Below are 72,089 nucleotides of genomic sequence, written 5' to 3' on the forward strand. Positions count from 1 at the left end.
GCTCCAGTTCTTGGAGTAAAATGTAGAGTGTCCATAAAAAGCTTCCTAGGAACCTGGCCAAAAGTAAGACACACCAGTTAAGATGCAGAACAAGAAAACACTTACTTGGGAAAAATTATTATGGGATAGTGAGAACAATTATTATTGGGTAAAACAAGAACAGAAAATTAATTGAATAGCCCACCAGAATATCTAGGACATCGGGTACCTTTGGAGTGGCAACCAGACGGAACAAACAGTCTGGAACAATAGCCAATCAGAATGGGGCGGCACAGAGACAATGCTTTTAGTAAATAAATCATAGTAACATAGTTCATAAGGTTGAAAAAAGACCAAAGTCCATCAAGTTCAACCTATATACATATTGTGTCCCTACTGTGTTGATCCAGATTAAAATCCCTTTAATATGTTAAGTCGCCAACCCAAGAGTTTCCAGATGAGATAAAACATTTCAACTCACCTAACGGACTATGACAACCAGTATATCCTTCAAGTAAAACTGACAGTAGCACTTTATATTGGATACCTATTTAATTGTTTTTAACTATGCTGTGCTCTCTGATAGATGAGGTGACAGAAGAAAATCTCAAGATTGATACATTAGGTGGAGAGAGCCCTGCTCGCAAGCTTACAGTTTGTCTTAGTCTGTCAATTCTCGTCTTGTCATACCCCTTGAATGTATGTATTGTATTAAGCACTACATAAATTGTTGGCGCCATATAAATAAAAGATAATATCGACAGAAGCTAGGCACAAAGAAATACGCAAATTACAAGATGACCCCGATTATAAAACCTCGTCTTATAATCGAGCAAATACGGTAATCATTTTTGTAAGTTCACAGTGCTCTTTACAAAAAGGTGATAAAATAACTGACAGGAGTAGCACCCGGTGTGGTCTTCCGCTGCTGTAGCCCATCTGCTTCTAAGTTCGACATGTTATGCATTCAGTGATGGTATTCTGCATACCTTGGTTCTAACGAGTGGTTATTTGAGTTAGTGTCGCTTTTAGGTCATCTTTTTCATCCACAACTGCCACTCACTGGCTATTTTCTCTTTGTAGAGATGGTTGTGTGTGAAAATACCAATAGATCAGCAGTTTCTGAAATACTCAGACCAGCTCGTCTGGCACCAACAACCATGCCACGTTCAAAGTCACTTAAATCCCCTTCCTCATTCTGATGCTCAGTTTGAACTTCAGCAAGTTGTCTTAACCATGTCTTCATGCCTAAATGCATTGAGTTGCTACCATGAGATTGGCTGATTAGCAATTTGTGTTAACAAGCAATTGAACAAGTGTATCTATTAAAGTGGTCAGTGAGTGTATGCTCAGCAACATCTCTTGAGTATAGTGATACCACCCATGCATAGGTTTGTCTGGTTATTTTGGAGCCAAAAGGGCACATTTGGGACATGTGTAATTCAGTTTTTCAAATTGGAATTGTGACACCTGTTCATCCTGCTCCTTTGTCCTATTTGGCATATCTTTGAAGCTGGATGTTTCAATCCCCCCCCTAAAAAAACAAATATTTAAAAAAAAGTAGACACTGCAGGGTATTTCAAATAATGGTATTTTAATACTTCACACTCTAGGATTTTAGAAAGATATAGAGCCATTTTTAGGACTTAATCATTAAAATAAACATTGTTATTTTTTGACATTTATTTTACATTTTCTTGCAGCTGGATGGTTCCCCTTATGATGTCAGTGACATCACTGGGATCTTTATTTTAACCCCATAATGACAATTGACGGCCGGGGCACATCACCTGAAAACAAAGGGTTAACGACGACTGACGTGCCAGGGCCGTCATGACTTCAAACGGCGAGGCATTCAGCAACACCGCGATCGGCATTAGGGGCGTCAAAGTTAAAAGAGTTTAGGAAGCGATCAACGATCCTAAACTTCATGTACGGGCTTGCAGTGCAATGTGATGATGACAAAGCCCGTACATATACGGGCTGCTGTTAAACAGCTGCAATGCCGTTTTCGCCGCGATCGGCGGCTTTGCAACATCCACGGAAGCCTCACAAAAGGTGGCCTTTTACCTCCCAAATAACCCAACAAATCCATGCAGAGATCCTGCGCTCAAGAGATGGTGCTGAACACATATTGAGGTGTTGCTCGGCCCGGACATATACCAGAAGCGGTAAATTCATACCTTAAATACGTGTGTGAAAAAAAAATACATAAAAAAATTACTACCATAAAGTTTGACAAAGGCTGGTGGTAAAATAAGTGCATGGAAATGGTTAAAATACCAGCATTTCAAATACCTTGGGGTTTCTAGTTTTCAAAAATATTTGATTTGATGGGGTAAATTGCATTGGCCGGCTTCAAAGATACCCGAAATAGGATATGTGGGCAGACTTTTTGACAAGTCAAAATTCCAATTTGAAAAATGCACACAACAACCTAATAAACTCATGCATGTGGGGTATCACTGCGCTCAGATGTTGCGGAACACATATTGGGGTGTTGTTTGACAGGGACATAAAGGCTGATGGTAGAACTAGTGCAAGGAAATGGTTAAAATACCAGCAGTTGGAATACCTTGGGGTGTCTAGTTTTTACAAATATATGGATTGATGGGGTAAATTGCATTTGCCAGCTTCAAAAGATATCCAAAATAGTACATGGGGCAGAATGACCAGCTTTGGGGAAAAAATGGTTTTGAAATAGCAAAACATTACCTGTACTTATTACCCCATAACGTGCAGGAAAAAAAAGCGAAAAAAAATAAATAAATTGGGTATTTCTAAACTCAGGACAAATAGTAGAATCTATTTAGCAGGTTTTTTCATTAGCATGAGTAAAAGATTTTTCAAGTAAAAGTTAGAAAAAGGTCAATTTTTTTTCCTCAAATTTTCACCATCTTACTTTTTTTAATATTAAATAATATGATACAATCAAAACAACGACATCTAAAGAAAGCCCTTCTTGTCCTAAAATAAATTATGGGCTGCAACAACTAATCAATAAAATCGACAATGAAAATCGTTGCCAACGAATTTCATTATCGATTAGTTGAATCGATTATAAAATGAGGGTTTTTTCAGAGCAAACGCTCTGAAAAATACCCCTCGTTATATAATCCGTTTCAGTTACTCACAGCAGCAGTTCCTACTTACCAGTCCCTCCCTGTAATCACTGTGACAACCTTCTTCCAGAAACACATGGCTGTGACACTCATCTAACTAAGTATATTACTATTTGGGCTGCTGAAAGTTAGGGGAGGTGGGGGTTAATTTAGGGGAAGTTATGGTTAATGGGGGTGTTTAGGGTTAATTTAGAGGCAGTTATGGTTAATGGAGTGTTTAGGGTTAATTTAGGGGCAGTTATGGTTAATGGAGTGTTTAGGGTTAATTTAGGGTAGTTGTTGATGCGGTGTTTAGGGTTAATTAAATGATGAGGACTGATTGTTAATTTAATAAAGTTAACTTAAGGTGCAGTTAGCGATAAAGGGGGGCAAACTAAGGGGAATCTAAATCCTGGGGGCAGCGAAGATTAACCCAGTACTTATTTATAAAAGTATGGTGTCAGTGTGCTGTGAACGGGTCTGTGACTCTTTGAGGGTACTATGAGATATCTGGGGGGTATAAGGCATATCTGGGGAGGACGGAGGGATATATCTGGGGGTTTAAGGCATATAAGGCATATGTGGGGAGGGCAGCGTGGCAAGTCTGGGGAGGATGGAGTGGTGTTTCAGGGGGTATAAGGCATATCTGGGGCCACAGTGGCATATCTGGGGGTAGAGTGGAGTGGCATATGTGGGGAGGACAGCGTGGCAAGTCTGGGGAGGATGAAGTGGTGTATCAGGGGGTATAAGGCGTATCAGGCACAGTGGCATATGTGGGAGGCAGCGTGGCATGTCTGGGCTCAAATGTGCATAAATTGGGGGGGTGGTTGGGAAATAAAGACAAGAAATGTATTTTATCAAAGTTTTTTTTATTCTGCTGTTTGTATTTAACATCGTTTATTAAATTATTTTAAATAAATGAAAAATTTACATTCATTTTTTTTTTATCCGATTAATCGAAAAAATAATCGGCCAACTAATCGATTATGAAAACAATTGTTAGTTGCAGCCCTAATATATATTTTTACTGATGGTTGCCTACAGTACTATAGAGTCAAGCTGCAGGGGTTGGACAGACCCTCTGGGAACTCTCAGTTCTTACTGGGTGCTGCCATCTTGTGAGAGGCAGGATGCTTCACACCGTGGTGCTTGTTATCGCTCTCAGGAGCGATCACACAGGGACCTTGCAACTTTTTTTGGTGTTGCTGAACGCCTTAATATTGTTTAATTGCAGCAACACTTTTTGAACGAAGAAAGCGATTGCTGATTTCTACGCTCATTTTTCCCCATTACGTGCCAGGCACGTGATTGGTTGATAATGGGTTAAAAATGTTAATACAAAATATAGGCCATTTTATAAGCCCTTAAATGAATTTGTAGGCAACAAATAACCAATGTTTGAGTTTAGTGTTTATTGACATGTAAAACAGATAAAATGAAACAGGAGACAAAACAAAAACGCATGGACAGGTTTGGTATAGGGTACTCTATGGTTATGGGACCAGTGGTGTATTTACAAGTGCCAAGTATGGATATTCATGTCACCAGTAAAAGGTTTTAGTGAGGAAATTTGCTGCAGTGTTAATCCAGCTTCCACCACTGGATTCCTTCAATCCAGGACATGTAATAGCCTTTTCTACATCTTTCTGTGGACTCTCCTCTTCTGGCAAATAGTCTGGTAAGCAGGAGTTCTTTTCCACAGGTAAATCTGTCTTTGGGAGAGGCACATAAATCTGTACACAAAGAAACTCATTAGTTGATTGGAATTGAAATCCATGGGAGCAGCAGCCAATCACATGTTTGCTAGATGAACACTGATGTTCACATAACATACATGCTGTTCCCATTGGTTTCAGGTGCATGAATATACTTCCTGGTCTCTAATGTTCAAAAAACATGAGGCACACGAGGATAAGATCATGTTACTTGACTAAGCTCCTTGGGAGTTGAATTGCTAGCTAGAGAGCAAGCGTTTGCCCCACCTCCTGGGATGGATCATTAAATATGTCCCATCATGTCTAGATTAAATCACAATTTACTTGTTGGCAAACAACATGAAATGTATCTATAAACAAATTATACAGATAAACAAAATATATGTATGAGACTATTACTGTATTTGGCCAAAAGACAGAAGAGCACCTGGCAAATCAAGGCCATGAATGATGTTCATAAAAGAATGAGAATTGTGTCTAATTAGTTATTCTGTGTCAATAATAATAATAAAAACTGTTTTATAACATAGGCTGTAATGCTCCAATTTCTCAATCAGCATGCTAATAATGAGTCAAATATGAGCAAACAGTACAGTGTGTTACTGGAGATGCAATCACCACTACATGATTTAGCCTTGCTTTGTTCAGTATTGTCTTATATACACACTACATGGACAAAAGTATTGGGATACACTTCAAAATTATTGAATTCAGGTGTGTCAATTAGAATCATTGCCACATGTGTATAAAGTCAAGGTTTGGTGGATGCCAGGAGAATGTTACCTGCCTCACTGCATTGTGCCACCTGTAAAGTTTGGTGGAGGAGGGATACTGTATGTATGGGGCTAAGCCCCTTAGTTTCAGTGAAGAGAAATCTTTATGCTTCAGCATACCAAGACGTTTTGGACAATGCTATGCTTCCAACTTTGTGGGAACAGTTTGGGGAAGACCCTTTTCTATTCCAGCATGACTGTTCCCCAATGCACAAAGCAAGGTGCATAAAAGACATGGTTGGATGAGTTTGGTGTTGAAGAACTTGACTGGGCCGCACAGAATCCTGAACTCAACCACAAACACTTTTGGGATGAACTAGGATGGAGATAGTGAGCCAGGCCTTCTCATTCAACATCATTACCTGACTTTACAAATGCTCTACTGGATGAGTGGGGACAATTGCCCACATAAACATTCCAAAGTCTTGTGGAAAGCCTTCCCAGATAAGTAGAAGCTGTTATAGCTGCAAAGGAGGAGCTAACTTCATATTAATGCCTATGTATTTAGAATACGATGTAATAAAAGTCCCTGTTGGTGTAATGGTCAGGTGTCCCAATACCTTTGTCCATTTGGTGTAGCTTGTTTTGCACATACAGTGGGGCAAAAAAGTATTTAGTCAGCCACCAATTGTGCAAGTTCTCCCACTTACAAAGATGAGAGAGACCTGTAATTTTCACCATAGATACCATAAATCACATTGTCTGGTTTTTAAAGAATTTATTTGCAAATTATGGTGGAAAATACGTATTTGGTCAATAACAAAAATTCATATCAATACTTTGTTAAATACCCTTTGTTGGCAATGACAGAGGTCAAACGTTTTCTGTAAGGTTTTCACACACTGCTGGTATTTTGGACCATTCCTCCATGCAGATCTCCTCTAGAGCAGTGATGTTTTGGGGCTGTCGCTGGGCAACATGGACTTTCAACTCCCTCCAAAGGCTTTCTATGGGGTTGAGATCTGGCCACTCCAGGACCTTGAAATGCTTCTTACGAAGCCACTCCTTCGTTGCCTGGGTTTGGGATCATTGTCATGCTGAAAGACCCAGCCACATTTCATTTTCAATGCCCTTGCTAATGGAAGGAGGTTTTCACTCAAAATCTCACGATACTTGGCCCCATTCATTCTTTCCTTTACACGGATCAGTCGTCCTGGTCCCTTTGCAGAAAAACAGCCCCAAAGCATGATGTTTCCATCCCCCATGCTTCACCGTAGGTATGGTGTTCTTTGGATACAACTCAGCATTCTTTCTCCTCCAAACACGACGAGTTGAGTTTCTACCAAAAAGTTCTACCTTGGTTTCATCTGACCATATGACATTCGCCCAATCCTCTTCTGGATCATCCAAATGCTCTCTAGCAAACTTCAGACGGGCCCGGACATGTACTGGCTTAAGCAGGGGGACACGTCTGGCACTGCATGATTTGAGTCCCTGGCGGCGTAGTGTGTTACTGATGGTAGCCTTTGTTACTTTGGTCCCAGCTCTCTGCAGGTCATTCACTAGGTCCTCCCGTGTGATTCTGGGATTTTTGCTCACAGTTCTTGTGATCATTTTGACACCACAGGGTGAGATCTTGCGTGGAGCCCCAGATCGAGGGAGATTATCAGTGGTCCTGTATGTCTTTCATTTTCGAATAATTGCTCCCACAGTTGATTTCTTTACACCAAGCTGCTTGCCTATTGCAGATTCAGTCTTCCCAGCCTGGTGCAGGTCTACAATTTTGTATCTGGTGTCCTTCGACAGCTCTTTGGTTTTGGCCATAGTGGGGTTTGGACTGTTTGAGGTTGTGAACAGGTGTCTTTTATACTGATAACAAGTTCAAACAGGTGCCATTAATACAGGTAACGAGTGGAGGACAGAGGAGACTCTTAAAGAAGATGTTACAGGTCTGTGAGAGCCAGATATCTTGATTGTTTGTAGGTGACCAAATACTTATTTTACCGAGGAATTTACCAATGAATTCATTAGAAATCCTACAATGTGATTTCCTGTATTCTTTCCCCCCATTCTGTCTCTCATAGTTGAAGTGTACCTATGGTGAAAATTACAGGCCTCTCATCTTTGTAAGTGGGAGAACTTGCACAATTGGTGGCTGACTAAATACTTTTTTGCCCCACTGTATTACCAGAGATATAATGCTTTGAGTGTTGGCTCTATAATCTGTACGCACCTCATTGCCTGATTCATTCTTTATCACTTGCTGTGCTTGCAACACTCTTGTTTCAGCAATTACTGATGCCAATGACTGCAACAGAAAATTAAAACAATTCAGAACTGTACCAGGCTAACTGAGGCAAAGGCAGCTTAACAGGCAAGCATACGCATTGTGTTTCTTACAACAGACAATATGTAAATGAGCATGCAATAGAGACACATGGCAATGTTGTGCCCCTGATGCTATAATGCAGGGTTGTCAATCTGAATCAAGGGGAGGCCTGTGGATCTGCAAATGCAATTGGTACAATATAAAGTAATCCCATCCATTTTATTGGTGGCCAAAACGTATAGGCCGAAAATAGCATTATCGGCAAAATGCCAAAACAAAAAAACCCACCGAAAATAATCATCCGCAGGGACCCTGCCGCTTCGCTCTGTGTTGCTCAGCAGCGTCTCTTGCTCCATTGAGGGGACGCAGGAATCCAGCAGTCAGGTGAATGCGTGTCACCTCACGTGATTCCTCCCCTGGGCAGGTTAAGAGAAGTTCAAAAGACTGCGAGCAACACAGAGGGAGACGCCCCGTGCGTTAGTCTGCGAGCAGCACCTGAAGATCTGCAGTTCAGGTTAAGGTGCGGGAGGGTGTATGAATGAGTATACGTGAATGAGGGAATGAATGCTTGTGACAGGGCCAGGCTAGCTGGCTCATTTGTTCATGTGAAGTTTAGCCGGATCATGGAGCATTTTGTGTCCAGTTCGTGATACCGTGACCTGGTAATATTTTACAACGTGTTTTATTTTTTAACCGGCCCAGATACTGAATGTGGCTGCGGCTCCAGCCTTCAAAGGAACAATCATGTAACCTGGCTGCTGCTCTTAATCAGCAAGCACAGCCCTGTTTGCCCAGAAAGCACCCGCACTGCAGGGGGGATAACAGGTGGGGGATAACCATTGCATTCCTTAATCCCCTCACCTAATACATCGCCTGTGTACTGATGGGATTTGTAGGTGATGGGATTGGGGGTTCGGTTCGGTGCACAGTGAATTGAGATTATATACACACTCATATCAAGCCCAGGTTCCAGCATGTACTGGCAGCTGTACTAGCAGCTAACATCAATCACACTCATATTATGCCCAGGCAGCCAGTACATGCTGGACCTTGGGCATGATAGGAGTGTCATCCTATCCCACATTTCGTATACATGGTGTCATTCAATCACACTGACTACTATCATGCCCAGGCAGCCATCACATGCTGGAATCTTCATGAATTGTCGGTCCAGAATTTTTATTTCGGTGCATCCCTGCCATCATAGCTTTAGTTATCTGATGCATTAATACACTATTTTTTCAGATTGACCTGTGTTCCCACAACTCACATATCTCTGGCACAACCCAGCGACGCAACGATCACAAGCACTCGCACAATTCTCATTCACTAAAAGGAGTGGTGGCAGGGAAGCTTTGTTTTCAACTTCCTCAAGTTATTCATTATGAAGGGCTAACACCTATTAGGTTTTCTCCAACAAGAAGTGGTGAAATTAAATAAGTAAGAATTTGTCTGTGTTTCATTACTACACATAATGCAGGGGCTACACAGAGGTGACTCTTCAGAATTAACTGCCTCCAGCTACCAAAGCCATCTCTGTGCAACCTCTACACGGACTGCGTATCTGATGAAACCCGAAAACGAGTGAAAGTGTCATTTGTTGAAACTCTTTCTTAGCTTTTGGGAGTGGTTACAGGCGCTTACCCACCAGATGATGGGACCCCACTGTTGTCAACCAAGCAAGGTAATAAACATAAACCGTTCAAGACACAGTTTCTTGATCATTATTATTTGCGGTGTAACAGATCCTTGTTAAGCTTATCAGTGGGAGTACTGCACAGATAAGTGCACCTGCCATGGAAAGTAGCTTTTTTCATTTACTGTTATTGGGTACTCAGATATACAACGTCATACTTGGGCACGCTAAGTTACTGTGATAGAGGAACGTGGGTGGCATCTGAGAAATGTTTTTAATCTTTAATCTTGGGAAACGCGAAAGTAGTTCTCAAAGCTTGCTGTAACTCCCAGAATAATTTTGATTGACAAGTGAGCTTACCTCTGTTGTAAGATCGGATTTTACTCGTATAGTGCATCTCTTCATAGCTATTTGAAAAGTAAAGCTGATAACACCTTTCACTCTTAGTAGCGCCTCTTCAAGAATATTTTTCCTTTCCTAATATAAAAAAAAGTAAATTACTTCATCAACATGCAGAGCGTAATTTTGGGACAAGAAAATCAAACAAGGTGGTTGCACTTCTTTGCCCAAATAAATATATACCGTATTTGCTCGATTATAAGACAACCCCCCAAAATCTAAACATTAATTTAGGAAAAAAACAAAAAGCCTGAATATAAGACTACCGTATAGAAAAAAAAAAAGTAAAAAAAAAACTAGTAAATATTAATACATGTAAACAATTTTTTCATATCTAATAAAAGCTATGATTGAGAAAAATATATATATTTTTTTATTTCCTTTTATTTGCCAACCTGGCCCCCCCAGTTATGCACATCTGCCAACAGAAATGCCTTATACCCCCTATTTGCCACTCTGCCCCATGATGTGCCTTTTAACCCTCTATATGCCAGAGTGGCATATAGGGGGTTAAAAGGCATTTCTGGAGGTATATATATAACTGCTAACAGCAATCACACTCCTATCAAGCCAAGGCAGCCAGTACATGCTGGAACCTTTGGATGATAGGAGTGAGTACAGCCTCCCTATGCCATGCTACCACCACCCACCTTACACATCCATGCTATCATACACACACTCATTCACAAACATTTAAATACTCATTCATTCCATTAATCACACATACTTGCTCAAAAACCCTCCCCCACCCCCTTACCTGAACTGCAGATCTCTCACTCGAAGACTTCTGCAGGGGCCCGGCTGTGAGAGCAACTTCTCTGGCCCCGCCCCCAGAGGAAGGAGGGGGGAGGCAGAGTTATGTGACACTCTATCAGCTTCCTGTTCTGCTGCTAGAGGAAGAGAAGCTGCTCGCGACCAAAGCACCGGTAAGCAACCTGGCAACCTAATCAAGGTCTGATTAGAAGACGACCTCGATTATAAGATGAGGGCTATTTTTCAGAGCATTTGCTTTGAAAAAAAAACTCGTCTGATAATCGCGCAAATACGGTACTTTTCGTTTAGCAATCAGTACAATAATTTTGAAGATATTTTGCTTAATCATTTTACTCATGGCCAGCATCAACCTCCTGTCTATGTTCTCACTCTTGCTCGTCTACACTGCAATAGGTAAACAAAGCTACATATGGCTGTTTATTGTACAGGACTGTAATGTAGGATTTTAGGACAGCAATAGATACACTACGTAAAATTCTAACAAATTTGTTATGATTATGTAGGGATGACTTAACTCTCGATGAAATAAGGACATGTTGTGGGTTGTAGCTAAGGGGGACCTGCCATCCCCAAAGTTATGCTGAAAATGCCTAAAATTTGCCAATACTCCCAATTCTTACCACATTATCAAGTCCATGGATATGAAGAGTTATAGTTTTTGCTCTCTTGATTGAGCTACTAATGAAAAATTGGTGTTTTGTCTTCCTAAGGTTTGATTCTGGAGTGTACACATTAACAGGGGGTTTCAAAGACGAATGAATGTTCCGTGCAACTTGTCTGATTTCATCAGCAATATCATGCCTTTAAAAAAAAAAAAAAAAAAAACCTGTTTCGTTTTTCAGATCTACTCAATGAGCTATGGTGGTGGATACTGCAATGTGTCGAGAAAGAGCTCCCACGGAAAACAGTGTCCGAACAGACCACCACCTGCAGCATTTGGGCCAGAGATGGAGCTGGCTGGAGGCGAGTATGTCCATGTGTAGGGAGATGTGTTTAACATCTCCTGTATGGAAACTAGCTAGGAGAAGCGGCAAACACATATTCACTGATTCTGCAAAAACACTAGGGCTGAAACAACTAATCGATAAAATCGATAATAATTGATAATGAAAATCGTTGTCAACGATTTTCATTATCGATTAATCGGATCGATTTTTATCGATTATAAAAAGAGGTTTTTTTCAGAGCAAATGCTCTGAAAAACTCCTCTCCTTATATAATCCGACCTCAAACAGAGATCGGATTATAACACCGGAATCCAGATCCCAAAACAAATCTGGGGGTAAAAGGTATATCAGGGGGCTCAGTTGCATATCACTGGCATATAAGGAGTAAAAGGCATATCAGGGGGCACAGTGGAATCTGGCATATAAGAGGTATAAGGCATATATGGGGGCAGAGTGGCAAGCTGAGGGTCAGATGTGCATAACTGGGGGCAGTTTGGTAAATAAAAAAATTTAAACAAGGCTTTTTTCTCAGTTTTTATTAAATATGAAAAATAGTTAACATATGAATTAATATTTACTAATAACTTTGTATTAAAACCTAGTTTGAGAAACACTGTGTTTGGGTTCTTGTAGCTTTTATTATTATGTCAGTAAAATAAGAAGGTGAATAGAAAGAGGCCATTGCAATAAAGAGATGAAAGTGTAAATTGTAAGTTTTTTATTGCAATTTTTCTTCAATTTAAAATAATGTATTTTTTTATCCGATTAATCGACAAAATAATCGGCCAACTAATCGATTATTAAAATAATCGTTAGTTGCAGCCCTAAAAAACACCCAAAAAAGTAAAGTGCATATGAAGGCCGGACCGTCCCATTAACAAATCCAAAGTCATCTGTGTGTTTTTTAAATGCCATGTCTGGCTTGAGTGAGAGGCAGTGAACTGGGAAGAACTGCCTTCTTCCAGAGCCCTGGAAGAAGAGCCCTGGAAGGAACCCTGCTGTGTTTGAAGTCTCTACTTTAAAAACAATACCTGAGTATTCAAGGTAGACATGTGAGTAGAAGGTATACCAGCGTGAGATTATAGGGCCGAAGGAAAAATGTGGGGGGTGAGGCTTCTTACAGCTTCTCCATCTGTTAATGTGTCTGCAAAGCACGTTTTCTATACCAGAAACATCCTTGTTTGTCCATTGAATAAAGAGGTCTGCAAATGTATTAAATTAAAAATGATCTCACCTGTTTCTTATATTGTCCAAGCTAACCATCATGCCAAGTTCATTTCTCATTATTTCATGGTGACAGGGGTTTTCACATAGATAAGCAATTGTCTGTTGTAAAAGTGACAATCAATTGATGAGAATCAAGGAGCACTTCAGCCCTATGCTCATGTAAATGCATTTAAACTTGAACTCCAGCACATCTTACTGTATGCAAATTGGTGCAGACATTCTTTAGTCATTGGGGTTGGAAAATAAGATGCCCCCACCGGAGCAACCAATAGTATGGTCCAGTAGGTATGAATATTCCACTGGTTGCGCTGGTGATAAGAACATCCTTGAAACGTTGCACCAAAATCACTTTTTCTATACAAACTCACTTTTAGGGCTGCAACAACTAATCGATAAAATTGATAATGAAAATCGTTGACAACGAATTTCATTATCGATTAGTTGCAGCAGCTCCTACTTACACATCCTCCCTGCAGTCACTGCCGATTGGCCCACCCACTTCCTTCTTCCAGTCCCTCCCTGCAGTCACTGCCGATTGGCTGCAAGGAGGGACTGCAAGAAAGGGGCGGGGCCTATCAGCAGTGACTGCAGGGAGGGACAGGGAGCCAGAAAGGGGCGGGACCAAAGTGCCCCCGCCCATTTCCTATATCCATGTAATACCCATTGTACTGCACTATAACATATTAAGGTGCTATTTAAATTAATAGACACCAGGAAATACAACTAATACCAAAGTTATATTTCCTATGATATCATCTATGTCTCACCTTGAGAGCACACTCAACAACACGTATTTCCTGATGGCTCAGAAAGAGAATTAGACCAGCCAGGCAGCTCTTGTCCTTCACGATGCTTGTTCTATTAAGCGGGTCTGAAGAAAGGTCCTTCAGATGGGTAACCACAGATAATGCATCCATTATCGAGTGAACTAATCTATAACAAAACAAAAAACAGAATGACGGATCTGTGCATAAACATATAAAAGCATGTGGACACCGCTCCTTGTTATTGAGATTAGACGTTTCGGTAACATCCATTGCCAACAGGTGTTTATGCCATCTCCATAGACAAACATAGGCAATAATATGGGTCATACTAAAGAGCTCAGTGAGTTAAAACACGCCTCATAGGGAACAACCTTTGCCACAAGTCAGTTCACATTCTCAACTCCGGAAGCAACACTGTCACACTCACTGTGTGTCAGGAGCTTCATGATATGGGTTTTTATGGCTGAGCAGCCATACACAGGCCAAAGATGTGCCAAGCGTCAGATGTAGTGGTGTAAAGCGTCACTGGACTGTGAAGCAGTGGAAATGTTCTCTGGAGCGATGAATCACACTTTACTATCTGGAAGTCTGACAGATAAATCTGGGTTTGGTGGATGCTAGGAGAACACTACCTAGTAGAACGCATAGTGCCCTCTGTACAATCTGGGGCTGTTTTTCAGGGTTTGGGCTAGGCCCCTTACTTCCAGTGATGGGTAATGTTAATGCTACGGCATACAAAAACATTTTATAGACAATTGTATGCTTCCAACTTTGTGGCACCATACCCTGGAGGGAATGTTCTGATTCCAGCATGACTGTGCCCCAGTGCACAAAGAAGTGAAAAGATTGTGAAAAACCAGTCTTAAAACGTATATGTAAAGGTGTGAACTAAGAAGTAAAAATAATTGAAAAAAAGGTGGATACTACCCTTTTTAGACTGGTTACACAGCTGCGACCTTGTAACACACCCTCCAAGTGTGGTAATTTCACAAGTATACTCCGACTTGGTGCGCTCGTGTAAACCGAGAAAATAAATGAAATGATACAAAATGATAGTGTAGACGAAAAACAAAAAGTATTAATAGATGGATATGTTCTATGCACTCACAAGTGTACGTGGTGCTTCAAAGCTCTATGGGTCCGTTGGTCCACTCGTGTATGTAAATAGACCGAGAAGACAAAAAAACAAAAAAACATAGGGTGATATCTTAAATGAAGGAACACCGCAAGGTGATGGATGCACTTACTCGTATGATGAGAGTATTCAGCGTGTCGTGATCCAAAAGAACAGTCTCTTCTCTGTGTTCTTAATCCATATATCCAAGAATAAACATTCAACCCGATGGTTAATCGCAACGTGAATTTATTGAGGGACTAAGCCCTAAAAATAGCTAAAATTGACTACAGGTACATGATTTCAACAAATAAATAAATAAATATTGTCTTAATAGATAAATAAATATTTAAAAATCTGTCCTCGTAGTTCAATTTATAATAATAAAAGATTAATAAATGAATAGATAAAAAACCAGTCCTCTAAAATCGCCAAAAAGACTGGAAGTAAAAAAAGTCCTGTAACTCTACGCGTTTCGCCTGCTGGGCTTCATCAGGAGTAGTGTTCTTTACTTGCATCGTGGTTTCTTTTATTCAGGGCCGGCGCCATCTTTAGGTCCCTCCTCCTCCAGTGATGATCCTTCCTCCGTGCGTGATGACGTCAGCCGGATCTCGTCCGTGTCGATCATCCCGTGTATAATCTTTGTAACGCGGAACCTTTTGTTTCGTCCCTGATGTTTCTTTTCGTCCCCGATGTTTCTTTTCGGTGCGGTGCCGATCTCATTCAAACGGAAGAAGAAAAAAATAAATGTATTTGTAAACCACCTAAGGCGACTTTGTGTATATGTCCTGGATGGGTAAGGGACCGGGGTGATGGTATATGCATGTGTTATACGAGGATATGTGTTTTCCATAATAAAATATATATTTTGTATATGATACTAAACTGTATTGATGTTCTTATATATTTTTGTGTGTTTATATTCCTAAGTGAATCCGATATAAAAAGCCTGATATCTGATTAAAGGTATATGTACATATTGATAGAGGGAGCTAAAAAAGGATTGGTATGGGAGGAACATACAATATGTCCAAATTGAAAGTATATTAAACATATATGTGGTAAGTATTCCCATGGAAACGAAATGAAGAGTAATGTAAAGATATAAAATAACTGAAAAAAAAAAAAAAAAAAAAAAACATATCTAAGAAGTAGAGTGCTAGTCATTAAGGGTATGGCAACGATATGAACTGAGTGATTTTTTTGTGTGGTGATCCTCATGAGGATGCAGAGGTGAGTATCGTTCTATCCTTCGTGGAGTTAACCTGTTGGGTTATTTAAGGTAAGTCTGAATGTTGAAAAAAAAAAAAAAAAAAAAAAAAAAAAAAAAAAATTTATGCGGGTACTCAAACGAATGCCAGTATATCCAATTCAGTATTCAAACCACCTTTTTTGAAAGTTTTCAGTTTGAATATCCATTCCGTTTCGCGTTTTGACAGATTTTCAACGGAATTTCCACCTCTCCAATTTGGAGGAACCAGGTCTATCCCTAGTATTTTAAGGGTGTCTAATTTAAATTGGGGACAGATATTGCAGTGTCTAGGGACACTGTGTTTAGTACTTTTATTTCTTATGTTACCAATGTGCTCTAGTATTCTTTCTTTTAGAGGCCTAATGGTTCTTCCAATATATTGGAGACCACACCCACACTCCAGTAAGTATACCACATTTTTGGATGTGCAGTTAATGAAATGTTTGATATTGTATGTGTGGCCTGTCTTTGTGCCTATAAATTGATCTGTTTTTTTGGGGAGATGGGTACACATTTTGCATCGTCCACATGTAAAGAAACCCATTGGTTTGTTGCCAAGGAATCTTTGTGTGGATTGAATGGAGCCCTTGGTAGGGAGAATACTAGGTGCAAGGATTTGCTTTAATGATTTAGCTTTCTTAAAGATGATTTGTGGTTTACTAGGGAGTATAGTGCCTAGAATTTCATCATTTTTGAGAATATGCCAATGTTTTTCTAAGATGTGTTTGATATCATAAGCTTGTGTGTTATATTTCGTTAAAAATGAAAAAGAAAAGTCCCTTTCTCCCTGACCTTTTGTTGTATTTTCTTTCTTAGTTAACAGGAGGTCCCTATTTATTCCCTCTACCTGTCGAAGGCTGCTATGTAACCTCTCGATAGGGTAATTTTTCTTTAAAAATTTATCTTTAATTTCTGTGGCCTTAAGTGTGAAATCCTCATCTCTTGAGCAATTTCTTCTCACTCTCATGAATTGTCCTTTGGGAATGTTATTTAGCCAGAGTGGGTGATGACAACTTGTGAATTCTATATAGCCATTCTTATCTGTCGGTTTCGTGTAATTTCTGGAACAGATGGTATTGTTTTCAAAAAAGAGTTCTACATCCAAAAATTCAATCCTTTCCTCCTGAATGTTAGAGGTAAATTTTAGATTATATGGGTTGTTGTTGGTATACTGTATAAATGTGAGTAATTCTTCTCTTGTCCCTTTCCATATGATGAGAATATCATCAATATATCTCTTCCACAGCACCAGGTTTGCACCATAGGGATTGTTGTTCCATATGTATTCTCTTTCCCATTCTGCTACGAAGAGATTGGCATAGCTAGGTGCAAACCTGGTGCCCATTGCTGTACCGCAAAGTTGAAGGTAGAATTCTTTCTCGAACCAGAAATAATTATATTTTAAAATGAAATCTATACAGTCTAGTATGAATATTTTTTGTGTCTGATCCATGTTTGTATCCCTAGTGAGGGTTCTATCTATGGCCTGAACTCCTTGTTCATGGTTAATAACCGTGTATAGAGATGATACATCCATGGTTGTCCAAAGCCAACCCTGAGTCCATTGTATCTCTTTTAAAATATTGAGTAGATGGGAGGTATCTTTTAAATATGCTGGGATTTGTGTGACATAATTTTGTAAGAAATAGTCAACATACTCTGATGTATTACACGTCAAGGAATCTATCCCACTGATAATGGGCCTACCTGGGGGACTTTGCAGGTTCTTATGAATTTTAGGGAGGAAATAAAAGATAGGAATTTTTGGGTGTTCTTGTCTTAGATAGTTGAACTCTTTATTGGTTAGGATCCCTTCGTCCAATCCTTTTTTTAATATATTATATAGAATAATACTAAAATCTTTTGTGGGATCTTTACTCAATTTCTTGTATGTGTCAGTGTCTCCCAATATCCTATTGGCTTCTTGAATATAGTAAGTGTGATCCATAATGACTGTAGCCCCTCCCTTATCTGCTTGTGGAAAAGTTAGAAACCAAACGTAAATCATTCAACTTGAATAAGAAGGAACAACAAGCATTACGAGCATTAAAAGAAAAACATAATCTAGTCATCAAACAAGCAGATAAGGGAGGGGCTACAGTCATTATGGATCACACTTACTATATTCAAGAAGCCAATAGGATATTGGGAGACACTGACACATACAAGAAATTGAGTAAAGATCCCACAAAAGATTTTAGTATTATTCTATATAATATATTAAAAAAAGGATTGGACGAAGGGATCCTAACCAATAAAGAGTTCAACTATCTAAGACAAGAACACCCAAAAATTCCTATCTTTTATTTCCTCCCTAAAATTCATAAGAACCTGCAAAGTCCCCCAGGTAGGCCCATTATCAGTGGGATAGATTCCTTGACGTGTAATACATCAGAGTATGTTGACTATTTCTTACAAAATTATGTCACACAAATCCCAGCATATTTAAAAGATACCTCCCATCTACTCAATATTTTAAAAGAGATACAATGGACTCAGGGTTGGCTTTGGACAACCATGGATGTATCATCTCTATACACGGTTATTAACCATGAACAAGGAGTTCAGGCCATAGATAGAACCCTCACTAGGGATACAAACATGGATCAGACACAAAAAATATTCATACTAGACTGTATAGATTTCATTTTAAAATATAATTATTTCTGGTTCGAGAAAGAATTCTACCTTCAACTTTGCGGTACAGCAATGGGCACCAGGTTTGCACCTAGCTATGCCAATCTCTTCGTAGCAGAATGGGAAAGAGAATACATATGGAACAACAATCCCTATGGTGCAAACCTGGTGCTGTGGAAGAGATATATTGATGATATTCTCATCATATGGAAAGGGACAAGAGAAGAATTACTCACATTTATACAGCATACCAACAACAACCCATATAATCTAAAATTTACCTCTAACATTCAGGAGGAAAGGATTGAATTTTTGGATGTAGAACTCTTTTTTGAAAACAATACCATCTGTTCCAGAAATTACACGAAACCGACAGATAAGAATGGCTATATAGAATTCACAAGTTGTCATCACCCACTCTGGCTAAATAACATTCCCAAAGGACAATTCATGAGAGTGAGAAGAAATTGCTCAAGAGATGAGGATTTCACACTTAAGGCCACAGAAATTAAAGATAAATTTTTAAAGAAAAATTACCCTATCGAGAGGTTACATAGCAGCCTTCGACAGGTAGAGGGAATAAATAGGGACCTCCTGTTAACTAAGAAAGAAAATACAACAAAAGGTCAGGGAGAAAGGGACTTTTCTTTTTCATTTTTAACGAAATATAACACACAAGCTTATGATATCAAACACATCTTAGAAAAACATTGGCATATTCTCAAAAATGATGAAATTCTAGGCACTATACTCCCTAGTAAACCACAAATCATCTTTAAGAAAGCTAAATCATTAAAGCAAATCCTTGCACCTAGTATTCTCCCTACCAAGGGCTCCATTCAATCCACACAAAGATTCCTTGGCAACAAACCAATGGGTTTCTTTACATGTGGACGATGCAAAATGTGTACCCATCTCCCCAAAAAAACAGATCAATTTATAGGCACAAAGACAGGCCACACATACAATATCAAACATTTCATTAACTGCACATCCAAAAATGTGGTATACTTACTGGAGTGTGGGTGTGGTCTCCAATATATTGGAAGAACCATTAGGCCTCTAAAAGAAAGAATACTAGAGCACATTGGTAACATAAGAAATAAAAGTACTAAACACAGTGTCCCTAGACACTGCAATATCTGTCCCCAATTTAAATTAGACACCCTTAAAATACTAGGGATAGACCTGGTTCCTCCAAATTGGAGAGGTGGAAATTCCGTTGAAAATCTGTCAAAACGCGAAACGGAATGGATATTCAAACTGAAAACTTTCAAAAAAGGTGGTTTGAATACTGAATTGGATATACTGGCATTCGTTTGAGTACCCGCATAAAAATTTTTTTTTTTTTTTTTTTTCAACATTCAGACTTACCTTAAATAACCCAACAGGTTAACTCCACGAAGGATAGAACGATACTCACCTCTGCATCCTCATGAGGATCACCACACAAAAAAATCACTCAGTTCATATCGTTGCCATACCCTTAATGACTAGCACTCTACTTCTTAGATATGTTTTTTTTTTTTTTTTTTTTTTTTTTTTCAGTTATTTTATATCTTTACATTACTCTTCATTTCGTTTCCATGGGAATACTTACCACATATATGTTTAATATACTTTCAATTTGGACATATTGTATGTTCCTCCCATACCAATCCTTTTTTAGCTCCCTCTATCAATATGTACATATACCTTTAATCAGATATCAGGCTTTTTATATCGGATTCACTTAGGAATATAAACACACAAAAATATATAAGAACATCAATACAGTTTAGTATCATATACAAAATATATATTTTATTATGGAAAACACATATCCTCGTATAACACATGCATATACCATCACCCCGGTCCCTTACCCATCCAGGACATATACACAAAGTCGCCTTAGGTGGTTTACAAATACATTTATTTTTTTCTTCTTCCGTTTGAATGAGATCGGCACCGCACCGAAAAGAAACATCGGGGACGAAAAGAAACATCAGGGACGAAACAAAAGGTTCCGCGTTACAAAGATTATACACGGGATGATCGACACGGACGAGATCCGGCTGACGTCATCACGCACGGAGGAAGGATCATCACTGGAGGAGGAGGGACCTAAAGATGGCGCCGGCCCTGAATAAAAGAAACCACGATGCAAGTAAAGAACACTACTCCTGATGAAGCCCAGCAGGCGAAACGCGTAGAGTTACAGGACTTTTTTTACTTCCAGTCTTTTTGGCGATTTTAGAGGACTGGTTTTTTATCTATTCATTTATTAATCTTTTATTATTATAAATTGAACTACGAGGACAGATTTTTAAATATTTATTTATCTATTAAGACAATATTTATTTATTTATTTGTTGAAATCATGTACCTGTAGTCAATTTTAGCTATTTTTAGGGCTTAGTCCCTCAATAAATTCACGTTGCGATTAACCATCGGGTTGAATGTTTATTCTTGGATATATGGATTAAGAACACAGAGAAGAGACTGTTCTTTTGGATCACGACACGCTGAATACTCTCATCATACGAGTAAGTGCATCCATCACCTTGCGGTGTTCCTTCATTTAAGATATCACCCTATGTTTTTTTGTTTTTTTGTCTTCTCGGTCTATTTACATACACGAGTGGACCAACGGACCCATAGAGCTTTGAAGCACCACGTACACTTGTGAGTGCATAGAACATATCCATCTATTAATACTTTTTGTTTTTCGTCTACACTATCATTTTGTATCATTTCATTTATTTTCTCGGTTTACACGAGCGCACCAAGTCGGAGTATACCCCAGTGCACAAAGCAAGGTCTATTAGAAGATGTGGCTTGATGATTTTGGTGTGGAGAAACTTGAACCCCATTGAACACTTTAAGGATAATTAGAAATGCGGACGCTGATTCGCCTGATCTCACAAATGCTCTGCTGGATGAATGGGCAAAAATTCCCACAGAAACAGTCCAAAATCTTGCGGAAACCCTTCCCAGACGCGTGAAAGCTGCTCTAGCTGCAAAGGGGGTACCAGCTAAGGTCTACGGGTTTTGGGATGTGACATCCAACAAGCTCATAAGGGTGATGGTCAGGTGTCCACACACTTTTGGTGTATCAGAATTCTGCAGCCAGGTATAACATCATCATTCCAATCTAAAACTCTAATCCAAACAAATCAGGGCAGGTTTCAGTTAAACAGGTATATTTAAAACAAAATAAATTTCTGGCAAAAGAGAAAAATCTGAATCTCACTTTTTGTAACAGCAAATCAAATACACGGTTAACGGGCTACTGCAGCCGTCACACGCACTTTGACGCATATAACTGCGTAGTCTCTTTAGATGTTCGTGGTGTTTTTCCAAATGCATGAGGGATTCTGCAGACAGCCCCGCGCAGTAGAATAGTGATTAGAAGCGAAGGTAATTTTGAAATCCCCCCCCCCTATTCACGCGTTTATCTACTGACCCGACATAGAGCTATTACGAAGCCTGTCACCGGTAGCGGTTCACACGTTCCAACGTTTACCGTAATGTCACGAATAGGTGCATTACCGATCACTAAGGTTCGCAGGAACGGAAGCCAATGAACAGCACTTGGCAGCAACGACCAAGGCGTGTCTTATTGCTTCTGCCCTAAACTCCAATGACCGGTCACTTTACACCATGACAACCCAACAACCGGGGTTAATATAACCGAACGTCGTTAGCAGCGATAAAACCACTTACACGTCTGTTACATAAGGATACGGGATGGGTCTGAGTAGCAGACGGCCGATTACTGCCACACTCTCCTTCTCCTCCCGGTATTCTAAGTTCGAACACAACGCGCGACCGTTACTATAGCGCTACAGCACCGGATACCCGTGATTGGCTGCGCATGTGTCACAACCCTTAGCTGACCAGTCAGCTTGCCTCCTGTGTTCTCGCGGTGTTCAGTTTGAAAGTTGTCTCGTCCTCTACTCACTTCTCGCTTCCTGATCGCTTCGCCTGCGAGTGTGCCCGAGTGTACGCTAACGGGGAACCGGCTGCCACAGACCTCCAGGTAAAACGAGCTCTGGCTCTGCGAATTATCAAGCGCTCCTAACTCGTTTTGTGTCTTTAGAGGCATAGGATCTAGGATAGGACAGTGTACTCTTTCCATTTTGTTCTGCTTTAAAGACTCCTACCTTAATCCCAAATTCTCTTACTGTGTGAACCTCTGCCACATGTGCTGAGAGGCTGTTCCATTTATCTACCACAATCTCAGTAAAGTGCGGAGAGCATGTTTGTAAAAAGTAAGCACAAAGTTCCATCTTTCTGAAATCAATTACCGTACTCAGTATATAGGACTGTATATAAGAGAATGGATCATGGTACATGTGGCCCAAAATCTTTCTGTTTGCCAGACTGTAGATAACATAAATGGGCCACCCCATCATACATGGTTTACAGAAGAGGTCTCCAAGCTGTTGCAGGATGCTCCTCTGTCAGCTTATTAGCTTAAAGAGCATTATGGGAGCCCTTAAACAGCTGGAGGGCCCTGGTTTAGGGGCACAATAATAACCAATAATCTTAAAGGATCGATTAATGGTCTCTGAGCATAAATTTCTGCTTACCTGGTGGCTTTCCCTGCTGACGGTGAATGGACCCTTTCCATAGTTGCCAACTGTACCCATTTGGTCAGGACAGTCCTGACAATGGAAGTTGTGTCCCAGTGTGGCCACCACTAAATGTTCTTGAAGCCTAACGGTGCAGATGAATGAACAGTGCCCACCATTACATACTGCTCTTGGCGCTATTCACTAAAAGAAGAACCGCCTCTTGTGAGCTTCTGTGGCAGAAAGAGCTTGGCTGGCCCTGTATAATGCATAGGTAAGTCAGTGACAGTCTCCTCAGACACTGAATTATTCATTAAGCAGGGAGAGCTCAGCCCAGTTGAAATCTCCCAGTTCCGGCTCTTCATGATTAATAATGAAGTGACTCTCCTGTGTCAGCTCTCCCTTCAGTGAATGTGTGATGCGATCCCCATGTTTGGCGTTTCAGTTTTTATTCTCGTATAACGTTGTGTATATCGTGTGTGTTCTTCCGTTGTCACAGAACTGTGTGTTATTCTTTTTCAGGCCATGCACAAAATGTTTGGCGTTTGAAAGGATCGTGCAAAGTGCAAGCTGAGTTATCTGGACCTTTAAATGTCGCTGCTTTTGGAGCTCGTAAGACAGCTGTTTGAATATCTGGGGATACCGGATGATCGGGTAACGGACATCGTTTCTGTGACATGACATGTCCTGTGCCATATATATATATATATATAATAATGTAGATTGGCCGTTACAAAATAAAATCTCTATATGCAGACCTGGAGGCTGCCGTTTGTGATCTTGCTGTACGTTAATATAGGTCCAAGCCTCGTGAGCATCTGCTGGAGGAAGAACTTAGCTGGTCCTGCACAATGCATCATTCAATATGTGAAGCTTCTGTGGTTTCATTAAGCATTTTACACGGTCAGCCAAGGCCTTTATGTCCTTAAAGGACAGTTCTGGTCATTTTCTTTTCCTCTCCTCATCTGGCAGCCTTCCCCTCTCTTACATGTTTCTTCGTGAAAGGAGCCTAATCCCGATGGCAGTGCATCATCATGCTTGGTAGATGCCAGTTGTTTTGAAGGGACACAGCAGCCTCAGTTAATGCATATGATAGTTATGTTGACCCTTTAACTTCTGCTCCCCCAATACATTTGCCTTTTTTTCCTCCCCCTGAGCTGGTAAGCCTATGTATGGGATAGTTAGGGAGATCAGAGCAGTGGCACACCAGTGGGCCTGATTGCCCAAGAGGATGATCTGCTCCCCAGTTTAACTGCTGGGGGACTTCACCACCCAGGCCAGTCACTGTATACACATACCTGGGAACTCTCCGGGTAAAGCACCGCTTCTCCGGATCTTTAGCAGGAAACTCCAGGTCCCACTTCCCCCTCAAACCATGCCATTTTTCCTGAGATACTAGTTGGATCGCCCACTGACGTCTGCAGCAGCGCCTTCCCACATCCCGAGAAGGGAGAGCTCCATGTAGCTGGAGCCTGGAAGTCCCCAGGAATGTGCACACACAAGAGTATTGTCTGTTGATAAAATGAACAGAGTTTATTCCATAAGAACAGGTGCCGGGATGTTTTCAATTATGATGACATATAAAATGCTGGTTTTATATTTGCTGTAACTGCATTCCTTTTCTTCAGCTTGATCAAATATGGCAGAGCTACGCCAACAGGCGCAGAATTCTACAGGCTCTACAGCTTTATCTTCCTCCGTGGTTACTTCAAAGGATTAATCTCCAGGTACGATAATATATTTATGTACATAATGCAACAATATTTTACGTTTTCACGGGAATTGGCTTCAAATTGGAAAAGACAAAAATCTGCCTTCAATCATTACTGCCGAACAGGCTAAGCTTTGTTGTAGGGCTGCAACAACGAATTGATAATAATCGATTATGAAAATCGTTCTCAACGATTTTCATTATCTATTAGTTGAATCGATTTATAAAATTAGTTTTTTTCAGCTCGGAAAAACTCCCCTCCTTCTAGAATCTTACCTCAAATAGAGTTCGGATTATAACACTAGAATCCGGATCCCCCGCAGCGCTGCAGGAGACCTGGATTCTCCTCTCTGTCAGCCGGTGGGGGTCTGTGCAAAACGCGCAGACATCCTCCGCTTCTCCCCTAGGCAGGCAGACCAGCAACAGCAAAAACGAGCCTCCATAAGCCCTTTGATGACTCCTGTAGGCATGGAAGCCTACAGCAGTCATCAGAGACTCCTCCCTGAAATGGCTGGTCTATAGACCAGCAAATTGCGTCCCAGCTGCCAGAGGTAGCTTCAGGGACAGGGAAGAGGGTTCTTCTGGAGACCAGCACCAACCCTCCCCTGCTGCCTGATCGCTACATGAGAGCGACAGTGTAGCGTTAACCCCTTCAATGCCACAATTGTGTATGACACATTTGTGGCATTGCAGGGGTTAACATTTGTCCCCACAAGCTTCTGGGGACTAAATATCAGTCAATGCTGTGCTCCAATGAAACATCAGCATTGAAAGAGTTCAGGGTGCTTCCAGGTCAAATGCTGTGAGTTTAGTAAGTGAGCTGATGATGATCAGATCACTCCTGACCAACTGTTAGTTTAAAAAAAATCCTGGCTCCTGACTCGCTGTAATATTTGATTTATTGTTTATATATATGTATTGTGTATTATCTATTCTTTTTTGTCTATTTATTAAAGCATATATTTTAGCGCTGTCAGTTTTTCTTATATCAGGGGGGCACAATGGCATATCGGGGGTATAAGTCATATCAGGGGGCACAGTGGCATATAGGAGGTATAAGGGATATCAGGGGCATCTCTGGCAGTGGCATCTCTGGCATATAGGAAATGTAAGGCATTTCTAGGGCAGAGAGGCAAGCTGGGAGTGAGATGTGCATAACTGGGGGCAGGTTGGCAAATAAAAGAAAATATAAACAAGAGGCATTTTTCTCAATCATAGTTTATTAAATATGAAAATAGTTTACATTAATATTTACTAGTAAAACCTTTTTTGGTATTTTGGTAAAACTTAGTTTGAGGAATGTGTTTTGGGTTCTTGTACCTTTAAAATATAGCTTTAATTATGTCAGTAAATTAAGAAGGCGAATAGAGAAATGCTAAAGAGGAAAAAGTGTTTAATGACACATCTTAATGTAAATTATACGTTTTTGTTTGAAATAAAAGAAAAATTTGCATATTGTTTTTTTTTTTCCCGATTCATCGAAAAAATAATCGGCCAACTAATCGATTATGAAAATAATCGTTAGCTGCAGCCCTACTTTGTTGCGGTTTTTCAGGTAACTTGTTTTCCCTTAAAGAGTTACTCCAGTATCCCAGTTATCCTATCAAACAAGGAATGCATATTAAAGTACTTTGTAAGAACCCACTTTAATGTGCATTCTTTAACTACTTTTCCGTAGAAGCTGCAGGGCTAAAGCTATCTGTCCAATCAGTGGTTAGGAAATCATCCCCATTGCAAAGCTTAAGTGTCAGAATGTAAGAAATATAACTATTTGTGCCCAAATATATATTCTTTCGTTCTTTTGGGGACAGGTGGCAAAGAAACACACGCACACAGCAATATGTATTTTAAGAGTATATTGATAGGAAAATAAAACTACAGCAATTAATGGTCTCAAGTTACAACAAAAGCAAACACGAGTGACACTGACAAACCTCACTACTACATTATCGTAATATTAACACCTCTTAACTGGACTAATTACCACAATACTGCAATATATAATAATGACAGCACTAATCCTTACTCCGATTTAACAAAGGAGGAAAACACAATACAAAATATAACCGTAAAACGATATAGTTACCACCAACATCCCAATGATATCTTGACTTCAAAGGACACCGGCAGTCTAAGTACATCCCCAGGGATCCTCTGCACACAGCAATATCTTGAGTTTCTTTCTTGGGAACCAATCAGTCCTTGGGATAGGTAGCTTCTTATCCTTGTTCTCTCTCCTGGACTTTCCTTTTGACTGGTTCTCCCCCTCTTCTTTATGGTCTGAGGTTTTGTTCTTATACAGTATTTTTGGCCATACTAAGTTATGGACTCTGCCTATCTCTGTCTTTGGTTATCAAGTTCATCCAATCAAGGGCCGTTGTTTAGATATGGAAATTGCTCAGTTGTCCATTGCCATGTTTCCATTGGCCATAAGTCCACAATAACTGGAGCCGACTATGAATATGTGAAAGGCCTACTGTGAATATTCGAAAGGATGTTGTGAAGGTCTACGATAGCTGGAGCCGGCTGCGAATATTCAAAGGGATGTTGTGAAGGTCCACAATAGCTTGGGCCGACTCTGAATATTTGAAAGGCCTACTGTGAATATTTGAAAGGCCTACTGTGAAATTTTCAGTTTGTGTATAATTTTGTTAAATAATCTGGGCCTTAAGTTAATGTTTCTCTTTGAGTTATTTTCTTTTAATTAACAGGTTGTACAAGGATGGGAACGCAAGGAGTATGGCTGGACTCGCAGCATTATTCGTGTGATAGGCACCTTACTACCGTTGGATCCTTGCCCAAGACCCCGCTTTCAGGTGAGTACTTTTGCTCGTTGTGAATATTAAAGAATGATGTAATATCCATTTGTGTTGTTTTTCGTATCAAATAGAAAGGAAATCTAGAATTATATAAATTGTAGAATATACCCACAAGTACTCCGTTGTTACCACAACTAATTGGAGATTTTCCTAACTTGCAGTGCAAGAAAATATAGATTTTATTAATGACAGGAGGCGAATATTATGCATTAAATTCCTTCTTTACTACTTCAGCAGCAAAATAGTTAAATACAAAGTTTGGTGGAACAAACAAAAACATCCAAACTTGAAAGACACAATAGAACACTGAGTAGCCAATCAGCATGCAGTAGAGGATATGTAGGTGTAGATCCCCAACCAATCTCCCTCTTTCGCGCTGCCAACTGGATGATAATCATAAACTTCCAAAACAAAGAACAATGAGAATAAACTAATCTGAAATGAAAGAATGACATAAAGGGAGGGTTAATGAGGTGGGATAATATTCGCCTCCTGTCATTAATAAAATCTATATTTTCTTGCACTGCAAGTTAGGAAAGTCTCCAACTTTATTACAGACAGGAGGCTTCATATTATGCATGTTTAAAGCTAGATATAAAAATTACAACACCACAGACGATATGTGAGTATCAGGTTTAAAATAAAAGGTCTTGAAGGTGGAGTCAGTGGACCAGTCTGCGGCTTTGAGTATCTCAGCCAAAGAACCACCAGCCAGGAAGGCTTTAGTTGACAGTTGAAGGCACATAGTTGACATGGAGGAATGAGCTCCAAACACAGAGATACCTATGCCCGCCAGAGACATAGTGGCTCTGACCAATCTAGCGAGAGTAGCCAAGGAGACAGGAAGAAAAGGTTTATGTAAGGAAATTAGAAGCTGAGGAAGAGAGACATTACGAAGAGATGTAGTCTTGAGCTCATAGGCCTTGAGACAGGCAACAAGACAAAGAGAAGGATGATGTGGAAATGAAGGGTAGAAAACAGACTGTAAACCAGTTTTAGTGCGCCTCTGGATTTTAAAACTAACACCATTAGGTACATATTGTCTAAGAGATATATCTAAAGCCCTGACATCTGAAACCCTTTTGAAAGGAATGAGACATAATAGAGTTTAAACAACAATAATTTCAAAGGGAGAGAGTCATAATTGTCCCAGGAATTCAATAAGTTCAATACAATAGACACATCCCATGTATGATGGTATTTAGGAAGAGGGGGGCGTTTGAAACGGATACCCCTCATGAGCTTGCAGACTAAAGGATGCTTACCTGAAGGAAATCCATCGATGAGAGCGTGATTGGAGGAAATAGCCGATCTGTACACATTGATGGTACGATAAGCTTTACCAGAGTCAAACTGGGATGAAAGGAAATTTAGAATGTTGGTTACATTGGAATGTATGGGATCCACCTCCCGTTCCATGCACCAAAGCTTCCAGGCAGATCCGTAATTAGTTCTGGTACCCGGAGCCCAGGTTTTGGAAAGGATACATCTAGCCGAGTCTGAAATTTCCGGATCAAGTTGTGCTGCCCTGATACTAGGCAATCCTCAAGGGGTAGCTGGTGGGAGAGGACCAGAGGGTGGAAGTTCCTTGCTGGGTCGAGGAGGATGTCCTGATGGAAAGGAAGGGTCCTCGGGAAATCTATTAGGATACTCAAAGGAGAAGAAACCATGGTTGTGTTTGCCACCATGGAACAACTAGGGCCAGGACTGCTCTCTGGGAGCATGTAAGGAGGAGAACCCTGGAGATCATGGAGAAGGGGGGGAATGGCATAGTTGATCCCTTCTGACCAGTCCTGAAGGAAAGCATCCTGGCCTTCGGCTTCCGGGTCTGGTCGCCAGCTGACGAATTGGGAAAGTTGAGTGTTGAGTCTCGAGGCAAACAGATCTATGGCAAATGGGCCCCAAAGGGTTGAAAGGGTCAGAAAAACTGAAGGATTCAGTTTCCAATCGCTGGAATCTGTGAGAAAATGTGAGTTCCAATCCCCTATGGTGTTGGATAGCCCTGGCAGATATTCTGCTCTGAGAAAGATGTCTCGCTCTAGGTCACAAGGTAATATCTGCTAGGAGTTTGGCCTTGGTCCCCCCCAGACGGTTCACATACTGAACCGCGGATATATTGTCCATCTTGAGGAGAACGCAACAATGAGTTTTGTCCCTCGCAAAACTCCTTATTGTGAAAAACCCTGCCAGTAATCCCAAACAGTTGATGTGAAGATTGAGTTCTGTTATGGACCACTTCCCTCTGGTGGAGATTGAGCCGCAACGAGCTCCCAACCCAAACGACTGGCATCAGACTCTATGACTATGTCTGGGAATGAGCTGAAGATTGCTCTTCCATTCCATCTGCGAAGGTGGAGAAGCCACCAACGTAGTTCTTCTTCCGTGTCTGGGGTTAGGGAAATCTCGTCTGAATATCCCAGACCATTGCGGCGATGTTGAGCCTTCAAATGTTGAAGTGCTCGATAATGGAGGGGAGCAGGGAAAATGGCTTGGATAGAGGCTGACAAAAGGCCTACTACTCGAGCTAGGGAACTGATAGAGATCAGGCGTTTGTTCAGAATAGAGGAAATTTCTTTCCTTATGGTTTTGAGTTTCCTTGGAGGAAGACTCAGTGTAGCGGACTGTGAATTTATTATGAATCCCAGAAATTCTATTTCCTGGGTTGGAGATAGAATGGATTTCTCCCTGTTGATGATAAAACCTAAGTTTGAGAGAAGGGAAACTGTCCAAGATTTGTGAAGAGAGATGGTCTCTAGGTCTTGAGACATTATAAGGATTTCGTCTAGATATATAATAAGTCTTACACCCCTGCTGCGTAGTGCTGATACTACGGGTTTGAGTAATTTGGTAAAGCACCATGGTGCAGAAGACAACCCAAATGGCAAGCATGTAAATTGCCATTTCGTATTCTTCCAGAGGAATTGGAGAAATGGTTGATGGGACGGATGAAAGGGTACAGTAAGATAGGTGTCCTTTAAATCTATCTTTATGAGCCAATCTTTGTGAATGAGAAGGTCTTGAAGGAGGTGAATTCCTTCCATTTTGAAATGGTTGTATTTCACAAAGGCATTAAAATGATAACCGGTCTGTGGCCGGAATCCCTTTTCTTTACCAAGAACAAATTGCTCAGGAAACCAGGGGAGTCTAGAGGGACCTGAATAATAGCACCTTTGTGGGACAAGCCTGAGATTTCTTCTTGGATCAGCAAAGTGGTCTTGTTGGGTAAAATGAATTGGATGGGGAAGCTGGTCCTGAAAGGGGGGAAACAGGTTACCAAATAGAATTCATATTTGGTTACTGTATCTAGAACCCAAGAGTCGTTTTGTGATACAGCTCCAGATAGGGAAAAAAAATGTAATAATCCCCCCCCCCAGCCTGTTGGGGGAAGAAAGGGGAGCAGTAATACTTACTGAAAGAGGATCTTCCACGAGGAGTTCCTCGATGGCCCCGTGCTTTCCAGGGTCTTCCCCGATGTGGGAAGAAAGGGAGAGGGTTGGAGTTTCCTTGGTAACCCTTATAAGACGAGGTGTAGCTTAGGTTATATGAAGAGGTCTGGTATGGAGGGTTTGGACGGCTGGGGAAACTACCTCTGCTTTTCCCAGCCCTGCCAAAAATTTTTGGGTGGAAAACCTTCTTGAGACTGGCATTTGCCTTGTCCAGATTGGAGAAAACAATCTTCCGCAGCTGAGCCTAGTTCTTTAGTGGATATATGGGCTAGCTGCGGGTCAATAAGGATGCTTCGTCTGCGGACATAGCGCAATTGGCGTTGCCCAGGAAGCAAATTGCCCTTTGCATCCAGCCACTTAGTATGTTAATGTCGACAGGACTGTCTGTGCGCTTGGCATCCTCTATGAACCCCAGGACTTTGGCTAGAGGACCAGACACATACAGGAGCTTCTCTTGACAGGCCTTCAAGGACCTGTCAATGCCCTTTCGGGGGTTCTTCCCAGTTTTTGCGAGGTAGTGGATTACTGTCTCGTCTAATTCTGGGGTCTCAATTACCTTATGAGTTAAGACTGGTCTTGGGCATTCCGCCCGCATCTTGTTGCGAGCTCCCTGTTCGAGAGCTTGTTGCATCCAGAGCGCCATTTATTAAGAGACTTGTTCGGATGGTACCCACTCCGCCGAGCGGGGATGTTTTGTTTGGTCTGGATGGAAAAAGGGGAACCCCTTAGCATCCAGAATAGAGTCTTCAGTTTTTCCAGGTTGATCATTATGATCTTGGGAGTCTGAATACAAATCGGATGAGGAGCCAGTTATTAGGGAAACGATTTCTGAGTCCGAATCACTGCTAGAGGAGGTATGGAAGGAATCAGTCTTCCTCCTATAATGGGCCTTCTGAGCTCGTTTGCCTTCCTCACGAGCAGGTTTAGATTTGGTCTGGGTGTCAGACACGTCTTTCACATGTGCAGAGCTTGTCTGTTTCTTTCCCATGTAAACGGCTTTTAGCGCGTTTGGGGGAGTCTGAAGATAGAGGAAAGCGTTTCCTTTTCTGGGTGGCCTTCCCAGACCTCCTCATGCCTATGGCTAAAGTAGATTCCGACTCCTCAGGTGACCAAAATTGGTCTGAGGGGGTTCTAGGGTGACTATCCCTAGAGTGTTTTTAGGTTTGGAATGGGATACTGCAGAGGCTATAGATTTCACCAATGACTCCTGCATTGAAGCCATGGCCAAAACCACCGCGGTGGAGACAGACTTTGAGACTGTGTTGTCCCAGATGTCCTTAATATGGGCCTCAGAAATAGAACCAGGTGTAGGAATAGACGCAGGAGTGGGCATATCACCTGCCTTTTTCAATTCCTTTGAAGACATAGTAAAACAGCAACTAAAGGAGACACTCTGGAGGTGTTGAAACAATGTGCAGCTTTCCTGAGGTAAGCTGAGGTAAAAAGGGGCGGGAATCTAGCTGAGAACCAGCTAGAGCCAAAATCCCACGAAACGTATGACGCGCGATTTCAGCAGAGAAATGAAATAGAAATGAAACTGACAAATAAACAAAAACAGTAGCTGGACCCGAAAACGCCGCGAAAATTGGCGCAAACAGGGTATGATAGAGGTAGGGGTGAGGGGAATAGTACAAACACCCAAAATAAGCAATTTGGTAAAAACAGCAACGTTGTATAATTGAATGCGCGCACACCCGTGAACGTGTGCGCATGCACCCACTGGCAGGAGGTGTCACACCAACCGGTGTGTCACACCAACCGGTGTAGTATGTACATGGACTGGCTACCCGGTAGAGATGGCACGGCCAATTTCAGTATGTGAGGGGTTAATTCGATTGTATAGGCATGTGGTGCCAAAAGGTCTTTTAAGATAAATTGGTCTTTTGAAGCTGGGACTCCAACCAAGGCCCTCTGCAAGGTGTGAAATTTTACAGGGAGGCGGTGCCTTTAAGTATGCTAGCTGAGTCATTCACCATATGCCTGTATCCCCTCATAGATCCTGGATTCTTTGATAAGTGACCACTAGCAGTCAGGAAAACCATTTCATATCCAGGTCATATCCAACCCATATCAATAACTCATATATTCATTATCATACCTCCTTGTGTGCGTACCTAGAACGGGGAAAGCGCACCCTACAAAAAGAGTACAAACATGGCGGCGCCACTTAAACAGTTTGGAAGGAATTGTGAAGTCTATGATGTTCAGTCATAAGTAGCAAGCAGGCCCGGACTGGCCATCGGGCACACCGGGCATTTGCCCGGTGGGCCGGGCCACGGCAGGGCCGCATTGACTAAGGGGCTGATGGAGCTGCACCTCCAGGCCCCGCCCCTACCCTACCTACGGCCGCCTTAATGCGGTCCGTCACTCTAAGGGGCCGGGAAGTCCCCACCAAGGCCGGCCTTACGGGTCTGCGGCCGCACAGGGTTTAAATTAAAACATCGGGGGGTTTTTTTAACTTTATTTAACATCCTCCATGTTAAATAAAGTTTTTTTTAACTTTATTTAACATGGAGGATGTTAAATAAAGTTGAAAAAAAACCCCCGATGTTTTAATTTAAACCCTGTGCGGCCGCAGAACCCTAAGGCCGGCCCTGGTGGGGACTTCCCGGCCCCTTAGAGCAGGGCCGGCCTTTGGGGTGTGCGACCGCACAGGGCGCCACACAGCAGGGGGCGGTCCGCACCGGGTGCCACTCATCAGGGGGTGCCAACTTGCGGCACCCGGCACCCCTCCAGAGACGGACAGTAATGTCCGCCGCTGGAGGAGCAGGCTCGCAAGGGAGCGGTATCGGAGGTCTTTAACAGACCTCCGGTTCCCTTGAGTGATTTTAAGCCGGGTTCAACCGGCTTAAAATCACTCAAGGGAGCCGGAGGTCTGTTAAAGACCTCCGATACCGCTCCCTTGTGAAACGCGGCAACAGCTGCTGTGCGCCGGGGTTTGTTGTCAGATCCCGGCGCACAACACTGAAGACGCGCCCACCGCTGTCCGTGCCCTCTGACCCGGAAGAAGACAGAGAGGACAGAAGAACTGAAGAAGAGGAGGAAAAGGAGCTGAAAAGAGGAAAGGTAGGAAAACATTCAGTGAGAGTGGGTTGGTATATGTGTGTGGATTGGTGTATATATATGTGTGGATTGGTGTGTATATATATGTGTGGATTGGTGTATATATATATGTGTGGATTGGTATATATATATATGTGTGGATTGGTATATATATATATATGTGTGGATTGGTATATATATATATATATATATATATGTGTGTGGATTGGTATATATATATGTGTGTGGATTGGTATATATATATGTGTGTGGATTGGTATATATATATATGTGTGGATTGGTATATATATGTGTGGATTGATATATATACGTGTGGATTGGTATATAGGTGGGGATTGGTATACGTGTGGATTGGTATGCGTGTGGATTGGTATATATGTGTGGATTGGTAAGTGTGTGAGAGTGATGGGTGTTATGCTGTACCATTTCCAATGTCTTTTTCATGATCTTATTATGCTCTAAAAGTACATCATAACTCCCATCACTCTATACTGTTCCATACAGTGGCAGAGCTGGAAGGCAGAGGCCTTGCACCCCCACCGCAGGACTCCTGAAAGGTAAGTGAACTTCAAAGAGGGAGAGGGTAGATAGTTAGGAGGGGGTAGATAGGGAGAAGGGAGTGAGAAGGGGTAGATAGGGGAGAAGGGAGTGAGAAAGGGTAGATGGGGCAGAAGGGAGCGAGAAGGGGAAATTAGGGCAATCATACTCCTATCATGCCAAGTCTGCGAGTACATCCTGGAATTTGGGTATGTCTGGGCATGATAAGAATGTGATTGCTGTTAACAATTATATATATATATATATATATATATATATATATATATATATATATATATATACACATACATATAATATTGTTTTTTTAATTGTTTTGTCCTTTTTGGTGTGTTACTTACTTTAAATAAAAGTGTTAGATTTTTTTATGGTGTGGGGAGGTCATATTCGGTTTCGGACAGGTAAATGCTGCATTTTCGGTTTCAGTCCAGAATTCATTTCGGTGCATCCCTAGTACTAAGCCAGACAATGAAGTGGTAGGCCTACACCACATCAATGTTTGGCGTAGTATATAGTGATTGGGGTTATGCTGTACTGTTGTCAATATCTGGCTCAATGTATAGTGATAGGGATTACGCTGTACCACCGTCAATGTGTGCCTCAGTATATAGTGATAGCAGTTATGCTGTACCACCGTCAATGTGTGCCTCAGTATATAGTGATAGGTGTTATGCTGTACCACCGTCATTGTCTGCCTCAGTATATAGTGATAAGTATTATTCTGTACCACCGTCAATGTCTGCCTCAGTAAATAATGATAACAGTGAGAAGAGGGGGGGTCAGTGAGAAGTGGCAGAGGTGGTAGATAGTCATACAGGGGGATAGATAGTGTGAAAGGGGAGTTTTGTTACAAGTTTTTATTCCTTTCTTTTTTTGGGATGGGGGCGCCAGAGGAGTAGTCCGCACAGGGCGCCAGAACACCTAAGGCCGGCTCTGCCTTAGAGTGGCGGACCCGGTTGCAGTTGCGGCGGGCTTAAGGGGCTCTGCGTTAATGCGCCCATATAGGCCCAGTCAGTCCGGTCATGACTGGGCCTATTTTAAGGTGGGGGCCTGGAGCTGCAGCTCCATCAGCCCCTAAGTCAATCCTGCCCTGCCACAGGCGCGGTCACAGTTGCTGCTTGCTCCGGCAACAAGGTAAGTAGGGTGAGGGAGGGGGGTGCAGTGAGAAGGGGGAGAGGGGATAGATAGAGACGGTACATATTGAGAAGTGGGGAAGGGGGTTACATAGTGAAAAGGGGGAACATAGTGAAAAGGGGCAGATAAGATGAAGAGGGGGTAGTGTGAATGCGTATGACAATTAATGAATTCATGTGAGGATGAATTGCTTGAATGATTTGTGAGACTGCATTAATGAATGTGTTAATGATTTGTGTGAATGATTAAATGCAAAGATGGTACATGAAGGGTGGGCTTTAACAATAAATAAATAAATAAATAAATATGGGCTGCTCAGGCTTAAATGCCCGGCCCTATTTTTTGTCCCAGTCCGGGCCTGGTAGCAAGTGTGACATATCTATGGACGTCACAATTTACAGGAAATTCACAGGAGGGACGATAAAATGAAAATAAATTATTTGGACTGATATGTTTCCACCACACAAGGGGGAGGTCACTTATGGTACACCTTCCCTCCGCTTATACCACCTCTTGGTCGGCTTGGAAACTCGAGATGAACTAGGAAAGAGTATAAAGTTAATGAGAGAAGATTGGTCAGTGTGCTTACTAGGTCTAATTTTGAGTAAGTCGCCATCTTTCCTTGCTGGAGCCCTACGGACAGAAAAACTGTTACTTTACCATTCAAGTGAGTAGTTGGGTTTTCTGTAACTTTCTCCTTTTTATTTTATCTGTTGGTGTAAATAATCTGTTTATCAACTTTTTTTTGTATGCACTGTGATTTTTGTGTTCATAATAAATATTCCTTTATTAAGTTCTGCCTTTGTCTGGTAATTTTAAATCGCGTAATTATTGTGTTAAAGTATATTGTGTGGGTTTTTAGTCTGATTCATTTGGGGTACCAAGGCACCCCATTTCTAAACTGTCTTGGTGGTGGCAGCGTTATTTTGATATTTGTTATATCGTTATAGTTAATTGGGGGTGGTATTAAGGGTGGATATTTGTATTTTTATCACTATTTCCGGTCTAGGGCAGACAGTGAATTTTAACCCTTTTACCACCAGAACCAAGTCACACGCACGTGACAAGAGTGCGTTTGTGACAAGAGAGTAGTGACAAATATTAGAAAATAAATGAAAGCAATTTAAACCACATAACTGAGGTAAAAAATACAATTCAGAGAGCAAAAAACAGTTGGTACTTATCTGTGCAGCTGAGCAGCAAGAAAGAGGGAGATTGGTTGGGGATCTACACCTACATATCCTCTACTGCATGCTGATTGGCTACTCAGTGTTCTATTGAGCCTTTCACGTTTGGATGTTTTTGTTTGTTCCACCAAACTTTGTATTTAACTATTTTGCTGCTGAAGTAGTAAAGACGGAGTTGAATGCATAATATGAAGCCTCCTGTCTGTAATAAAATTATCTTTTATCTTTTATTTGTCTTGCTTTAATTTTTTTTAAATAAGTTATAGAGCAAAACTGAATAAATTGTGCATATAAATGTTTAGTAACATCTTCAAACAATGTACATTTTTTAAAATGTTTGATGCTGAAAATTGTGTTTTTATATTATTTATACAAAACTTTTTTTTTTCTGTAGCATGTGCTAGGTCCAGAGAGAAAGGCAACGGTCTGTAAATCTGGGATTCCTTCTCTAGTAGACGTACAGTGGCTGTCTGAGGATGACGTAATGTCTTACACCATGTTTAGGTAATTATCAATAATAACTGCTATTAAGTGTTTTCTGATGTTCGAAACCGAGGAGAGGGACCCTCAATGAGACAAACGAAAGCGAATCGTAAAGCTCATAATTTGCTTGCATCTCTCTCTCTCTCTCTCTCTCTCTCTCGTTCTCGGCTACTTATTCAAAGCTCTGCTTCTTCTCTTGCTTCTACCTGTTCTTCTGCCAACCCCCCCCCCATGACAAGGGTGTGAAAACTGTGGGGGTTAAACTGTTATGTTTGGTTATCGTGATATCGCCTTCTTGGCTCCATTTACCTGTGTTCTCTCGCCACCTATTTGGTCAGTGTGTTCTCTTATCAGCAGGCTGTGTCCATAACTGTTGTTGTGTTGTCCAGACAGTTAATCAGATTATCACGTCTTCATTGTGTCTCTGTGTGCCATCTCCCCTTCCCTCCATAAATTCCCCATATAGACTCTCAAGTCTTGTAATAAAATAATATCCTTTGCCAAGTCTCGTTTAATTATTGAGTTATAGGCATTCTTTGCAGAGGAGAATGTTAATTCCTCCAGCTCCAGGGAGTAAAAGGGGCCCCTCTGAGAGCAGTGGGGTAATGGCTTAAATAGTAATTAATCATTGATCAGAGAGTATTGTATTGGGTTAAAAATAGGGCTGCAACAACTAATCGATAATGAAAATCGTTGCCAACGAATTTCATTATCGATTAGTTGAATCGATTTTTATTGATTATAAAATGAAGGGTTTTTTCAGAGCTCTGAAAAATACCCCTCATTATATAATCCGTTTCAGTGACTCACAGCAGCAGTTCCTACTTACCAGTCCCTCCCTGTAATCACTGTGACAACTAGCCCTGCCCCTTCCTTCTCCCAGAACCACATGGCTGTGACACTCCTCTAAGTATAAAATTAATATTCGGGATACTCAAAGTTAGGGGAGGTGGGGGTTAATTTAGGGGCAGTTTTGGTTAATGGGGTGTTTAGCGGCAGCTATGGTTAATGGGGTGTTTAGGGTTAATTTAGGGGCAGTTATGGTTAATAGGGTGTTTAGGGTTAATTTAGGGGCAGCTATGGTTAGTGGGGTGTTTAGGGTTAATTTAGGGGCAGCTGTGGTTAATAGGGTGTTTAGGGTTAATTTAGGGCCAGTTGTGGTTAATGGGATGTTTAGGGTTAATTTGGGGCAGTTGTGGTTGATTGGGTATTTAGGGGTGTTTAGGGTTAATCTAATGATGAGGACTGAGGGTTAATTTAATTTAATAAAGTTAACTTAAGGTGCAGTTAGAGGTAAATGGGGGGCAAACTAAGGGGAATCTAAATCCTGGGGGCAGTGAAGATTAACCCTGTATTTATCAAAGCATTGTGTCAGTGTTATGCGAACGGGTCTGTGACTCTATGAGGGGACTATGAGATATCTGGGGGGGTATAAGGCATATAGGGTATATAAGGCATATGTGGGGCAGTGTGGCATGTCTGGGGAGGACGAAGTGGTATATCAGGGTGTATAAGGCATATCTGGGGGTAGAGTGGCATATCTGGAGGTAGAGTGGAGTGGCATGTCTGGGGAGGATGGAGTGGCATATCAGGGGCCACAGTGGCATGTCTGGGGGTAGAGTGGTGTGGCATGTCTGGGGGTAGAGTGGTGTGGCATGTCTGGGAGACAGCGTGGCATGTCTGGGAGGCAGCGTGGCATGTCTGGGAGGCAGCGTGGCAAGCTCACATGTGCATAAATTGGGGGGGGCTGGTTGGGAAATAAAGACAAGAAATGCATTTTATCAAAGTTTTTTTTATTCTGCTGTTTGTATTTAATATCGTTTGTTAAATTATTTTAAATAAATGAAAAATTTACATTCAATAAAAAAAATAATCGGCCAACTAATCGATTATGAAAATCGATTAGCCCTAGTTAAAAACAATAAAATACTATAAAATAAGCAAGTTTATGCCACTGACATTGATATGTGAATATGACCTAAATGTTGCTGATCCATAATCATTTATGTAATAAAAATGTGAAAATAATAGCTTTATTACTAATAAACAGGTTTTCTTTACCTTATGACCTAACTCTTTCCTCCTCTCCTGGCAGTAGATACTATCCACTCTGTTTAAAGTTATCATTTTTACTTTACCTCTGTGTGTTACTTGAATATTTCTATGTTTAATAGTGACCTTTTTTTCCCCCCAGGCATGATCTGGTAAATCAGCCCAAAGAAGCCATGTTTTTAGCAAGACATAGTGACATAAATCCAAGTGGGCAACCTATGATTCCAAGTAACATAAAACCAGACTGCGGCCAACTTGTCCAAAGTGAGAACGCAATCCAGAAAATTGCAGCCCTCGAAGACGAGCTGATGAAATTGAGAGCACAGATTGCTGCTATTGTTGCCACACAGGACACGAAAAGCATTGAGTCTTGTGAGTATGGTTTTATTCTCCGCTCTGTTAACGCAATAAGTAATGAAGCATCATCTTTTTCTGTTATGTTTTTTGCATAATTAATGCATATTGCATGTCCGGTGGCATAACATGGGAAGCAGGGACCACATGCAACCTGTTCTGAGGGTCCTTTGGCTATATCTAGGGACACACGCATATTTGTGGAATTTATACATACTATATATATGTTGGTGACAAATTTGCCAGTCCCCAATATTTATGCTTTAAATGGCATTGCACTGATTTTTCCCAGCGTATAGTGGCAGCACCGATGGGGGCTCGATATTTCTCTCGGCACAAGTACTATAAAAGATGGTAAAGGCTTAAACTCCGCCCTCCCCTATCTGTACTCACATTACTAAATGGAATCGTAGATATCCCTACAATAAGCAGAGATACTCCAGGGCAACTGATAAATCTTCCTTTCGGAGGCAAAATAGAGTCTAGATTTCAGCCTAAGACTATTAGACAAGAAAGGGCTAGAAGATTCTGACAAAGTGGGAGGGTTGCCTTCAGATATTTTGAAAAACATGGTTCCACACTACCAGCAACCCATATTTTTGGTTACTCGGATGATCCAAAAGGGAGATTTTATGGCCTCGCTGGACTTCTAGGATGCTTATCTGCAAGTACCGATAGCAGAGAGATCCAGAAAATTTCTAAGATTTGCAGTAAGCACAAACAAAGGCATCAGTCACTTTCAATTCAAGGCTCTACCTTTTGGGCTATCAACAACTCCAAGAGTCTTCACCAAGATTCTCACTCCATTAGCGGCAGAGCTGAGACTGCGAGGGATCCATATCTGGATGACTGGCTGGCTCATAAAAGTGTCATCCTCTGCCCAACATTTATTAGATCTGCAGACCACTATTACCCTTTTACACCACCACGGTTGTATTCTAAATGTATCCAAGTCCAATTTAATTCCGACTACGGAGATCAAGTTTCTGGGTTTTCTGGTAGATTCAATGTCTCTACGTCTTTTCCTACCGGATCAAAAAGCCAAACAGATTCGACAGTGTCACCCAGTTAGAAACAAATCCCCTCTGCTCTGTCAGATGGGCTATGAGTATACTGGGGTTGATGACATCCACCATCCCTGTGGTGGCCTGGGCACAAGCAAGGATGAGACCTCTACAATGGCACATTCTGTCCCATTGGTCCGGAAGGGAAGAGGATCTGGACACAGACAGATTATCTCTCAAGCAGCTAGATTGGTGGAAGGTCAAGAGAAATTTAACAAACGGTCTATCTTTCCAGCCAAGCACTGGATTATAGTTAACACAGATGCGTCCGAAACCGGCTGGGGAGCCCATCTCCAGTTTTGAAAGGCCCAGGGAAAATGGTCATCACAAGAGGCACTCCAATCCTCAAATTTCAAGCCTTGGATATCGGGCAAGCCGGTGAAGATTCAATCAGACAACACCACGACAGTAGCCTTTCTCAACAGACAGGGAGGCACAAAAGAAAGCTGTATCTAGAGGCTATTTCGGCTATCCACATCAGAGGTCAGAACAATGTTATTGCAGACAATCTCAGCAGGAGCAGATGCTCCCAAGCAGAATGGTCTCTACACCCAAATGTTTTCAAAACATTAGTTACGAAAGTAACTGGATCTCATAGCAACGAGACTGAATTGGAAAGTTTCCCTCTTTGCCCCTCTCTCTCTACAAGATGTATTACCCTCATTTCCTGGATGGTCTGGAGATCAAGTGGCAGTTCAATCTAGCATACGTCTTTCCTCCAGTATCTATGATTCCTCGAGTGATTCTCAAAATCAAAACAGACAAGGCAAGAGTGCTGGCTATACTTCCATTCTGGCCAAACCGGAGTTGGTTTACAGTCCTTTGCCAGCTCTCGGTAAATCATTGGGAACTTCCAGTATCTTCCGACATCTTAGAGAACAATTCCACTCCACACTCTTCAGATATTCAGATTGACAACATGGCTGCTGCAAGGCTAATCTTGGAGGATCAAAGTATCAGCGGTAACATGGCAATCTTCTTTTGAGTTCAGTGAGACTATCTACGGCCAAAATGTATCTTAGAACCTGGAGAAAGTTTCTTGAATGGTGTCGCTGTCAAGGACTGCAGAGTTCACCTCCGTCCATTCCGGTCATTCTGCACTTTATGAATTTAGGGTTTGAGGCAGGCCTCAAAGTCGCGACTCTTAAGGGTCAGATTTCTGCCCTTAGCCATTTCCTGCTCTTTGATTTGGCATCAGACCGTTTCATTAAAAGATTTCTCAAAGCCATCACGATTAAAAGATTAGATCCCTTTTCCACCATGGGATCTGACCTTAGTACTCAAGGCCCTGTGCTCTGCTCCATTTGAACCTCAGCATGATGGATTGGGGAACTCCAAGCTCTCTCAGCTTCGGAAGATTTTCTCGTTTTTCATCAAGATAAAGTGGTTCTGTATCCCAGACCATCTAAAGCTAATGTTTACCAGCCTATAGTTTTTCCAATGTTTTACCCAGACCCTACGTTATCGGAAGAAAGTAAATGGCATTCCCTCGATGTTGAGAGCTCTCACTGGTCATTCATCTGACCATCTGTTCCTTCAGCTCCATGGCAAGTCTTCGGGACAAGTGGTGTCAAAAATCACTTTAGCCAGATGGCTCACAGACACCATCCGTCTGGCGTACTGCCACTATACGCTGGGAAAAACAGAAATTTTTACTTACCGTAAATTCTCTTTTCCCCAGTATAGTGGCAGTACATGTTTCCCTCCCAAATTTTGTTAAAATAAAAATTTGTACTACTGGTTGGTCCTCTTGCTATTAACTGAGCTACGGAGTAATGTGAGTACAGATATAGGGGAGGGCAGGGTTAACCCTTTACTATCTTTTAGAGTGCTTGTCCCAGGAGAAAGAGCAAGCCCCATTGGTACTGCCACTATACTGGGGAAAAGAGAATTTACGGTAAATTTCTGTTTCTTGCTTTGTTGTATGCCTCCATATGTGTCTGTCTTGATACTAGTACGTTTTTGTTTATCTTATCCAGAAGTAATCGTTATTCACGTAAAACAATATGTACACACTCTTCGTAATAATGACAATTTTCATCTCCTCAGTAGGTTCTGAAACTCTGAGTTCATTTGGCAGCCCGGGCAATGGACTTCCCCCACCATCGTTGGCTTCCACGCCTATTCATGGACAGTTAACACAGTTTGCAGCAGCACCACCTCCACCTCCACCTCCTCCCTCTGCCAAACACAGCCCTGGTGAATCTGCAATAGATCTTATAAAACAGCGCAAACAGGCTCACCAGCACAGCACGAGAGAAATGGACAAAGTAGAAAACATAAATAAGCCTCCCAGCATGATGGATGTTTTGAAAGACATAAATACAGTCAGGCTGCGTGCTGTTGAAAGGTAAGTCCAGGTCATACCAGGTTTGACTCAAATAACTTATTCATTTGTAGCAAAACTGTATCAGATGAGACACTTTGGGCTTGTTCAACTTATCTGGAGCCTTGTAATGAGTACAGCAAAGCTGTGCTAACCTGAATAGCTTTGTCAACGTTTCTCCTGGAGCACCCAAAATACATGGTTTTCAGGACCTTCTTAGGTGAGCACAGGTGGATCCGTTGTGTCTGTCAGATCTATAGTAATTAAAGATCCACGCTTGGGGATGTTTTAGGATCAGAGTTGAAGCATTCTATATCTAGGAGCTGCCATAAATCTTTGTAATCTCTTTAAGATTAAGTCCATGATTTATTTGGAGAGAATGTCATTTATTGTTCCTTGAAGGGACATGCCAACAATCATATGCACATAGTGGCGTCTTTACGTTTTTATGTGGTCTCTTTTGTAAATGCATCGACAGAACACATCTGCAGCTGCCTGCACCCATGTGGTGTAGTCGCAGCCAGTTTACTCCAGCACTGCCTTGGCAAGCTGAACGTGGGGAACCTGTGTGCAGAAAGCCTTATACATTTTTGGCTCTCCTCATTTTGATAGCTAGCCAAAAGAGCTGTGAACTGAAAGAAAATACAAAATATAGTCAATGTACTTGTCTTTTTTTCTGTCAGATCCCCAGGGGGCACTCCCCTGACACGAAAAGACAAGAAGAGACGGTCTCTCAATGACCCAGCAGCAATTATAGCTCATGCACTGAAAAAGAAGTTTGCATACAGACAGAATGATGACTCATTCGATAAAGAAAATCGATCTCATGAGGATTCTGCATTCTCAAGTCCAGAAACACCGCAGGTACATTATAGAATTATTCTCCTTATAGAATTATGTTTTTTGCTTTACTTTGTTGTGTAAAAAAAAAAAAAAAAAAAAAAAAAAAAAACAACCTGGAGAGGTTATTTGGTAAAGTGGGGGTTTATCTGTCTTCACATTACATTATGAAGAGTCAAGGTCAACCCCTATGTATGTGTTTCTTCGAGAATATCCTAGAATGCCATGTATGAAGCATATTTTAATTACTCAGGCAGAACTATGCATACAAAAACAAATAAGAAAAAAAGTTTCCTGCGCTAATGTAAGTGAGATCATGAGAAATGAAATAAGAAACAAGAAGAAAATAAATATATATGTACAATCAGTCTGGAACCCAGTCTAGGGCAATGCTGGCATACCAACATAACAGTTCAATAAGAGCAATATATCAGATCTTGTCCTATAAGAATGGTCCTCAACATATAGTCCTTTTAAATAAATGCAATTTTGTATGTGGCTTATTATTAAAAAAAATTATAAACTCTTATTTTACAAGGAAACAGACAAAAAATATTCCGTTAATTGTGGCACATTTATGAGAAATCACGTTTAAACTAGGTCATAAACTAGACATTATCCTTCAGGATTTGCTGGTAGAGAGCATAATTTATGCTTCCATCCATTATGGAAAGTCACCCAGGTCCAAAAGCAGTCTCAGATCATCGCACTACCACAATAGTGTTTGACGGTTGGTATGATCTTATTGTGGAGTGCTGTGTTAGCTTTATGCCACATATAACAGACCCATGTCTTCGAAAACGTTACACTTTTCACATCAGTCCACAGAATGTTATCCCAAAAGTCTTGGGATAACTCAGAACATTGACCTTAACTGAGGCAAATGAGGCTTGCAGTTCTTTAAATGTTAGTCTGTGTTCTTTTGTGACCTCTTGGATGTGTCGTCGATGTTCTCTTTGAGGAATAAGTGTGTATTTATGGAACTCTAAATATACCTTAACTTCTTTGTCAATTCTGTTTGCTTTTAGTTTGGACGTCACCTTTTGAGGCCCACCGGAAAGCGCATACAGAGGGAATTTCAGAAAAAGGTTTAGTTGGTATTGCAAGTTTGCGCTCTGTTAATTAGCTGCGGAGCGTCGGTGCTGATGTTGTCGGGGAATACATATTAGATGTACCAGACTGGCAGCCTTACAAACTTTTAAGCATTTCTTTTGTTGTAAATGCTTAGATTTTAACATAAACTCAGTGAATATATTGTATGGTGAAATGGACACCTTGAGACCCATGGGATATTTATTTTACAGAAATTGTTTTAGCTGCTTTAAAAAGTGTTTGATGTTTTATAATATTCTGTATAAAGCCCTAATTTGATTCTACTGGTGTTTATTGTGCTTCAGGTATCCTTCTGCTCAATTGTATAAGCTTTGTTCCCTTCTGCATGAAACAAAGCGTATTACAAAGCTAGTAAAACCCTCAATTTAACTCTACATTAAATGTGTCGTTTAGATTTGTTGAGTGCCCATGCAGCTTCAATTATTTTGTTTTTTTATAGATTGTATATTTTTTTTTTATTATTGGTTTTCAAATACATTCAAACAAACAAAGCAAAATCATTTCCATCGACTGTAGATTAATTCCATTAATATCGTTAATAGGAATGCTTTTCATAAAGATATATTCCAAAATATATATATACATATATGGAAATAGACTGTACTCATTCATAATTTAGACGGCTATCAGACAGCCCTAGATTTAAACAGGGCAATTGAGGCTTTCGAGAGATATAGAAAAAGTATAGAAAATTGCCAAGGAGTCAAGCATTTAAGCCATAACAGAGTAAAAATTTCGCCAAGGTAACCAGATCTTATCATAGTTTTTTAGGTTATTATGCATTCTAAAGAAACATTTCTCCATTAGATGTTGGTATTCAATTTGATTCAAAATTTGTAGCTGAACTGGAACTACTTCTGATTTCCAGCCACGGGCCAAGCAGATTTTTATTGCTGCTAATATACCGTATTTGTTTGATTATAAGACGAGGTTTTTTTCAGAGCAAATGCTCTGAAAAATACCCCTCGTCTTCTAATCGGGGTCGTCTTCTAATCAGACCTCAAATAGAGGTCTGATTAGGAGACTAAGATCCAGATCCCCCGCACCGCTGCAGGGGACCTGGATCCTCCTGTCTCACCCGACCCCCCCCATTATACACACACTTACCGGTGCGGGGAACTCTGATCTCTGACAGCCGGGGAAAGTATACGCGACTGACGCATACAAACCCCCGCTGCTAGCCACACCTCCTTCCGGCTGCAGCAGAAGGCGACGTCAACCCGCTGCCCCGGCTGGAAGCACCGGTAAGAGAGGGGGGAGAGCGGGGGAAGGGGGGTGAGAGAGGGGGGGAGAGAGAGAGAGTGTGTGTGTGTGTTAGTTAGTTAGTATAGGGTTAGTATAGGGGGTATAGGGTGTGTGTGTGTGTGTTAAATGGGGGCATAGGGCATTTCTGGAGTGGCGTTAAGGGGGCATTTAATAGAGCACTCTGCCTCCTGAAATGCCTTATACCTCCCTATATGCCACTCTGCCCCATAATATGCCTTTTAACCCCCTAAATGCCAGAATGGGATATAGGGGTATAAGGCATTTCTGGAGGCAGAGTGGCACATTTTAAGATCTGAAAGGCATACCATGGGGCACAGTGGCATATAGAGGGTTAAAAGGCATATCATGGGCCACAGTGCCATATTGGAGTGGCAAGCCTGGGGGCAGATGTGCGTAACTGGGGGACAGGTTGGAAAATAAAAGAAATAAAAACAAAAAAAATCTTTTTCTCAATCATAGCTTTTATTAAAAAAAATAGTTTACATGAATTAACATTTACTGGTAAAACTTTTTTCCTTTGGGGTCGTCTTATATTCAGGCTTTTTCTTTTTTTCCTAAGTTAATGTTCAGATTTTGGGGGGTAGTCTTATAATCAGGGTCGTCTTATAATCGAGCAAATACGGTATTAATAATTAAATCCAAATTAAATTTATTATGATAAGGTATATCTATATGGAATAGAATCGCTTGAGGGGTTAACTCCCATTGTATACCAAAAATCTTTTGGAGCAAATCCGTAATTTCAGATCTTAAATTGGTTAATCTGCTACAATCCCACCAAATATGGGCCATAGAACCCAGTTCTTGATTGCATCTCCAACATAAGTTAGAGATAGTTCCTAACATTTTGTGTAGAATTGAAGGTGTATAATACCATCTATGGAGTATCTTAAAATATTGTTCCTGAAGGTTAATACAGTGAATAGCTTTCCTTGTTTTAATCCAAGCAGAGTACCAGACTTCTGACGGGTAAGAAATACCCGGAGGGTTCAACCTCCCACTTTTTTTAGGCTTTTCCGAAGTTGAATTCTTTTCTAATAATTTTCCTAATTTAGATATTATGTTATTTTTTTAAATGGCCATCAATGAATAAGTGTAAATTAGTTGCTGGATTCCAAATCTTGGCTTTAATGAAACTTGTGAGTCTTAGAAAGGAGAACTGCTCCCTATTTGGGAGGGAGAACTTCTCTTGGATTTCTGAAAAAGATTTAACTTCCACTGGGGAGTAAATATCTCCTATTTTTTTTATCCCATGAGCCTGCCATATTTTAAAATCTATGTCTTTCATAAATAGTTGTAACACTTCTATAGGCGTACTAAGTGACCATGAATCTAAAGAACCAAATTTTACTTTAAAGCTAAACATATTTTTTAGGATATTTAGTATTAATGGATTAAAAATATTTAATTTCTTTATAGCTTCAGGGTTAAGCCAGTAAGAATGAGCTAAATCAAAATCATTACATTTCCATCTTTCATAAATACGCCAAGGTAATTCTTGGTCCCGTTTGATATCCCAGGCTAAAAAGTGACTAAACATACAGATTTTATGTAAGATTGAAATATTAGGAAAATTTAGTCCGGCCTGAGCCTGGCTTTTGCTTAATATAAGACGTGAAACTCTAGACTTCCTCTTTGACCAAACAAATGATGAAAATATTTTATCAAATTGATTCAAAAATCTTAACGGGCGCTGAGAGTGGAATAATTCTAAATAGATAGATTAGCTTGGGTATCATATAGGATTTAAGTGTATTTAACCTACCCAGCCAGGAAATTTCTAGGCCTTGCCACTCACTAAGTTGGGTTTTCATACTATCTAATAGTGCCAAGTAATTGTAAGTTATTATATCATTATATATTATATATATATTATATCATCAAGATTATTATAAATTTAATCTTTAAAAATAACCCCTAACGAGGATACGTTCGGAGGAACGAGATGACGTAACGCACGCGTGACGCGCTACGTTCCAGGAGGCGCGGGTGATTGCTTTCCCCTCCGACCGATGGCCCCCGGCAGGACGCCGATTAAGACGCCGTGAAAACGGGTTATTATACCCGTAAATGCTGCAGATGCGTCCCGCCAAATACCTTCCTCTCACTCTGCCGTCGCCTCTTTGCTGAGCCGGTTCCGGCATCCCAGCGTGTCCTCGCTCCCTCGGTTCCCGCCTGTGTTGACTGAGGGGCTTGTTGCTGCTGCTGTGTCTACCTCCTTGGTCTCTCCCTGAGGTTCCTGCTGCCTGTGGTTCCCTGCTTCTTCTGGCTCCGGTGAGCTGCTGGCGTCTCTGGGACGTGGGTGAGTCCTCTACCAAATTTTTGGACGATTAAATATATACCCAAAATAAGAAAAGGGAACAGGTGGAGGATAAGGAAAGGAACAAAAAAAGGGAAAGAAAAGAAAAGAAAAAAATATATATATACACATATATATATGATGGAAAGAGCCATAAAGAAATAGAGAATGAAGACATAAAAACAGCATGAAGATGTTAAGGTGAAGGACAGAGGGCTGAGGGAGGAGGCTGCAAAAGAAAGAGTGAGAGGACAGAAAGAAATAATAAGGAGAGAAGGAGGGAAGAGAAAGAGGAAAAAATATATAGTATAATACACCAAAACAAAACTGATAGAGAGAAGAGAAGGAGGAAGGGGAAAGAAGGAGGAAAGGAAAAAGATAAATAAAGGGTTCCTGTATAAAAGAAAAACAACATGGAGGTGGAGAGTAGTTAAAACAAGAAAAGAAAGGGAAACGAGGATAAAGGAAAAAAGGAAAAAAAAAATAAGGATAAGAAGATAAAAAGGAAGAAAGGGAAAAGAAAAGAGGGAAAAAAAAAAGAAAAAAGGTAGAAAGGATAGAAAAAAGAAAAGGGGGGAAAAAAAATAAAAAATGCACGCTTGCATCGCTTGATCTTGGAAGTGGATAAGGGGTAAAATAAGAGGAAAGTCAAAATGTCTCCCAAACCCCCTTCTTCTAATCGACCTAAAGATAAAAATAAAGAAAAGAAGGAGCCTAAAAAGGATAAAGGATCTACAAGTTTTTTTTCTCCTAGATCTATTAGAGACTCAATGGATAAATCACAAATGGGCTCAATATGTTTAGGAGATGTAACACTTGATTCAGATCTCCAAGAAGGAGATGAAACTGTGACGCAAAATTTCTATAAAAAACAAAATAAATATTGCAGAAAGAAGGTTGGAGGAAACAGATGCTAAAATAGCAGCTATGGAGGATCGTTCAAGAAAACTAAACATACGCTTCAGAAATATTCCTGAGATATATACTCAAGATAAAATCAAAGATTTTCTCCTTGAATTCTTTAAAGATCTTCAACTAAGTACCGATTTCTTATCCACACAAGTCGAAGGATATTATCGTGTCCCCAAGCCCAAGGCTATTAAGGAATCCACGCCTAGAGATTTAATTGTGAATTTCACCTCTTTACAATTTAAGGAACAATTAATCCGTGCAATGCGAGAAAGAGTTTCTAAAGATACTAGATTTTCAGAGATCTTGGCGTTCCCAGATCTCTCGCTATCAACTCGCCTTTGGAGAAAGTCCTTCTTTACAGAATTGAAGACCCTGCGAGACCAAAATTTGAAATACCTATGGGGATTCCCAAGGTCTTTACGAATTTTCTGGAAGGGCTCTACAATCAACTTTTATGCAGTGGAACCCTTAAAAGAATGGATCAAAAGCATTTATTTATTTATTTTATTTATTTATTTATTTATTTATTTATTTTTTGTGTGTGTGTGGTTATCAACTATAAAAATGGTTTAGACTGATATGGATATAAATTAGCATAATATTCCTCTTAATCTTTTGGATAAAATATATCAGATACATTTGCATAACAAAACGTATTCCATAATAATTAATAAGATGCAGATATAATCTATACTTGGTATTTTTTAGATAAATTAATATTTTGGACCGGGATACAATATTACACTTTAATGGGTGACACGGTATTTATATAAATTATGTCTCGTTTTGTTTTTTTTTTTATTGATTTTTTATTATATGTACTTTAATCACGCTCAGATGGGCTTATAGACTACTATAAAGTATTGTTTGGAAAAGGGAAAAGGAAAGGGGGAAAAAAAAAAAAAAAAAAAAAGGAAGGGGGAAAGAAACACGCATTTACCTCCCTGATCTCCCGCTGCCTTTCTACTGTTGCGCGTGGCACAGGTAATATTTCTGAAAATACTACCTTGGAGGTCCTTTTCTTCAATTTATCTCCTAATTCCCTGAAATCATTCTTTAGGACCTTCCATTTTCCACTGACTTTGTCATTGGTACCAATATGGACCATGACAGCCCAGCCCCTCCCAATAATCCATCCACTCTGTCAGCAACATGCCAGACCCGAGCACCCGGGTGACAGCAAACTGTCCGGTTGAGCCTATCAGAGCGGCAGATTACCCTATCTACTCTCTTAATAAAAATATAACCCTATAAATTTAGTTAGAGTATATCTGCATCCTATTAGTTATTTTGAGATGCATTTATTGTGCAATATATTTAAAATAATTTATCTAAAAGTATTAAGGTGCATATTATGATGAGTTATATCTATATCTGTCTCAAAAAAAAAATAAAATAAAAAAAATAAAATAAAAAAAATAAAATAAAAACAATATATAAATATATAATCATTATGGGGGTATATCCCGATCTAAACAAAAATAATTTATCTGAGAAAGTTAAAGTGCATTAAGAAAGTTAGTTAATTCGAAAGATTAAGAAAATTAAAGTGCTTATCATAGTACTTCGTATAAGTGTTACTTTCCCCTTTTTTCTTTCCCTTTTTTTCCTTTTGTCTCCGTTCCAAACAATATTTTATAGTGGTCTATAAGGCCATCTGAGCATGATTAAAGTGCATATAATTAATTATAAACCATCCAATTTATATCTACATCCTATTCATTATTTAAGATGAATTTAATTGTGCAATATATCTAAAATTTATCTAAAGAATATTAAAGTGCATATTGTGCTAACTTGTGTCTATATCTACAACATAGGAAAAAAAAAACAAAAAGAAAAAAAAACCCATCAATAAGAAATCAATGAGACATAATTTATATGTATACTGTATCACCCATCAAAGTGTAAAATTGTATCACGATCCAAAATATTAATTTATCTAAAAAATACCAAGTGTAAATTATGTCTGCATCCTATTAATTATTATGGGATGCATCTTGTTGTCCAAAATATTAAGATGAATATTATAATAACATATCCATATCAGTCTAAACCATTTTTATAGTTGATAACCCCACACACAAGGAGAAGAAAAAAAAAATTCATTATGGGGGTATATCCCAATCTAAACAAGAATAGGGCTGCAACTAACGATTATTTTAATAATCGATTAGTTGGCCGATTATTTTGTCGATTAATCGGATAAAAAAATACATTATTTTAAATTGAAGAAAAATTGCAATAAAAAACGTACAATTTACACTTTCATCTCTTTATTGCAATGGCCTCTCTCTCTATTCACCTTCTTATTTTACTGACATAATAATAAAAGCTACAAGAACCCAAACAGTGTTTCTCAAACTAGGTTTTAATACAAAGTTATTAGTAAATATTAAGTCATATGTTAACTATTTTTCATATTTAATAAAAACTGAGAAAAAAGCCTTGTTTATATTTTCTTTTATTTACCAAACTGCCCCGAGTTATGCACATCTGACCCCCAGCTTGCCACTCTGCCCCCATATATGCCTTATACCTCTTATATGCCAGATTCCACTGTGCCCCCTGATATGCCACTGTGCCCCCTGATATGCCTTATACTCCCTATATGCCAGTGATATGCAACTGAGCCCCCTGATATACCTTTTACCCCCAGATGTGTTTTATGGCCCCCTGATATGCCTAATATCGATATGTCTTATACCCCCTATATGCCACTGAGCCCCCTCCCATACTCGACTCTGCCTCCTCCCATACACCACTCTGGCTCCTCCCCCTCCCATACACCACTCTGCCTCCTCCCCCTCCCATACATCACTTTGGCTCCTCCCCCTCCCATACTCCACTCTGCCTCCTCCCCCCTCCCATACTCCACTCTGCCTCCTCCCCCCTCCCATACTCCACTCTGCCTCCTGTGAACCTCCGTTTCTGACAAGACACCAGGGAGCCGGGTAGAGAGGCAGAGTGGCGTATGAGAGGGGGAGGAGCCAGAGTGGTGTATTGGAGGGTGGCTCCCATACACCCCTCTGACTCCTCCCCCCTCCCATACACCGCTCTGCCTCTCTACCCGGCTCCGTTACTGAAGGCACTTTCACTGCAGCTTCATAGAAGCTGTCTGTGCGATGCAGACCCTCACCTGCTGTCAGAGAGGATGATTCTCTGTCAGCCGGTGGGGGTCTGCATCGCACAGACAGACTCCGTTACTCACCTTCACTTACACTGAGGCTTCTATGAAGCTGCAGGGAAAGTGCCTGTCAGTAACGGTGCCGGGTAGAGAGGCAGAGTGATGTATGGGAGGGGGGAGGAGGCAGATGGGAGGGGGAGAGAGACGGAAGTGAGAGACTGGCCGACAGTGAGGGGAATCCAGGTCCCCTGCAGCGTTGCGGGGGATCTGGATTCCGGTGTTATAATCCGATCTCTGTTTGAGGCCGGATTATATAAGGAGAGGAGTTTTTCAGAGCATTTGCTCTGAAAAAAACCTTTTTATAATCGATAAAAATCGATCCGATTAATCGATAATGAAAATCGTTGACGATTTTCATTATCGATTATTATCGATTTTATTGATTAGTTGTTTCAGCCCTAAACAAGAATAGTTTATCTGGGAAGATTAAGAAGATTAAAGTGCATATCATAGTACTTCATATATGTGTTTCTTTCCCCCTTTTTTTTTCTTTTTTTCATTCTTCTTCCCTTTTCCAAACAATACTTTATAGTAGTCTATAAGCCCATCTGAACGTGATTAAAGTACATATATAAAAAAATCAATAAAAAAAAAAAACAAAAAAACAATACGAGACATAATTTCTATATATACCGTGTCACCCATTAAAGTGTAGTATTGTATCCCGGTCCAAAATATAAATTTATCTAAAAAATACCAGGTATAGATTATATCTGCATCCTATTAATTATTATGGAATACGTTTTGTTTTGCAAATGTATCTGATATATTTTATCCAAAAGATTAAGATGAATATTATGCTAATTTATATCCATATCAGTCTAAACCATTTTTATAGTTGATAACCACACACACACAAAAAAAAAAAAAAAAAAAAATTCATTATGGGGGTATATCCCAATCTAAACAAGAATAGTTTATCTAAACAGATTAAAGTGCATTAAGAAGATTATTTAATTGGGAAGATTAAGAAGATTAAAGTGCATATCATAGTGCTTCATGTAGCCACGCTAGGAAGGAGGGTTTTGGCTTTCTAGAGCACTGGGCTGATTTTGCGCTTGGGTACAATCTTTATAGCGGTGATGGATTGCACCTAAACGTCTGTTGTGTTAGGGGAGAGGATGGCTAGAAGGCTGGATGAGTTTTTAAACTAGTGGGGGGAGGGACACAGAGATCTTGAAAATGGAGATAGTGCAGAAAGGAGTGGGGCTTCAGATCAGAACAAGGGGGTGGAGATGGGGGGAGGGGCAAGATCAGAACAGAGGAGGTATGTATTAATAAAAATTTCTCATACAATTCAAGAGACTCATGGTAATATTAAATGTATGCTTGCTAATGCAAGGAGCCTAAACAACAAAATGGGAGAACTAGAGGCAATAGCATACACTAAGCAATATGATATAATAGGCATAACAGAAACATGGTGGGATGAGACCCATGACTGGTCAGTTAACTTAAAAGGTTATACATTATATAGGAAGGACAGAAAAAGCAGGAAGGGAGGAGGAGTATGCTTGTATGGTAGCAACAAGCTTAAGTCAAGTATTAAGCATCTGGAAGGCGACAAGGGATTTGTGGAAGCTTTATGGGTAGATATCAACTTGGGGCAAAAAAAAGGAAAAGAACTACTGGTTGGGATATGTTATAAACCACCTAATGTTAATAATGACAAGGAAGAACAGCTGTTAGAGCAAATCGAGAAAGCTGCACATCTGGGTAACACGTTAATTATTGGAGATTTTAATTACCCGGACATAAATTGGGATAGAGGGACTAGTAGCTCTGCAATGGGATTCAGGTTTTTGAACCTGTTAAATGACACCTTCATGTCACAACTGGTACAAGCACCAACTAGAAAGGATACTTGTTTGGATCTGGTGATAACAAACAATGTTGATCTTGTGGCTAACATTCAAGTGAGGGAGCACTTGGGTAATAGTGATCACAATATGGTCTCTTTTGAAATAAACTCAAAAAAGAAATTGCCCATGGGGAATACTAAAACGTATAATTTTAAGAAGGCCAATTTTAATAAGATAAGGGCAGCCTTGCAAAACCTCTTCAGGGATAAAAATACTGAGGAAAAATGGAGTATTTTCAAACAAATATTAGCAGGGTACACTTCTCAGTATGTACCACTAGGAAACAAATATAAAAGAAACAAATTGAAACCGATGTGGTTTCGTTAAGCAGGAAATTAGAAATAAGAAAATGGCTTCTACAGCATTTATATCAGACGAATCAGAGGCATCCTATATAAGATATAAGGAAGCCAATAAAGCATGCAAAAAGGTGATTAGATGGGCTAAACTAGAAAATGAGAGGGTGATTGCCAAAGAGAGCAAAACTAACCCCAAAAATTCGTTAAGTACATAAATTCTAAAAAAAACAAAGAATGAAAACATAGGTTCATTAATAACAGAGAGGGGAGTGTTGGTTAAGGAGGACCAGGAAAAAGCAGAAACTTTAAATAACTATTTTTCCTCAGTATATGTTAAGGAGGAACCTATGGCAATGGAGATACATAGGACCACTGAGAAAAATTTTCAGTCAAACTGTGAGTGGTGCAGCAACTAAAAAAAATTAATGTTAACAAGGCCTGACAGTATTCACCCACGAGTACTTAAGGAGCTGTGTCAAGAAATAAGTGAACCTCTGTTTCTAATCTTTCGGGATTCTTTTCTATCAGGAATTGTACCAGAGTATTGGAGGAAGGCAGATGTGGTTCCTATTTTCAAAAAGGGTTCCAACTCTGTGCCCGGAAATTATATTATCACAAGCTAAACTTCCGTTGCTGGGAAAGTATTTGAAGGGCTGTTTAGGGATAATATTCAAGAATTCCTTGGGAAGAATAGTATTATTAGCAAAAAATCAGCATAGTTTTATGAAACATAGGTCCTGTCAAACTAATTTAATTGCATTCTACGAAGAAGTAAGTAGAAGTGTCGATCAGGGTGTTGCAGTGGATGTAATCTACTTGGATTTTGCCAAGGCGTTTGACACGGTTCCACACAATAGGTTAGTATTCAAACTGAAAGAAATTGGCCTAGATGCAAATTCTTGTTCTTGGGTAGAACATTGGCTTAGAGAAAGAGAACAGAGAGTTGTTATAAATGGTAAATTTTCAAGCTGGTCAAAAGTGGTAAGTGGTGTCCCTCAGGGTTCTGTTCTGGGACCAATTTTATTCAACATATTTATAAATGACCTGGCAGTAGGCATTGAAAGTCACATTTATAAATATGTTGAATAAAATTGGTCCCAGAACAGAACCCTGAGGGACACAAGATCTTAGGTCTAACGATCAGTGGTACGCCGGAGGTAGCTTTGTTAGTAATGGACGTTGCAGAGTCTAGATTGTCAGTTCATAATCACAAACTCATCCATCGCATCTGTGCGACGATTAAGCTAACGATGGAAGGGGAACCCACCTACCTCTTCCGAAATACAGTCCGCTATCTGGAACCTCATTGTTATGGAACAACTTACGGCCAAATTGAAAGATGTCCAAATTTGAAGCCATGGCTCGCTAAACACACAGATATTACCGTCAGGTCGGCCCTGCTTCATCTCTAAACAGCTGCACCTCCTGTCAGTGTTGTCATCTCCTATTCCTTATTCCTTCCTCTTTTCTTTCCCCACTTTCAGAGCTTTCTCCCCTCTCTCTATAATTTACTTTACTCACATAAAACAAAAATACATTTGTGAAGTTCGGTATTCTTTATTACATGAGCAGATTGCTATGTCGGCAGTCATGTCATTCGACACTTGTGAATCCGTAACATTGTAACATTTTGTTATGTACGTTTTGATGTGATGCTTCATTGTTATGATGTACATTTGAAACTTGACTGTGAATCATGCTCTGGTCTCGCTTCACGGATGCTAATAAAAATTGCTTTGAAGGGAAAAAAAAAAGGTAGCTTAAGTCTGCCTATTCCTTATTCCTTCCTCTTTTCTTTCCCCACTTTCAGAGCTTTCTCCCCTCTCTCTATAATTTACTTTACTCACATAAAACAAAAATACATTTGTGAAGTTCGGTATTCTTTATTACATGAGCAGATTGCTATGTCGGCAGTCATGTCATTCGACACTTGTGAATCCGTAACATTGTAACATTTTGTTATGTACGTTTTGATGTGATGCTTCATTGTTATGATGTACATTTGAAACTTGACTGTGAATCATGCTCTGGTCTCGCTTCACGGATGCTAATAAAAATTGATTTGAAGGGAAAAAAAAAAGGTAGCTTAAGTCTGCAATACCCATCATATTAATACCTGGACATAGGCCCTTGAAGAATCATGACTGGAGGAACTCCAGAGGTTGTGGAACTGATGGACGGAAAGAGGGGGGAGTTTATGAGAGACCACCACCCAAAAAAAGACCCATCTATATGAGAGCATGTGTCTTTCTGGTGACTAACCTTCTGCTTTCCATTGACAGTTATGGTCAACAGTATTAGCATCCTTAAATATTTTGTATATCACATAAAACATCTTATGAAAAAGTGTAGTGAAATATTGAAAGTGCTGCTTGTACTTTTACAATATTAAAATATTCTGAGAATAAGTTGGTTTATTTCTAATTATTTCTAAAAATACACGATGTACAAAATATTGAAAGGTCCCAGTAATGTTGTCTTTAACTGTCTCTACATGGAAAGGCCACATATGAGCCCATTCAATGTCAAGAACATTAGTGTCACGCCCCTCTCAGAGTAGCTGAGCTAATCGTCATTATCGATTAGTTGAATGGATTTTTATCGATTATAAAATGAGGGTTTTTTCAGAGCAAACGCTCTGAAAAATACCCCTCATTATATAATAGCTTAGTCTGACTCACAGCAGCAGCTCCTACTTACCAGTCCCTCCCTGTAATCACTGTGACAACTGGCCCGGCCCCTTCCTTCTCCCAGAAGGCCAGAACCACATGGCTGTGACACTCATCTAATTGTAAGTATAAAATTAATATTTGGGCTGCTGAAAGTTAGGGGAGGTGGGAGTTAATTTAGGGGCAGTTATGGTTAATGGGGTGTTTAGGGTTAATTTATGGGCAGTTATGGTTAATGGGGTGTTTAGGGGCAGCTATGGTTAATGGGGTGTTTAGGGTTAATTTAGGGGCAGCTATGGTTAATAGGGTGTTTAGGGTTAATTTAGGGGCAGCTATGGTTGAGCTGTAACCTGACCCCAGAGTCTGTGTCTGAGTGCTCTGCAGATGACTCACAGCTCTAGGATCAGGTTACAGCTGCATGATTCACAGACTGAACCGCTACAAATGAATCGTTCAGTCTAGTGAACCGATTCATCCGGATCACTAAAAAGAACCGGATCAAATGAACGATTCGTTCATGATCCGGACATCACTATTAGATTGGAACTTCTTGTGAGCAAAAGCTTTGCTCTTCATACTTTGCTTTTCATATTATCAGACATTAATCCATCATAATTTTCAAGGACATTTTTGAAGAAAACTATAAAACCCTGCATACCATTTTGTTAGCTGTGATTTAACTGAACCAACAGGCCATGCAAACGCATAGCATGGCTGTACTGACTATATTTTACTGGACAAGCATATATCCAAAATCAAAAAGCTAGTTCTGGTGTCATTGTAAACTAAATAGTTTACAATGACACCAGAACTAGCTTTTTGATTTTGGACCAATGTTTCCCAGCAACACCATATCTGAAGAGACAGACATATTCTCAGAAAATAAAAATATACAATCTAGATTTCCCTCAGCCTGGCGGTGATGGATGTGGTGACTTAGATCAAATATTCAAGCAATGGAAATTAAATTAATTCACTTTGAAGATCTATCTAGGAGTAAAAATTTGAGAATAAGAGGGATCGCTGAAGAAATCAAAAGCTCATTCTTAATAACTTATCTAATGTAGGCTTATCTTCATCAGCCTACATTAGTAAAATAGTTCGCATCCATTTTTTTTTTCTTCTTAATCAATCCAACACAATGTCACATACACACACAGAGAGGTGATTATTTCACTATTGTCAAGACATTAGATTTAGTTCTTCAAGAATTTTTTTCTCTTTCAAGCTGTAGTGTAGTGTGATAGTCACATCTACAGCTGCACTATGCAGCTGCACATAATGTCCTCACTTCAGGTACTATACACAGGTTCTTACAAATTTCACAATAATTTTATGCGGGAATAACCCGCTAAGTAGAAGATGCATCATACATTACACATATTTAATTTCCTTGTACACGATTTAATCCAGGAGAACACTTTTTTTTCTTTCTTATGCACCAGCATTTTTTTTTTTCTTCCAATCCAACAACATTTTTTTTTCATCCAATCCAATCCACATACTCACATCGAATAGAGGTGGTTCCTTTAGCATTGTTAGCTATTAGATTTAGTTTTTTTTAAAGAAATCTTTATTCCTTCAAGCTGTAGTGTGATAGTAACATCTACAGCTACACTTATACACACGTTTCTATAAATTTCACAAAATTTATGCGGGAATAACCCGCTAAGTAGAAGATGCATCATACACTACACATATCATTATTTCTTTTTACACGACTTAATTCGGGGGAACACACTCTTCTTTTTTGCACCAACACTTTTTCACATAAATTATAATTTTTTTTTTTTAATTTTCTTTTTTCTTCTTCTGCTATATAATCCAAGAACCAGGATCCAGGTCGGCACCTACGCATGACAGGGCAAAAAATACATGGAACTTTCATATGTATTAATTGTATGAATGCATATGTTTCTGAATTTGTATGTAAGATTAGACGGCATAAGAGGCTGAAAGACAAGCAATCTAAATGACACTTAGATTGATGTCTATCAATTGCCAAGGTTTAAATTCTCCGCATAAAAGAAGTTTTCTGTATGATTTGCTGATTCGAGATAATATTGATATTTGTTTTGCACAAGAAACCCATTGGATAAAAGGATCCCCCCTTCAATTGAAATATAAAAAAATTTCATCTGTATTTGTGTCTAGCCTCGATCATAAGAGGAAAAGAGGAGTTGCAATTATCATAAATGATAAAATTAAATTTGACAAAATTCACTATGAGTGCGATTCAGAAGGTACAATCCTTGTATGCAATGTGAATGATGTTACTTATACCTATATATGCCCCGAATACTCTGATGGTCAAATATATTGAAAAGATAATTGATAGAACATATGTAATAGCAAAAGGGTATGTGATTATAGGGGGGGGTATGAATTGTATCCAAGATGTCAAGTTGGATAAAAGTATGAAACACGGGCATTATCCCGATGCTAAATTGAAATCTTTGGCCAAATCTTTTTCATTATGTATTGCAAGGAATAATCTATTTGACATGTGGAGGACAAATAATCCCTCTGCAAAAGATTTTACATTTTACTCCGCTGTACATCAATCTTATTCAAGAATAGATACCTTTCTGTCTGACAGTAAAACATTAGAAATTTGTAACTCCGCTTCTATCGGAGTTAGGTCATGGTCGGACCATGCTCCAGTAACGATTGAAATCAAAAACAAGACAGAATTTAAATCTAGGTCAAATTGGAGACCTTGTTATTATCTCCATTATTTCAAGAAAAACTTATTATTTTGGCCAAGGATTTTATAGCAATTAATGACAACGGTGAAATCTCTGATACAACTTTGTGGTGTGCGTTTAAATGCACGATGAGAGGCAGCTATTAAGAAAGCTAAAGGTTTGACTCTTTCAGATCTCTATATCAAATTGCCAAAATTGGAATCGATTAATAAATTAAATGATATATATCGATGATTAGCAGTGGCGTCGCTACAGGGGGGCAAGGGGGGGCAATTGCCCCCCCTAGGTTATTCCTTGCCCCCCCTGTTGCCCCCCCGCCTAATTTGTAACCCCTTGACTGCTAACGACGGCATGTGGACCTCCATTACCACCTACCCCGGCGATCTGCCCCTCAAACTGAAGGGCATCACCGGAGCCACCCGATCTGCCCGGTGACGTCTCGCGCAATGACGCGATGACGTCACCGCGCAACTTTATTAACAACTGACAATTGTCAGTTAAAGAGGTATGGGGGCATGCTGCTTAGATGCCTGTATCTCAGGCATCTAAGCAGCTACATACCCCCAACATATACCATTGGAAAGGTAATCGCCTCGCCTTTTTATAACGGTATATAGCTTGCAAAAAAATAATAAAAAATATTAAGTTAAAAAAATGTAAAAAAAATGATTTGGGGGTCTCTAAAGGCAGATAAAAAAGATCAAAATTGCCTCGAGACCCCCAAATTAAATTATTTAAACAAAGTAGTTTAACTTTTAAAAAAAAAAGTTTAAGTATTCTAGCTAAATGATCACTGTGGTAGCCAATGTTACCACAGCGATCATATAGCTATAAAAAGTCACATTCCCTTTTTAAAAATGGCCGATACTAATTTTTAATCCTATGATCCCTTTGATCATGGGGTTAAATTTAGCCAACGGTAGAGGGAGGCAATTTTTGAAATCCTGGTGAACTGCAAATATTATTAAAATCAGCCATTTAGCCTGTGCGGTACGTGAGTAACCATATCATCCCTGGAGCGCCTTGCATTTTTACTGCAAAACTTATTTTTGCTGTAAAAGTGATTTTTTTTTCTCCCTTTACCATCATTTCTTTGGGATTGTAAGGGGAAAGAATGGTGTGTGTGCTACTGTGAGTGAATGTATTTAAAGTATGGTGTGTGTGCTTCTGCGAGTGAATGGAGATATGAAAGGCGTGTGAATGGTCAGTAATTAGGGTTGAAGCCTTGACGTGGCATTACTGCTCACGTAGGAAGTTAAATTATGGCACAAAAAGTACACATTTGCAAAAACGACATCCCTTGTTTTTATGTGAATTCCAATTGATCTATACCTGCAAAGCTGGGTTTGTGTGTTCTTCTGTAGATCCATATCTGCTATGCTATGTTTCCATACATTATTTATGTATACCTGCAAATACAGGGTTTGTATGTCTTGTTCAGTTGATTAATACCTGCAATGCTGTTTCCATGTATTTATTTGATCTATACCTGCGATGCTACGTTTCATATATTATTATTGTATACCTGCAAATACAGGATTTGTATGTCTGATTCTGTTTATTTGATATATACCTTCAGTGCTGAGATCACAAGTGAATTCCAATTGATCTATACCTGCAAAGCTGGGTTTGTGTGTTCTTCTGTAGATCCATATCTGCTATGCTATGTTTCCATACATTATTTATGTATACCTGCAAATACAGGGTTTGTATGTCTTGTTCAGTTGATTAATACCTGCAATGCTGTTTCCATGTATTTATTTGATCTATACCTGCGATGCTACGTTTCATATATTATTATTGTATACCTGCAAATACAGGATTTGTATGTCTGATTCTGTTTATTTGATATATACCTTCAGTGCTGAGATCACAAGTGAATTTCAATTGATCTATACATGCAAAGCTGGGTTTGTGTGTTAATGTGTTGATCTATACCTGCTATCGGCAGCAGGGTCTAATATTTATATATATATCGGCAGCAGGGACTAATATTAATATATATATATATCGGCAACTGGGGCTAATATTAATATATTTGGGCAGCAGGGGCTAATATATATATATCAGCAGCAGGATCTAATATTAGGCCCTTAAATCATTTAGTGCAAAAGTTAAGGTATTGTGTTGTTTAAAGGATTTCTAGGATTAGTCTTACTAAATTGTGGCTTCAGGCTTCCCATGTTGAATGATCAAGTATTGTATTGTCCAATAACAAAAGTATCATTCCATAGCACATTACTTTTGGCAATATATATATATATATGTGTGTGTTTTTTCAGTGGTATGATTTAATGGTGGAAATTATTAATGCCCCCCCAGTTTGACTGTGGTATCTTGTGTGCCCCCCCTATATATTGTTTCTAGAGTCGCCACTGATGATTAGAGAGATAAACTTGAAATAAAAAATAAGTTAATTGAAAGTTCTAATAGAAATTTAATTAGGTTAAAACAAGACTGGTATTACAGTAGTAATAGAGCGAGTAAATTACTAACAAACAAGATTAAAAGCCGTACCAGTAAAAACAGAATTAACAAAATTATCTTTAACGATAAATCTTATATATCCCCAAAACAAATAGGGGAGGCTTTTAGGTTGTACTATAATTATATAATTTACCAGATCTAATTAAAGATAAATCAGAGATCAGAACTTTCCTTAACAGATTGAACCTCCCCAAATTGTCTCCTATACAATTGGACGTTTTAAGTGATCCAATTCAACTTATTACACCACACGTAATTTAAAAAAAGCCAAAGCTTCCGGCCCAGACGGTTTCTCCGCTCCTTTTTACCAATTGTTGTTGACGAATTTTTTTTACTAGTAAATAGTAAATATGAATTCACATGTAAACTATTTTTTCATATTTAATAAAAACTATGATTGAGAAAAATTCATTTTTTGATTTTATTTCCTTTTATTTGCCAACCTGCCCCCAGTTATGCACATCTGCCCCCCAGATATGCCTTATACCCTCTATTTGCCACTCTGCCTCCCAGATATGCCTCTTGACCTTTTAACCCCCCTACGCCACTCTACCTCCCTGATATTACCAGTGCATCCCTAGACTTGTCCCTCGTGTCCTTTGGTGTGTAGTGGTGGCAGCCAGTGAAGGTCTGCGCAATGCGCACAGACAACCTTGGCTGCTGCTGCCGGCTCTCCCGCCGGGGCTTCTATGAATGAGCACCAGAAGGCCATGAGACGCCGGTGCTCAGTCATAGAAGCCCCAGAGGAAGTACTGGCAGCAGCAAAGGTTGTCTGCGCGCATCGCACAGGCCTCCATCGGCTGCCGGAGAGGAAGATCTGGATCTTGTAGTCAGACCTCTATTTGAGGTCTGATTAGTAGATGACCTCGAATATAAGACGATGTTTATTTTTCAGAGCATTTGCTCTGAAAAAAACCTCATCTTATAATCGAGCAAATACGGTAATTAAAATAACAGTCAGGCCTAATAATATTAATCAATAGTCAACCCAGTAGCATCACATCTATGCCATTAATTTAACCCCCTACCCAAAACTTCAAAGGCAGGTATTCAAAGTCTTAGGTGGAGGTGAGGCTGAGGACTGAAATACAATTTAAAAATAATTTGGTAAACAATTGTATCAATTATTCATTGTCAAACTCTTTTAAAATTTTTATTTACGGTGTTTAAGAAATTTTTACTTTGTTCCAAATAAGTTTATTGTTAATGAATTATATTATTATTAATAGTGATAATACACTGGGAAGAAGCCCACTAAGGTCATGAAGTGTGATTTGTTGACAACATAATGTACATATCTTTTTTGTAAGGTTGCCTATGTTTTTTTTTGTAAGGTCTGCCTTGGCAACCATTTGGGGGGTGTCTAATGATTATAAGCTCTTTTGCGTAGGGACTTTACACGTTTGTTTTCTGTAAGTTCAATATATTATATACTACTTGTAAGTTCAACTGTAAGTTCAATATATTATATACTATATACTACTACTGTTTTACACATAACAATAATTTATTGTTATGTGTAAAACAATAAATAACAATAATGAGATACTCTTCACATACACACGGAAAATGTGATTTCATTTGGAGTGTGTTCCTTCCACTGACTGGCTGTTTAAAAAGCCAATCAGTAGCTCAAAATGATTATTTATGAGATTATTTATTTTTGCAGGCTAAATAAACATCAGAGACACTATCTCCTAACTCTGATCTTTTGTGGAAGTATGCTAGGAAGCCCCAGAAACATGTCTCTATCTTTGTGAATCTGTCTGCAATACTGGGGCTTCTTAGGGTACTTCTCCAAAAGAGCCATAGGGACAGCCTCTCCCCATTCCTCCAATAAGGGGAGCAGGTGCGCCCAGAAGCTTTGCCCTTTTGCGGAAGTGCGCCAGGAGTCAAGACTGAACACACTGAGACAACCAGAAGACAGACAGTGGAAGTCAGATTACAAAAGAATTAAGATGGAACAAGAGAAGAAGCGGAGACAGGGGGATATTGCGGATAAGGTAGGAGATATTGAGAATATCAAAACTCTATGCCATGGGCTCCTGGAGGGGACTGAGTGCCAGCCTCCCCCCTACAGACTATGTGCCACATTATCTCAATCATAAGAGACTTCTATGACCAGTATTTGTACCTGGATCTGGTATCCAGCAGGTTTCCTGGAGCCGCCCGTATTTACCATCCTCTCCCCCCACAGACTACAATAGAGACCTCCTACTGGGCTGTGTGCAAATACTGAGTCGTGTGCAAAGGAGAGCAAGATGAAGAACCATGTCTATTGGATGTAATTCAACCCCTTGTACTCTTTAAATACCCCTGTGTTTCCAAATAAACTGAGTCCTGTTTTCACCTCAACATGAGGTGCCTGATGCTTGGGGCGGGCTGCTATGATCCTTTATTGTCCTTTTCAGGACGATAGCCACACTGTGTAGCTAAGCTTCGGATAGCCACAGTGCCAATGCAGCTCCAGTGCAGCGACACCCCCCCTTCTATCTACAAGGCTGGTTCTGCCTGGCGCTGAAGGGGTTAATTGTTGGTGTCCTGGCAGGAGGAAGCAACGTTTGGTGGGAGTACCCAGTCAGGGTACAGGTCGGTCCCGTCACACTCCTTATTAAAAGATTTAAATAAGGGAACGTACATTGTTCAACTATTTGCCTAGACTGTCCCTTTAAGCAATCAGAAGGCCCCTTCTCGTGGTCACATGAATCAAGCAGAAGGAGGGTGGGACCATTCATCACATATATTGAAATCCAAAATGTGGGACAGGGTCAAATTATTCAAACCAATTTTGGATTATATTCACATTTTTAGATTGTAAACATACACACTACTCTATACATTCGGACCCGTGTTTATGATATGATTGTTTATTTTAAATGAAATCTAATATCTAGATTATTATTATGCATTGCATTATTATTATGCATTTCAAGTCAATCCTTTTATGATAGAGGGATATATGTTTAGCATTTTCAGAAAATAACATCCCATATGACCAAGGGTATGAACACCAGCTGTAAATACAGATGTTTTTAACTCAGTATTTCCATATGGCATTGAATTTAACATTTGGCTTATTTAAATAGTATTGGCCATCACTGTTTATATTCTCAGAAAATTAAAATATTAATTCTCTTAGAAAATAGAACAGGTGTTGTTGTATTAAACTTAATAAAACATTGTATTTTCTCCAGTGCTGGTTCCATAGTATACATCTTAAATTAGCATCATTTCTTTGCATAGATGGATAAACCCTAACATCCTCTACTTTGTGTTCATAACCTATCCAAGCAGATGCTAGCCATTGTGTATATTTGCTAGCCATAGTGGATTTTATTAAAACATCACAGATTTTTCCTAAGCCCCATTTGCTGTCCTTTTATATTTTGTAACATCATGAACATGCCCTTTTGAGTTTCTCCATCATAATATACTGTTGATCCTGTTTCATCATGACCCTTCCCGCCACTTTGTGCCCATCTCTCACCCCTGTATGCCCTCTTCTCTCCCATTAATGCTTTTTTCTAGCTGCCTCCCCAACACTACCACATGCCCTAAACTATACCCTTCTAGTTTGGTTGTGAATCATAACATGAAATAAAGCCCATATAAAGTGGTCTCTCCAGTGTAATATGGTTCTGTTGACACCACTCACTTCCAAGTCACACAAATGAACAACAAAATCCCAAACCAAACGTTTCTTATCTTTTTTATTAACTATATCTTGATTTGATTTATAGCTTACAGTAGTATTGTTGAACGATACAGTTAAGTCTCTGGTTTAATTCTTGGCATTACTGCATAGCAGCCATCATTATACAATGTGTTCCTTTCAACTTGACTTATGTAACATTTAAAAAAAACGGTTTACAATAAACATGACTTTTATACAAGTGAATGATTTTCTGTACAAAGAGTAACAGGATATGCTTCATAACACAATCAAACTTTATCCTTCATCAGCTAGTGTACCTAATACATACAACAGATCATTATACGATATGATCAATAGTAAAGCTTGCTTTCTCAGTGTACATGTTCTTACAAAACAGACAAGAGAATGCTTAATGTGTTTAAATAGGTAAGTGGAATCATAGTACTTCCCAAACCACTTTGTATTGTTTTGGACATAATTAACTACAAATAACTATGTTCATTTTATGATTTTTTTAAAGGTATTAAAGTGACTGACATAGGTTAATTTTATTTCGAATCAATGTTACCAACAAACAAGTGAAATTTTAATCCATACAAGTTAAAACAACAGTATTATTAAGACTGAATATACAACACTTAGGGGACAGGGTCAATAAAGTGTGTTGTTTCAAACAGGAAGCTATCACAACTGATTGGCATTAATCTATAGGCACAAATATAATTTATTATTTCAAAGAACAATTCATAGAGCTGTTAGCCAAAAGCAATAGACTCTTAAGTCAAACTCAAATATTTTATTGAGCCAACACAGAAAAGATGTAGAGTTACATAAGCCTTTGGGACATCAGAGGCCTCTCAGACATCAGAGGCCTATGTTGGCCCCAAAAAAGTTTCAACGTTCACTAAGCATTACAATATTTGACGGATATTTGTCTTAACAACTGAATGTGTTGTTCTTGTGCAACTACACTAATGTTTTTTTTGGTAGGGAACAACGTAGCAAACTGCAGACGCGTCAACATTTGTTTTTAAAAAGTGGCCATTTTGACAGCTTTGAAAACATTTAGAAATTACTTTGTCATCAGTTTGTCATTTAAAGCTTTAGGGAAACACTAAAACAAAAATCTGTAGCAATTCTACATATATGTGCAGACCAGCTCTACCATGCTGTTAGGATACGTGACTGCTATGATATCAATAATATTATACTAAGCTAGATGTCATATTTCAAGTGATCTAGTTATCATGGCTTATATTCCAAGCAGGAGGAAATAAAAAAAAAAGGTACATAAAAATTGAATACGTCCTATAGCGTGTAGACTGTTTTGGCACAATAACAATCTTTAATGAAATGGGAAATGTGTATTTTTTTCTAGATACATTTTTATACTTTAAAGTGCTTTTCGGTAAAATTTCTTAACTGGCTATTCTAGCCTAATAATAAATTATGGCTTTGTGCTAAGCTTGGGCTACTGCTTACCTGCAGTCACTACCCTAGGCCTGACTCACGGCCATCAGCCTAGGGAGCTGCCATCCTTGCTGCAGAGCACTGAGATATATTACATTATATCTCAGCATTCTGCATCTTAAGGACATACAGGACTGGTACATGCTACAGAGGCTATGTCATCTTCTTCGTGTGAAAGAGTTGGAGGAGGAGATTATACTTGTATGTGGCCCATTGTAGCTGCACACCGGGGCCAGACCACTCCCTGGACCTGCCGCCCTAGGCACCGGCATAAAATGTATCTGTTGCTCTAAAATGGGAACAATGCGATTTGCAGACAACCTATACTTATTTATATAGCTGCCCTGGGTTTAACTCCCTGCTCATTTCTCCTTCTAAGGTATTATAGTTCTTTCAGAAAGACTGGATTTATATTAATCAGCAAGACTAATCATAGAACTCGTCAACATGACTACTCACAGTGTGAGTCCACTTACCTTGTCCACTGACTACTTCACAGTGAGATTTAACACACTAAACACACTCTTTGTCCATTGCTCCTTATCATTCACTGTGACATCATAATGGCACAGAACCTGGAGAGTTATAGTGGAATATCTCAATTAAGTTGATGGTTTTTATAAAATGGATTCCATATAAAAATATACAGAACATTGTTTTTAAATAGGATTTAAAAATAGATATTCCTACACTCTTAAACATGTATAGTATTACCATACTTACCAAATGCATTGGAGACATTATGACAAAATATATAATGCCACATTTTACAGTACGAATAGTATGAATAGCCCTAAAGATTAAAGCAAAGAAGGATACTAATTTCCTATTTGAAGTCGTATAATTGTAATCATTTAAAAAAAAAAATTAAACTTTAGTTAAACCTTGCCCTCTTAGGTTATGGGGTAAAAACGGAACATGACATCCATTCTTTTGTACACCAAATAATAATTTTCTGAAAACAAAACATGTGATTTCAATTAAAAAATGAGCACTATGTTATGCTTCGTCTGATTGACACAGCAACGGCACTAAGTAAAATTTCAATTTTGTGAAAGGTGACTTTTCCTTATAGATAACGAGTGTCTCACAGCTTAAAATTTCATTGTAATGCATTTAAGCTGAGTACATTGGAACATATGTTTTGATAATCTAAAATCATAAATCAAAAGAACATATGCACCCCAAAACCTCACAATATCATGCCATCAGTAAGAACTTCCAAGGCATTCACTTTAAAGGGGAGTACCTAAATATCATCAGCCTTCCAATAACAAGTCCAAAGACCTTTGCAGACACAAACTATCCTTTAACAATAGTTTTTATAGTTTACTTTAACCAGCCTTTCAGTAAGGGTAGACACCAACATGACCACGAAGGATGTTTCTCAAACTGGCCTCTGTGATGGGCTTCTGACTGAATACTTCCAATGCTTCAAGGACTTCTATTGGTGTCATAGGCGCACTTTGTCTATTCCTGCCTTTCAAACTTTAGACAAATGAATAACATAATGGGATGTATTTCAGGGATATAAATTATGTGCTGGCTTCCGAGGCTTATCATGACTTATGTACTAACCAGTCGACTGCCTTATGATATTATTGTTAACAAGCATGATATATCATTTGGTGTAGGGGTGTCATAAAGCAGGAAATGGCTTAGAAATTATAGTGAATGCATGCCCTTTATTACTTGAATGGAGTCTTATGGCATAGCACCATAGTACTGCGATAGCACCACTCAAAGTATCATAAAACCGAAAACACTGTCATCAAAAATAACCCTGAATCTTTAAAGCAAAAACCAGTCCATGTTAACAATTTGTCAGTTTTGAAGAGTTTAAAATATTTCAATCTACCTGTTCTGAACGCTTGTTTACAGAAATATTGGATCTGAACCTCTTCCTGTTTTCTGATATATGCACCAGTTACAAAACATGTTACGATGGATTAAAAAGTTGTAAAATGACTTGCTACTGGAATGGAGGAGGTCAGTTTCATGCTAAAATCCTTCTTGAGGCAGGACATTGTTTGTGCCAAATATCATATGGCGAAATGCCAGTTTTTTAGCCCTATGGATTCACATCAACCTTATTTTTGATGACAGAGCTACTTTGTATTTTGTGCTAATGTATCATTAGAAAAACACTTTACATTTTTTTATTACACTTATCTAGAGATCATAGTTAGTGAAGCCACAACTAAAATATGGGTATCCTTCATTCATTATTTTATATTTATGGCTGGGATAGGTTAATTAATGGTTTTTTTCCCTTCTCTTTTTCACATTTGTCATCAACCTAACATAGACAGAAGCACATTACAAAAACACAGTTCCACAAATGAAATCCTGATTTCTAAATTAAAAAGAACATTATCTACAGCAAACACAAAGTAAAGTAACCAGAAACCACATCTGTATTGATACTTGAAGATAAAAACAACATATCATTATATCTGTCCTTCGCAATATGTACATTTAATCAAAAGACCAAATGTTTTTTTGGTAATTTGTATATCTACAGTGTAAAAAAAAAAAGAATATATATTACATGAATAGATACAGATTAAAGGCCCCTGGCTTGATTCAGCGATCCATTTAAAACGTAATCGATGCGACAGTGGTTGAATATGCATGGTTTGTAATTTAACATTGCGTTTGAGGATTCCAATTTTAAAAAAATGCACTCCCAATAACGTGACTTATGGATACATAAATGGTCATATTGTTACATTCCACGCTATAAAAACTTTATCCAAAATCCTCAAGACACATTTAAAGACATTTTACACATATTAAATGAAATAACACTCCACACATGTGCAGGCAGGCATAAACAAATATATATGGGTGACAATGTAATACTTTAAAATTAAGTCACTATGATACTGCTTTTCTAGCATTTTAAGCCACTGAATTATGAGTGCACCACTCATATTCACAGTTAATTGATTCAATATTTCAAACATACTGCAAATGTAATTGTTCATTTTTAAGCAGTAATGGTCAACACATATTAGCTGCAGCACAAATATTTTGATTTAACATAGGGGGCAAACAGACCATCAGCCAACATAGTACTATCACTGCTGGATTACAACATTGGCTCTAATCAGCTTCTGCTGTGGCAAATATATAATTTCCTTTGATCTTATTAGACTTGCAGTGGTTTAGACGTGGAAACAGCATACACTCTGATTTTAAGATATGCTCACTAGATGTGTACATTTGAGCAGTTAATAAACATTTTTTATCTCTCCTCTGGAAGTTGAATTGCCTAATGTGAGTATGATTTTAACATGCTCATATTCAGTCTAGATTTTAGATGGTTCATTGAACTGAACCTCTTATGCCCCAACATAGTGTCTGAATCTTAGACCAACCAAGAGAGCAATACCACTTTTACTAGTAAACCACTAGAAAATAATAATAATAATAATGCAAGATTAAACCCCACACACATGGACAATAATTAAATGGCTTCTTTTCAGTTTTTGTGTCCAAAGTTCTTGGCAGGCCCTTTGTGTTTTTTTTAAAGGGATATATTTTTATCTTATAGTTTTATCTTTTATCAGAACCTGTTAACTAAACATAAAAACAAGTACCTTACCATAAACATATACAGCTGGAACAAATAGGGTAGTTTTGTTTGTATCTGAGGACACTACCAGCTACAATGATTAGTAGATTCAATGCCATGACAGAACATATTCTAGACCCCTTGGAATGCATGTGAAGTACAGAATTTTAAATAGCCTCCATTCGGTTTCTTTGTAACTTTGTGACTTACGCGTAGACCACAGCAAATTAAATGTGACAAGTTAAATTTAAGGCCTTTATCTGGAAATGAGAGCACTGTTAGAAATAACCTATGTACCATATTTACAAATGCTATATATATATTTGTTGTTAAAATTCTGTTCACAGTGCCTTCATTTTTTACAAGTAGCAGTTCCAATAAGCTTCAGCATTTTGGCAT

General features: G+C 39.5%; 3 protein-coding genes across 5 annotated transcripts in view; 1 reads left to right on the forward strand and 2 right to left on the reverse strand.

The window, feature by feature from the left end:
* Window positions 1-4,477: 4,477 nt before the first annotated feature.
* Window positions 4,478-22,430, reverse strand: LOC128483117 (armadillo repeat-containing protein 1-like). 2 transcript variants are annotated; one of them, XM_053459175.1, is made up of 7 exons: window positions 22,299-22,430; window positions 13,588-13,753; window positions 12,828-12,919; window positions 11,267-11,447; window positions 9,834-9,950; window positions 7,742-7,816; window positions 4,478-4,813 (listed from the first exon to the last, which is right to left on the reverse strand). In XM_053459175.1, the coding sequence occupies exons 2-7, from the start codon at window positions 13,735-13,737 to the stop codon at window positions 4,622-4,624; spliced, it is 807 nt and encodes a 268-aa protein (XP_053315150.1). In that variant the 5' UTR covers window positions 13,738-13,753; window positions 22,299-22,430; the 3' UTR covers window positions 4,478-4,621. The 2 variants fall into 2 exon arrangements, with proteins under 2 accessions (XP_053315150.1, XP_053315152.1); XM_053459177.1 differs by lacking the exon at window positions 7,742-7,816.
* A 95-nt stretch (window positions 22,431-22,525) lies between these two features.
* On the forward strand, window positions 22,526-45,778 carry MTFR2 (mitochondrial fission regulator 2). Its single transcript, XM_053459178.1, has 9 exons — window positions 22,526-22,614; window positions 23,672-23,803; window positions 24,778-24,876; window positions 27,572-27,676; window positions 37,459-37,568; window positions 39,742-39,971; window positions 43,070-43,367; window positions 44,027-44,207; window positions 45,212-45,778. The coding sequence occupies exons 2-9, from the start codon at window positions 23,741-23,743 to the stop codon at window positions 45,275-45,277; spliced, it is 1,152 nt and encodes a 383-aa protein (XP_053315153.1). The 5' UTR covers window positions 22,526-22,614; window positions 23,672-23,740; the 3' UTR covers window positions 45,278-45,778.
* Window positions 45,779-71,494: 25,716 nt separating this feature from the next.
* PDE7B (phosphodiesterase 7B) overlaps window positions 71,495-72,089 on the reverse strand; it is a 335,544-nt gene continuing 334,949 nt past the window's right edge. For both annotated transcript variants that reach the window (XM_053459174.1, XM_053459173.1), the window contains one exon: window positions 71,495-72,089. This exon is cut by the window's right edge and continues 981 nt beyond it. The gene's annotated coding sequence lies outside the window, so the exon portion shown is untranslated.

This window comes from Spea bombifrons, chromosome 3 (assembly GCF_027358695.1).
Source record: "Spea bombifrons isolate aSpeBom1 chromosome 3, aSpeBom1.2.pri, whole genome shotgun sequence".
Classification (NCBI taxonomy): domain Eukaryota; kingdom Metazoa; phylum Chordata; class Amphibia; order Anura; family Pelobatidae; genus Spea; species Spea bombifrons.

Bases quoted from the DNA above. Each gene is read 5' to 3' on its own strand.
- LOC128483117 (XM_053459175.1), bottom strand. From the start codon at position 13,737: ATGGATGCATTATCTGTGGTTACCCATCTGAAGGACCTTTCTTCAGAC. The intron at 9,951-11,266 runs GTAAGAATTGGG...TTTTTATATTAG, and splicing joins TCCATGGACTTGATAATGTG to GAAAGGAAAAATATTCTTGA. The intron at 4,814-7,741 runs GTGCGTACAGAT...CTTTGTGTACAG, and splicing joins AGAATGAATCAGGCAATGAG to ATTTATGTGCCTCTCCCAAA.
- MTFR2 (XM_053459178.1), top strand. From the start codon at position 23,741: ATGTCGCTGCTTTTGGAGCTCGTAAGACAGCTGTTTGAATATCTGGGG. The intron at 39,972-43,069 runs GTGAGTATGGTT...TCTCCTCAGTAG, and splicing joins CACGAAAAGCATTGAGTCTT to GTTCTGAAACTCTGAGTTCA. The intron at 44,208-45,211 runs GTACATTATAGA...GTTTGCTTTTAG, and splicing joins CAAGTCCAGAAACACCGCAG to TTTGGACGTCACCTTTTGAG.